This window comes from Periplaneta americana, chromosome 14, assembly GCF_040183065.1.
Source record: "Periplaneta americana isolate PAMFEO1 chromosome 14, P.americana_PAMFEO1_priV1, whole genome shotgun sequence".
Classification (NCBI taxonomy): Eukaryota; Metazoa; Arthropoda; class Insecta; order Blattodea; family Blattidae; genus Periplaneta; species Periplaneta americana.
The window spans coordinates 75,212,811-75,284,899 of record NC_091130.1 but is presented as its reverse complement, the minus strand read 5'-3'; the positions used below and the strand labels follow the sequence as shown (position 1 = coordinate 75,284,899).

The 72,089-nt window shown below is 36.7% G+C and overlaps 1 protein-coding gene across 1 annotated transcript; it reads left to right on the top strand.

Annotated features, from left to right (window-relative positions):
- Positions 1 to 14,310: 14,310 nt before the first annotated feature.
- Positions 14,311 to 59,362, top strand: LOC138713463 (uncharacterized). The gene is made up of 4 exons (XM_069845586.1): positions 14,311 to 14,362; positions 22,657 to 22,711; positions 33,943 to 34,335; positions 59,048 to 59,362. Exons 1-4 carry the CDS (start codon positions 14,360 to 14,362, stop codon positions 59,059 to 59,061), a joined length of 465 nt encoding a protein of 154 aa, XP_069701687.1. The 5' UTR covers positions 14,311 to 14,359; the 3' UTR covers positions 59,062 to 59,362.
- Positions 59,363 to 72,089: the final 12,727 nt, after the last annotated feature.

Here is a 72,089-nt window from a genome sequence, read left to right as displayed (position 1 = left end):
TGCATGTAAATGGCAGCAGCATCGACGGAATACACTCTTTCTGTCCTCTTTAATTTCACTTTCATATATGTAGCTAATTGTAAAATCATTATTATTAAGTTGTATCATATTATTTTGTAATAAAATAGATATTAAGATACTTTTAATTATGATATAAGTCTAAATCTGCACTGTAAATCTTTTGTAATAAAACAGATATTCACGTAATTTAAAGTACAATATAGGCCTAAATATAAATAGCCACCAGCGTAGCTCAGTCGGCTAAGGCGCATATTTGATCCCCGCTTCGGTTGATTACCTAGTTGGTTTTTTTTCCGAGTTTTTTCCTACCGTAAGGCAAATATCAGGTAATTTATGGCGAATTCTGGGCCTCATCTTGCCAAATATCATCTTGCTATCACCAATCTCATCGACGCTAAATAACAGTAGTTGATACAACGTCGTTAAATAACCAAGTAAAAATAAATAAATAAATCTAAATACATAATATCTTCTGTCCCCTTTTTCGAACAATGTCCTCTTTTTTTTTTTTTTTTTTCAAGTTTTGTGTCCTCTTTTTTATCGCTGTGAATCTGGTCACCATGTCTATACTTCATCCTAAATGGTACGATAGATATTATTCCAGAATTTCGTAGGCTAATGTGAAATGTCTTGGCTTTTTCGAGGGTTGCACTTGGGTGGAAAATTATGCCTCTGTCCTGACAGAACCAGGTTCCATTCTCAGAAAAGCACCTCACAACTTCCAAGAGCCCGGAGTCCTAAGCTGTGCCTATATCTGCATAGAATACCTTTACTACCCTCAAGTCTTCACCCAGCCTGTTGCAAATGACAGATGAAATAAGGGGAAGATGGAGAGGGTTGCTGAAATGAAAGAGAGAAACGGGAATACTCCGTGTAAAGCCCTTTGCAATGTCTCCTTTGACCACCACAAATTCCATGACGACCTGGCCGGGAATCAAACCCGGGCCGCCTGGATGAAGACCAGTGCGGTAGGCCTAGCTCTTAAGCCACAGGCTAGGCGGTGCAATTCATCACTTCACCCACTGTGAACGACCTCCGTATCTTACTCTAACGTAATGAGGTCGCATGCATGTCCATAGTTTTAACAATATCTTTCTCTGATTTTAATCCTTTTGTTAGCCGAGCAGATTAAGGCCTGCATCAAGGAAGTTATTTCGTAAATACAATGGACCTTCAATGGTCCGAGATTTCATTTTCAACAACAAACAATGACTTTTATCTCAAAACATAATAACTTCAGTGAGGGTCAGAGTAGCTGTGTTCATGGCCGAAACATCATCATCTCAATGCCAAGTGACCCCATCCCGCAGTGAGAGGCGTGGAATATGGAACATCACTAGCATGGTGCGTAATCTCCGATTTACACGCCGCCTTCACCTATCTTTATTCTTGTTTTGTATTTTTATATGCCACTTCATGCTCAAATGCGATACCACGATTTAATAGGTGGCTATTCCTACTAACTGACCTACATAATGAATTGCAAAGGAAGACATGTCCATGGCTTTTAAGACGCAACCTTGAGAGCACAATTAATAGTGTTGCCATAGATTAATTCAGCGAAATCGGGACAAAGATAAAACAGATTGATCTTTAATAATTTTTTATCAATGATGTAAAATGAGTCATATTTTTCATAATTTAGTAATTCAGTTATTAAATTGTACAAGGTGAGGCAGAAATATCTCCCCATTTTCAATTGCACATAAAATGGGAAATATTGAAGTCAAATATCAAACAGTCAAATGTTTTTAAATTAGGCGTGGCATTGCTCGAACAGCTGTATTGATCGTTTGCTGTTGTTACCGTTTGGGAACAATTGACAATCACCGCAAATATCTGAAAGTGTGTTGAAAATCTTTGTTTCTATGATCGTGTAGAGCATTCCGAGAAGAAAACTGGCACTGAAAGTAAGGTTTCCTGCATATTTCTGCTTCCATTTTCGCACGCTTCTTGATAAATGAACCTACACAGAACATTTTTGTAATTAACACTTTCTTAATAGAAATATTGAAATGAAACGTTTTACAGTAATTTACAAATTGTCATTTTATCACCAGAATCCATTACACTGCTCCGTCGATATACGAGAAAGCCAATGTGTACCTACTTGATATAACACGCGGAGCAAGTCTCCTGCAACAGGCAAGCATCATGTTTAGGTAGACCATGAACAACAAAAATCAATCATGAGAGAATGGGTATTCAAGAGTTGTTAATTCTTTATAAAAAGTGAATCCGAGACAACGTTAATACAAATTTAATTTTACTTTTTAGAATATATATATTTAAGATACAATAATAAATAAATAAATAAATATGTAAAATAAAAAAGTAAATAAATGCGTAAGTAAATAAGTAAGGAAGGAAATAAGTAAAGAAATTAATACTAATACCTTAAACTCTCCAGAAATATCCTTAATATCTACGCCATTTTCAAGGCACTGAATAATATTTACTTTATCAGAAATTCTCAAACGTGAACTTATTTGTGACATGATGTCTTACCGGCATCATTCGGGCGCTAGGATTCTCGTTACAACAACAGACCACGTTATACTGTTTTGCTGCTTTCTTTAGGCTCAAACGCATTCTACTAAATCGGCGGAGCAGTGTATAGTACCTCTGACGCAAATTATATAGACTGTGATTGCATAATTAAATTTCCTATTTAAAAACGACATTACAATATATGACTTGAGGCTTCCCCGGCGTTTGATGTAGAATAACTCTTCTCGGGTTCTCAGCCAGGTGAGTTGGAGATTTGCTTCCAAGCTTTCGACGGCTAGCTCTGCCATCTTCTTCAGGGAATGAAGTGATGTGGGACCATGTCTAGCCGGTATATATGCAATAGTAGCCGGTATATATGCAATAGTAGTACTAGTATTATATACCGGCTAGACATGGTTCCACATCACTTCATTCCCTGAAGAAGATGGCAGAGCTAGCCGTCGAAAGCTTGGAAGCAAATCTCCAACTCACCTGGCTGAGAACCCGAGAAGAGTTATTTGACAACATTACACTTTTGAATCCACGAGATCGCCGCTTTCTGGAAACATGTCTTGTGACACGTTATTGGACAGAATATGAAAACTTTCATTTTGATATGAATAAACTAGAGATGAATAAAACTAACTGCCGCTCTCGCTCGCTGTGTTCGCTGCATTTGTCTTTCAAGTCTCGTCTCGTCATTCTCGTGCGCTTCGAGTCTCGCTCATCATTCACGAAATAGCATTTGGTCTGCGTAGAAAGATTTCGTAACTTTGAATAACATATATCATTGAAGTAAATAACATAAATGTTTGAATGAGACAAAAAGAGAAAACAGAACACTATCTTAGTTATCAACATGTTCTGATTCTATTATATGATAGTACCTATAGTCATATATATATATATATATATATATATATATATAAGTTATATATATATATATAAACAATTCTCAAATAAATTTGCATTTCTAAGAAACATAAAACATGACATTAATATCTTTTTACTTGAGATTGCACACTTGATCTTAAGAATATGAAAAGAAAATTCCAAGCCTTTTAATAAGGGCCTAGTAATTAAATAAAGACTGGGGAACGGATTATTATACACTGAAAGGTAGAGATGTTTCGAACAGGCTACTTGATTGTTTATACATATATAACAGTTGTCAAAGTAGATAAAAGTTCAGTCAGGTATAAACACCTGCTGAATTCGGGATTTCGGGGGATGATCAATATCGAGTCTCGAAAGTCTCACAACCAGTCTTTACGTCAAGGACGCGACGTAATACAACATTGTCGTGTGGGTTTTCGGCTTTGCGGGCGCTGTTAGTCTCATCTCTAGTATAAACCTTTCCCTTATCTTTTAATTCTGTCATTTTCGTAGAAGAAATAGCGTGTAAGACACTTGCGAAAATCGCTAAGCTCCTGTTTTTCCCTTCAATTTTTATATCTTGCAAAAATTAAAATAAATTGTAATAACTTTGAAACCGACAAACTCACAGAGCTCAAAATTGGTGTATTATGTACTGATAAGAGAATAAACATATGGCAGAAATATCATAATGATAAGTTTAAAATAACTGTAGAAGTTAGAAATTTCAGTCATAACTTACCTTTACAAAACACAACTTGTACTAGTATATATTCAAAGTTCCATATTACTAGCAGGTTGTTTCTATAGACATAACTTAATAGAAGTTACTTGTCATTTTTACTTTACATCACCTCTAATTTCGTGCTGTAACGTATTTTACGCAACATCAGCACATCGTAGCAAGACAACTAGAAGTGAAATTACAACGAATTCTACAAAGAAATAAGAAATGTATTCGAAATAAGAAATATACCATAGGCCCATATTAAATATAGGCTATTCTTGAACAACTTCTTTCATTTCAGAGCGTCTTCGAGCACCCCGGTTTTGTAACGCATATACAATGAAACGTGTTACGTAAATATTAATTCTTGCTGCAACGTAGTCTATAACTTTGTATTAATGCTCATCATTAAAGCTGGATCCCATGTTGTCCGATACGCTACTCTGCGAACATGCTAATTGCTTGTAAGTGGTGACTGCCACAAGAATGAAAGTTACATCGATTACTTTTTCTCTTTTTTTTTCGTAACATTTCAGACTCTCATTAAGTCCATATTTAAACAAAATTGCTATCCCATATTTAATTTAGCTTGTTTAGAGTCACGCTCGTCATTAAAGATAATGTAGCCCCTCACCTTACGAATTTTGCTATCGCAGTAGCTTATTAAAGCGACACAAAGGCTCGGGCAGGGCGCGTTATTAACAGGTGTCACTGTGTCTATGAATATTCAAGGCTTCGGTCTACATGCTTCGCGGGGGAAATAGGGCTTTAAGAGACTCTGGTCGGAGTCGGAGGTTTATGACTTCATAAACCACACCATATACCAGCTTGTGAAACATACAAATTGGAGGCTGGCTTACATCACCGAAAATATGTAATTTCTTATGAGATTTTAGGGTTTTAAGGTGACTGTATTCAGAAACAGACTTTTGGGTATATCACAGTGTTTTGTAACTTAACAACTTCGATGTTTCAGAACTGCAAAGAGGTTCCATTTTTGTCGGTTATTTAACGGCAGTGTATCAACTACTTAATTATTTAGCGTCTATGACATTGGTAATAGCGAGATAGTGTTTGCTGATAGAGACTGAGGATTCGTCATATGATTACCTGACATTCGCTCTACGTTTTGTAAAATCTCAGGAAAATCCAAATCATCCCAAACAGGAATCTAATCAGCACAGCATGAAAACGTCCTTACCACCTGAATTACGAGATAGCGGTTTCATATTCAGTGTATACATTACGAAATGGAAGTTCGTCAATTCTGTTTGACTCAATATTCCTTCCTTACTTACTTACAAATGGCTTTTAGAGAACCCGGAGTTTCATTGCCGCCCTCACATAAGCCCGCCATCGGTCCCTATCCTGAGCAAAACTAATACAGTCCCTACCATCATATCCTACCTCCCTCAAATCCATTTCAATACAGGGACCGGCAAAATAACCTGGCGATTTTCGATGTGATGTACCTGTCTCACAATTCAATGGTGTAAGACAAGTGCTAATTAGTGTTTTATCTTTAGCAAACAATACAATTTCATTTAATTTCAGATAAGATGGAGCAGTGGATCTAGCGATAACGTGCATTTGTGATTAAAACCTATTTTAAAATCGCCGATTCTGTTATCCAAATACAACAATTATTTCGTAGAGAGTTCAATATTGATCGTCATGATGGTGTACCCGTGGAAACACAATAGTGTTTTGGGTCAGAAATTTTCGAGAGACAAGACCTATAGGCAAGGCTTCGAGAATGTGTACGAAATGGTGGTCGTCATTTATCGGACACAATTTGCAAAACAAAGAATCAGTAATGTAAGTATTGCTCGACCAAGGCCAGTGGAGTCCTGCAGCCCGGAGCCGTGGCGCTATTGCTCCTGCATTCGTAATACCGCATCGCGATAGTTCATATTACGCCCGCGGCTCCACTCGCCTTGGTCGAGTAATACTGAAAATGGCAATATTTTTGTAAATATTGTGACGGTTAAACCTTTCACTACAATAAATGTTGTTACTTATATATAAATTTATTGTTGAATAATAACTGCCCCCCCGAATTTACGGGCTGCCACTACAGGACAGAGCATAGCAAACAATAGGTTGTTTTAACTATTAACAATACAATTTTACAAACGAATATTAATACGAAAAGTTACAAGAAATAGGCTGCTACTACAGGCAGAGCATAGCTAACAATATTAGTTATTTTAACTTATTAATAATACAAGTTATAATACATTTATAAACAAATATATGAAAAATTAATAAGAAATAAGCTGTAGGTGAATCCTAAGCGATAGTATCTTCCTTATTGATGTTGACAATAAAGGTGATGATGGAGCAAGCTTAATGATCCACGCAGAGCAGCGGTAACGACATTTTTTTATTTTGGTCTTGTTCAAGTCAAACCTTCTCCCAAGTATTGTAGAAATGGAGAGAAGCCCCCCACTATTAATCCAATGACTTCAATGCCTTGTAAGTTGTACTTCTCTTGAAAATATGGTATGTATATGTTCTTGTTCTCTTCACGTACTTCCTCTGCTTAATCAGCATGATTTTCGAATCGGAAGGTAGGATCGATTATATAGCCCACATACGTGTTTGGTGGGATGGCAATCATATCAATTCTTCTAGCACTACCGTTTGTTGCCAAACAATGAACTTCTTCGAAGACCTCTAAACTGTCTGACCGAAGTTCGTCTGCGAAGATCGAGCGGATCGTGTGATGACGAGTGTTACGTAGCACGTCTCCGAAAGTACAGCAACCCAGGACGTGTGCATTTCAAAATAGTCAAATTTTTCTGCCGGTCCCTGTATTATTCTCCCATCTACGTCTCGGCCTCCCCAAAGATCTTTTTCCCTCAGTTCTCCCAATTAACACTCTATACGCATTTCTCGAATCATCCATACATTCCCTTTCCGTCTCAAACGTATGGATTCAATATTCCTAATTTTGCTTGATGACGAATACAATGCATGCAGTTCTGCGTTATCTTTCTCCATTCTCCTGTAACTTCATTCCTCTTAGCCCCAAATACTTGTTGGGGTTTCATAGGAGATGGGTTAATAACCCTTCGTCTAACTCCCAAGCTGGAGAACCATCCCATATCAAATGTCCGCGATTGCATATTCAATATATTCGCAGCTATCTTCCATATCTGGAAGCCATCTCCTCTATCCGCAACCTGAGGACGCATCGTGTCTTTGTGATAAGAACCCACAATACAGTATATGGAAAATGAATAATAATAATAATAATAATAATAATAATAATAATAATAATAATAATATCTCCTTAAGTGGTTAGGTACCGCTTACAGCAGCAAAATTTTTGGAAATATTCAACATTTTTTTTCCTCCATTACTGTATCTTGTACAATAATGAAAATTGGTGTGTGTAAAACACTGTCCTTCTGCTATATGAAAAAAATATGTTTACGATATAAAAAAATACTTAGAAGTTATTTTTTTTTTCAAAATTCAAAATTATGGCAGTTTACTGTGCAGTGATGAAGCGTTTCCCTCATAACTCATATACTTGTTAACTTTTTCATGTACTATCTCTTTCATTTCATTGCTGAAACTCATCTTTACAATATCGTGCTCCTTTAACTACATTCCTTAATAAATATTTTTTTTTATTTCGTGTTAGAAGAAAATAGTGATATTTGACCTTTTTTAAATGAATTTTTTTATCAGACGACCTATCCAAGGTAGAGAAGTGATTGTGCATAATTTTGTAGATATGACGTGCATAAATACACACAAAAAATTACATTACAATGTTCGATAGTTTTTGAGTTATGTGGGAAACGTCTCATCACTACACAGTTAACTGAATTTTGAAAAAAAAAAAATGTAAATAATTTTTTTAATCGTAAAAATATATATATTTTTTTTCATATAACAAAACGACAGTGTTTTACACATACTAATTTTCATTACTGTACAAGATGCAGTAATGGAAAAAAAAGTTGAATATTTCCAAAATTTTACTGCTGTAAGCTGTACCTAACCCTTAAACATGGGCTATAATGTACAAGTTAAGTAAAATATTATACCTTTCTTATTGAACTATGAAGAATTCTATTCAGGAAACTGAAGTTCGTCTTCCTATTTCAGTGCGTAGGAAATTATATATATCGACTAAAAAGTTCATGAAAATAATATAACCGGAAATATTGGCAACATGACAGAAGATCTGAATTATTGTGAAACGCATGGAACATATTATAATGAGAAAGTGTGTGTCATCCTCGAACATCCACTGTCTTTCTTTTGTAAATCCAAGCCTTGTGTTTCCTATAAATATAAACCTACTTCTTTTTACCACGCTATGGGGAGGATGTAAATTGAAACATTTGATATTTGGCCCCGCAAACCCGTAAATTATAACTCTATTGGAAGCTCGGCTATCCGACGCAATTACAATATTTGCAATCCGACAGTATATCTACGGCGTAACAGCTCTTGGGTTTTATACTGATACAGTCGTTTGTCGAAATAGGAACCATAAATTCGAATACTGATATTTCATCTGTAATTTAGAGAAGAGGAAACCAAAAGCCCAGTGAAAAACGAGGGGGTACTTTGGAGGACGGGTATAGCGATTTATTTTTGTGGTTTCGATTTGCATTTAATGTATCGAAGTATCTTTTTTTATCAAGTTTGGAAAAAGAGGAGCACCTGTTTTGTGAAATTACAGACAAATGTACGTAATCTAAAACTGTCCTCTATGCATTACCTTGTTACCCCCACCCCACACCTTATCTGTATCATATATATGTAAATTTCATCCATTTCAAAAGGGAATTCTTCTGTCAGTTTTGTATGAGAATGTATCCGGGAGCTTTGAGGAAAATGGGCGTATACTCCAGTACAATAAAATCCAATAATACGGCTGAATGCAAAACAAAAATTGCATAGAAGATAAAGTAGATGTTTCATGCGATGAAAAATAGCAGCATGGAATAACAACGCAAAGAAATGTTGCCAGCAAAACATACACAACTATTTTCATTTTCAAATATATACATTTCCCTCTTAGATCTATTTTTTTTCTCCCGTAGCTATATTTCCTACTGCATTGTTTTAACTATACTTTCTATTTTTAATTATTCTGCCGTGGAAAAAAAGGACCGTGAGTACATTTTCCTGTCTATATAAAGATGCTTTATTGTTATTTACAGAAAAGTTCGTAGGTGCGATGTGTTCATTCTCAGAGACAGTAGTTCAATTCAGTGCTTAAATTGACTTTAAACGAAGTGACAGTATGTAACTAATATGAGCAAATACAGGAATAGTTACTTACAAATGGCTTCTACGGATCCCGCAGGTTCATTGCCGCCCTCACATAAGCCGCCATCGGTCCCTATCCTGTGCAAGATTAATCCATTCTCTACATCATATCCCACCTCCCTCAAATTCATTTTAATATTATTCTCCCATCTACGTCTCTGCCTCCCTAAAGGTCTTTTTCCCTCCAGCCTCCCAACTAACACTCTATATGCATTTCTGGATTCGCCCATACGTGCTAAATGCCCTACCCATCTCAAACGTCTGAATTTAGTGTTTCTAATTATGTTAGGTGAAGAATACAATGCGTGCAGTTCTGCGTTGTTTAACTTCCTCAATTCTCCTGTAACTTCATCGCTCTTAGCCCAAAATATTTTCCTAAGAACTTTATTCTCAAACACCCTTAATCTCTATTCCTCTCTCAAAGTGAGAGTTCAAGTTTCACAACCATACAGAACAACCGGTTATATAACTGTTTTATAAATTCTAACTTTATAATTTTTTGACTAGATGACAAAAGCTTCTGAACCGAATAATAACAGGCATTTCCCATATTTATTCTGCGTTTAATTTCATCCCGAGCGTAATTTATATTTGTTACAGTTGATTCATAGCATGTTCTGTCATGTGACAATGTAAATACGATAACACAGAGCCATCTTGTAGACGATACTTAAACAAAAAATGCATCACGTATTGCCTAGTCTTCAGTCTCTCCCCCACATGTTTAATCCCATATCTCCTTAAGCTGGTTTCGTAGACCACAAGTTCCCTATCTGAAAATGTTCAGTAGAGCATCCCTATGTCCTTTTTAATTTTTGCACGCCTTTACTGAAACACCCTGTATTTACGCCAGATATTTTAATGTTACTTTTTATTAAAAACTGCCGCAAAATGTAAATAATAATAATAATAATAATAATAATAATAATAATAATAATAATAATAATAAATTTGGAAGAGGGAATACAATTGTTGGTTAAAATGAGCGTGAAACGACTAGCAAGCATGTGTGGTCCGCTCAGTAATTACATCCGTCTTAGCCATATTTTTAGAAAAATTTACAACCTTCGTCGTCAAGGTAATGTACGAGATACGAAATTCTAGCACTTTGGAATAGGAATTACAACGGAACTAACATACGCCTAGTATGTAAACGAAACAATAATTGGCGCTACTTACATATACAAATTATCATCTCAAACATCTTTTTGGAGGAGTTTACACATGTACTTATCGGGCTCTCAAAATTTTTGGATACTCGGAGCAGATGGGCCTATATCATTGGCCTAAAACATGTGTCAACTCGTATCACCCTCGTCCATTATCAATGTCACACCAACTTATTTTGATGAATATGAAATTACTTCATTTATATACACTATACTGTATATTTCACTTGAAGCTAGTAAGGAGATAGGTTTGGAAGTAAACCCCGAAAAGAGGAAGTATATGATTATGTTTCGTGACCTGAATATTCTACGCAATGGAAATATAAAAATTGGAGATTTGTTCTTCGAAGAGGTGCAAAAATTCAAATATCTTGGAGGAACAGTAGCAAATATAAATAACACTCGGGAGGAAATTACACGCAGAATAAATATGGGAAATGCCTGTTATTATTCGGATGAGATGCTTTTGTCGTCTAGTCCGCTGTCAAAAAAATCTTAAAGTTAGAATTTATAAAACAGTTATATTACCGGTTGTTCCTTATGGTTGTGAAACTTGGACTCTCACTTTGAGAGAGGAACAGAGATTAAGAGTGTTTGAGAATAAGGTTCTTAGGAAAATATTTGGAGCTAAGAGGGATGACGTTACAGGAGAAAAGAGAAAGTTACACAACGCAGAGCTGCACGCATTGTATTCTTCACCTGACATAATTAGGAACATTAACTCCAGACGTTTGAGATGGGCAGGACATCAGGACATGTAGCACATATGGGCGAATCCAGAACTGCATATAGAGTGTTAGTTGGGAGGCCAGAGGGAAAAAGACCTTTGGGGAGGCCGAGACGTAGATGAGAGAATAATATTAAAATGGATTTGAGGGAGGTGGGATATGATGATGGAGACTGGATTAATTTTGCTCAGGATAGGGACCGATGGCGGGCTTATGTGAGGGCGGCAATGAACCTGCGGGTTCCTTAAAAGCCGTTTGTAAGTTGTATTTTGAATAACACTACACGTAATATTATCGTTGTTACGAAATGTGTAAAATATTTAGAATAGACTGTTTCTTCTTTTGACATCTACTTTTTAAACCTCTGTGTGATGTCATCTCCGGAATTTTGTTGTATTTTCGATACACACTGTATAAAACACACAAATATAGTTTTTTTAGTACAAGAAAGTGAAACATTCCACATGTCCAAATACTGTCCAAATTTCACGAGAGTATCCCTGCAAGGGGAGTGTAGACCTTGCGGGGTAAGAAAAGAGAGTAAGGCAGTAACTCAGCGCCTCTGAAGAGCAGGTGGATGGGCTTGGTGTCATTGGCCGGTTGGGACAAACAAGGCTCAGTCAATGGCCAGCCGTTTCCGTGTCGGGGGTAGGTTATAAGAATGGGGAAGAAACTCGCATTCCTTGCTCGGATCTTGTGAAATGCCGACAGTACTTACGATATTCTATGCGAAAATAAGAATAAAGGATATGTCTTCTTTGTAAAGTATGTGCTACGCTTAAATCGAGTTTCGTATTTCTATACCTCTCAAGTTAAGTCAAATGCTTGACTCGCTTAGACATTTGCAAATGATTAGGAAGGCTGAATGCGTCTCTTGAGACACAGGGTGATCTCAAAGTGATGAGTACAGAATGAAGTTGACGTGACCTACATTTCCTGTCGACAAACTTTACAACTGCGGAAGTAGTAAAGAAGCGAGACAACTTCAGAATCGGGGTGATTTGTCTGGCATTACAAGCGCTCTTCCTCTGAATCCAAGCTCTTCTAGTTCCACCCGAGACATATGTGTACCTTCGATGAACTTAAAACCAATACAATAAACTTTTATGGAAAATATAATTACATATGTAAATACATGAAACACATTACTGCATGATGTCTTGTAAGGTCTACTTGTCTAGATATAGTTTCAAAAATTGTTCATCAGCTACTTGCTCTCAAATATAACCTCACTTCCAACTGTCGACCAAATAACAACCACAAAGCTGCGCTAGAATATAATGAAACTTTGTATTCGACAAGACAGACACAGACCTATAGCAAATAATTTTATGGAAAAAATTGTTCCGGGGCAGGATATCGATCCTGAGAACTATCGCTTAGCGCACGAATGCTCTACCGACCGAGCTACCCAGGAACTACACCAGACACCGTCCCAATTTTTCCTTTTATATCCACACAACTCAAGAGGGCTGACAAGGCGCCAGAAACCCAACTTTTGAGTGCACACAACTCTGTGTGACTTGAATTGACGCCTTGATTTTATAAATTATTTTAAACCTGAAAAGTATTAATTAAATGTAAGTTATAAACATAGGTATTTTAGGAACATTTTTCTCAGAAACCCTTAACACTACAGGTTCCAAAAAAATTCAAGCAAATTTTCAATGCAGTTGAGTATATATTCCGCCATTTTCATCATATTATGAGTATTTGTTAAATACACATAAAAATATTTTCCATCCTGAAAAAAAAAAAATATTTCAAAATTTTCATACTTTTCTGGATGTAAAATCCATAGTAATTTTGATGTAGCTCAGTTGATAGAGCAGCTGGCTACGGCCTGGAAGGTCCGGTGTTCGATCCCAGGTGGTGACAGGATTTTTTCTCGTTGCCAAACTTTCAGAACGGCCCCGAGGTTCACTCAGCCTCCTATAAAATTGAGTACTGGGTCTTTCCCGGGGGTAAAAGGCGGTCAGAGCGTGGTGCCGACCACACCACCTCATTCTAGTGCCGAGGTTATGGAAAGCATGGGGCTCTACCTCCATGCCCCCCAAGTGCCTTCATGGCATGTTACGGGAATACCTTTACCTTTACCTTTTACCTTTATGAAAGCGGCCATGCTTTTTCACTAGCATATGAAATGGGACTGTGTAAATTTTCAGCCTCCTATCCCAGTAGTTTCAGAGAAAAATGTTCCTAAAATAACCATGTTTAACATAAATTTAATTAATATTTTTCAGGTTCAATTTTTTTATATTAAATCAATTGTATTAGGTAGAAAAATAATCTAAAACCAAAATATACTTGCAAATATTGTGTGTATGCTGTAAAAATGGTAAATTGGTAGATATAAAAAAATAGACATTAGAGACAAAGAAACAAACAAATGAAGGGAGAAATAAATGAAATGGAAGAATCTACAGGTGTGAATGAGGGGTCAGCGAGGTTGCGATCGGGCGTGAGTTAGAATCGGTAAGACTCATTATACGCTTGGGAATGTTTCAGAAATTTGCCCCAACTATAAGGTCTTAGTTTAGGTAACTCCACAGCGAATTCTCAGCATCTGTCAACATCAACCATCCTCCATCATCAATTCCATCGACGCTAGATAACCGCACAGTTGATAAGACGTCATTAAATAACCGATTAAAAAACGAATGGAAAAAAAATGGGAAAAAGACAAAAACAAAAATAAAAGTGCTAAAAGAACGAAAATGAAGACTTAAATGAAAGGGAAACAATGAAGTAAGACAAAAGAGGTTGTGCAAGTCGAGTGTAAACAAACAGACTGTCCCAAGCAGCAGCAGCAGCAGCAGCCAGCCGCTGTCATTGACTGAATCAGACGCTGGGCTAGGTCAACGGACTGCAGTCACGCTGCCGCGCAGCGCCGTTCACTTTTCAATGACGGCCCCCACCCCACCCCACTCTTCCATCTCCACCCCTTCACCTTTCCGTTGGTCAAGCAATAGGCCACATTACGCAGTTTCATCTCGTATAAAAGCGGGCCGCATCTGCCAGACCGACAGACTCCGAGCAGCAGCAACATGGTACGTATTCAGTCTGTGGTCCGCGAGCCGACAGTGCACGTGTGATCCTTATACTTAATACTTATTATACTCGTAGCAACTCAAGAGACGTTTCCATGGATACGCTGACTTCCATTGTTTTCTCTTGTGATATGATTTAGTCATGTCTTGCAGTCTATAGAAATACTGTAGCTTCGTCTTAAAAAAGCAATAGAGTTGTATAAAAATCATACCTGTGGCTAAACATTACACAGACATATTAATCTTAGCTCCTGTGTTGTTTTAATTCTTTATATTCACTGTAATGGAAGAGGGTGGTATAATTTTAAACTTTTTTTTTTCTAATTGATGCGAAATTTTCATTTTGTGTATATAAAAATATCACTGCTACTTCAATTCGAGGTTAGATTTTTGAAAAAGAAAAATGGGGCCTAAATTTTGAAAAAAAAAATCAGAATACAATAATTAACTGAAATGGATACACTCAACCACTTAAAAAAAATTCTATCATCATCATAATAACACATTTATTGGATTTGGATCCAACGTTTCGGTCTCAATATTATCCAGCAATCGTTTCAATGGTCGTCCCTGACGTTTTGTTCCCCAAAGTTGGTAATTTTTCATTATTTTTGGGAGACGATCTCGTGGTATCCGTTGGATATGTTCAAACCAGTTATTTTTGTATTTTTGTAAATACAATAAATTAAACTCCTAACAGCTATTCTTTAAAATGCCTGTAGCATAATTTTTATATTGGCTTTTAGAATTTTTTTAAGATTAAGAATTACATTTTAAGAATGAATTTTAGACATTGTTACAGAAGTATGGAGGCATATTTTTCAAATGTAACAATATAACACGTTTATTTTACAGAAAAGAGTTTTCTAATAGCCTGAAGAATATGTGTACCAAATATCATGCATGTAACATTAATAGGTCCGAAGATATGTGACTTTTTATATGGAATAAAATAGAAAATTAAAGTTTCGGGAAATTGCAATAAAATTTAATATAATTTAAAATTAATATATATATATATATATATATATATATATATATATATATATATATATATATATATATATGGATCATATGCGGAGACTAAGAGGAACGCAGAAAATAGGAAAGATTAGAGAATGCTGGGTTTGCAGTGCAAGACCTGCCCTTGGGCAGAACACTTACAGCTCGATTCAGCGTTAATGGCCCCTGTCCTTGGTTGTTCAGCTAGTGAGCGAGCTGTGTGTTGCGTCGTAAATAAGAAATTTAATCACAAATGTGCTTAGGAGGGGAAGAAGGAAAATAGTATCTAAGCTCGTAGCTGAGGGACACTCATGTCAAGAAAATGTAAGTCATCATGATATTGTTTAGTCAACAGACGTAGTGGTTAGTAACGGGACGTGTGGAAGAATATTTTGTTTTAAGACGGAGTGTACCGCGACATGATAAGGGGGAAGTGTTAAGTGTTATGACTGCGCGGCCTGACCTATGTGACCCAGCCCGCCAGTAGTGATGAGTAACTCGCTCTTAGTCTATCTAAATTTTTGCCGGGGCCAAAATCCCTGAATCAAGCTGTACGTATGTGGCATGTAATTTAAAAAAAGCTGTTCACCAGAGCTTTAAAATTAGCATCACAACAGATGACAAAGCCATAAATGCGCATTAAATTTTATGTAATGGTAGGTCCTATTTTTCACATATTAAAGGGTAGCCTATGTTAAAGGGGAAAGTTTTTTCAAAATTCACTGCTTTTATACTACATTTAACCATCCTCTCTACTTAGAAAAGAGAATAAGAAAACTACCTAAATAACCATCCAATAGCTTCGCAGAAATGGCTGTAGACTGACAGATGTGTGCCCAAAGAATCGCGTGTATTTCTGTAAGAAACCCGATATATTTTATATTGTAATAGCCTATCACCATAATTGCTATAGCTTACTCCCCATTTCATGAGGCAGCAAAATGAGACGTCTATTGTTCGCCTAGGCTTATATGTTGATAATATTGATATATTTCTTCTTATTTTATTATTATTACTACATTTTGAAAACTAAATTTAAAGCAAAGATTTCTGAAATCGTGATGGATTCGGAACCTGGCTAGGACATAGTATTGACTCACATTTACGAGAATACCTACATGTATCTATCCAATATGGCTGAAATTGTCTGAAAGCTCAAAATAAGTCGAATGTGGTCTATGTAAAATGTAGAAAGAATATTGAGGAATAACCTTCAGAAAGGAGGATATGAGGGAGCATAAGATATGAGAGAACAGATATGAAACTAATTTCCCTTTTATTTCGAGTATTCTCTCAATGCGAGAAAACAAAGAAACTTTTATGGTAAAACAAAATTTATCAAACGGCAACCTGTCTAGACGAAGCAAATTTGCAAAGAGCAAACCAATAGCAAGAGAACGTGGCTCGAAAACTATAGTGGAAACGCCACATTTAAGAAGCACTCCTCCAAATTGAGTGTTGTACTGAATGCAGATCGCTACCTACACGTAAAATCGTCAATACTTCGAAGCTTTAGAATGAAGTCTGAGAGTTCTTTAAAATCGTAGCTGGTAAATTCATCCGAGCCTTCTAGTGAAATTGCAATTGTACTTTCTTTAAATTGAAAATTATTAATATTCTGAATTATTTTTTGAAAAGTATGAAGAATTTTTATTACATCTGAGCTTTGAAATAGGATAGTAAAACCTAAGCACAAAGAAATAAAACCTTGAATTCATTACTTCCTAATTAATTCTTCGAGGCCATCTCGTTTCAGAACAACATTCATCTCATTGACTAGCCTTTAAAATCATTCTTGTTCTATGTAGGCCTGCAGCATATACTACAAACATTTATTTCAAACACCAACATATTACAAAAGATATATTTTCTTTTTATAGCCTAACCAATTATGGAATACTTATTAATTTAAAATGCGACTGGCTACGGACTGCAAGATCCCGGGTTCAATTCCTGGTGGTGACGAGATTTTCCTCGTTGCCAGAAGTTATAGAATGGTCCGGAGACCACTCAACCTTCTAGTAAATTGAAGACGGGTCTTTCCCGAGGATAAAAGGCAGTTGGTGTGTAATGTCGACATACCAGCTCATAATACTATTAAGTACCGAGATCAAGAAAACATGGAACGTCACCTGCATGCCCGCAGGCGTCTCCACGACATCTAAAGTTGATATTTTTACCTTAAATAATAATATTTATTTATTCTGGTGAAGTTAAAGCCATCAGGCCTTCTCTTCCACTTAGCCAGAAACAAAAAAAAAAAAGCAGATATAATTTGCAGTAATACCTTTATGATGTATAATATTCTTTTATTTATGAACTCATTAGTATTAAGCTATGTAGGCCTACTTTAGTTACAGACACACTGAAAATCACTCGTGTAGTATTACTGTGTTACAGTAGGCCCATATTCTATAAAACAACCAGAAAGATAATTTTTGGGAGCCCTGTGTTTAGGTACTTTAAAACTGGATAAATATAAAAATTATATATTTTCTATTTCATATTATAAGATACCGATATATATATATATATATATATATATATATATATATATATATATATATAATGTAGGGTAAAAGTTGGTAATATTGTGATACTAATAAAATTATGATAGTTCCTTTTGAGAATTTCATACAATTTTACTGAGTGAGACGAAGATCGGTTTTTTTGCGTCAACGTATTAAGGGAATGTTCGTGGACAAGTTTCTGCACAAAATCGGTTCTTCTCTCGCTAAGTAAAATTGTAAAAAATTATCAAAACGAACTTTCATAATATTATTAGTGTCACAATATTACCAACGTTTTACCCTATATTTATTTTAAGCATATTGAATGTTTCGCGTATTTATAGGCCTAGTTTGTATTATAAAAGGACGTAGGTTTTCTGAAGGAAAAGAACCTTCATTGTAAGTTAAATTCACATAGGTACTCTGATATCTATCGACTTCACTTCTCGGTCTTAGTTTCTCCTGTACAAGAACATTTACTGATTGTTACACTAAAACATAAGTTGAAATAGCATGGATTAAAGTCTAAGTAAAAGCAAAGTTTAAATGTAACACCTTACAACGACTCCAAAGTTAGACCAAACCTCTCATAAAATTGAATTCCAGGACTTTTCCAATGAAAAAATCGACCGGAGCAAAGAACGGACCATATTGTCTTCTGCTAATAACGAAGTAAAAAAATCATGGGAGTTTTACGTTCTTGTTTCTTTAAAGAGCATATACGCGGAAACTCTGGCTTGTACTCAACTGTAGGCCTAAATAAGCGTGCTCAAACAACATAAATTGTGGTGTATATATATACACACCACAATTTATATATATATATATATATATATATATATATATATATATATATATAAACCACAGTTAAAATAGGGTTCTGTGTAAAAATAAAACTGGAGTATAAATAAATAAATAAATAAATAAATAAATAAATAAATAAATAAATAAATAAATAAAACATTATGGCTTATTTAACGATGCTCGCAACTGACAGGTTATATCAGCGTCGCTGAAGTGCCGGAATTTTGTCCCGCAGGAGTTCTTTTACATGCAATAAATCTACTCTAAATGAGCCTGTTGCATTTAAACACAATTGCCATCGACCTGGGCTGGGATCGAATTCGCAACCTCGAGTATAGAAAGCCAGCGCTACCAAGGCCGACAATATATATATATATATATATATATATATATATATATATATATATATATATATATAAAACATCACAAAATTTTACATAGATCATAAAAAAATCGTGCTTCTTCAGAGATGCATAACTCAAAGTTTTTTACAGTCAATTTTGAAGTTCCAGATTGCAGGAATACATCCAACAATATTTGGTTCTTAGAAAAATGTAATATTTCTTCAAACATGGGGAAAATAAAGACAGAACGCTCTGTGCTCTCCGTTGCTACGCAGCAATTTCAATGACAATCTTTATTTCGCTCAAGAAGCAGGAAGAGCATCTGCCTTGTAAGTAGTATTAGCGTCGAATAGTTTCCATAACAGACAGTAATTAGTTGGCAGTATTAGTTTCTAAGTTGTTCGATATACCTGCAGAGCCCCTCAAAGTGCTGCCAACCACGCAGCCATTCTACAACGACAAGTTTCAAGTGTCGGGCTATTACTTCTTGCAACTATGAGATCAGAGGCACTTCCGAAACTATTTTAAAACAGTTCACGAAGTTGCAACAGATGTATTCATCTATGTACATACATGGTGTCCCAAAATAAAGTAGCTACCTTAAGAGTTTATAAGAGAACATCACGATCCTGAGGTAGAATTCGGCTTGCGATAAACGTTTTTCGGTCGCCAAAGCGATGAGTTTAGTTGCTATTAGTAGCATACTATAGGAGTCTGTCTAAAGTATAGTCTACAGATTGTCTCAAAAGTTTCGCATCATCTCCCCCGGTTCGATCCCCGCTTGGGCTGATTACCTGGTTGGGTTTATTCCGAGGTTTTTTCCAACCGTAAGGTGAATGCCAGGTAATCTATGGCGAATCCTCGGCCTCATCTCGCCGAATACTATCTCGCTATCGCCAATCTCATCGACGCTAAATAACCTTGTAGTTGATACAGCGTCATTAAATAACTAACAAAATCATCTCCCCGATATTCGGATTTGTATACAATGGATTTTGCCAGCGTGGGGCTACCTCAAACAAAAGTGAACAGTGTGAAAATCGGGAACAAACAGCATCTGCATGAACGAATTGCTTCTGATTGCTGTGCTTTTTCGTCAGACTTGGTAACCCGCATCCTGCAAGACACGGATGAACGATTGGAGTTGGGTTTTGACCTTAGTGGGCGTCACATTGAATAAATATTGTGATCTAGCTTATTTATGAGGTACTTTTGGGCCACCCTTTTTATGTTAAATGAAATTAAACTTAGAAACCGTATTAACTTTTTTTTTAATTAACATTACCCAAATCTGTTTTTGTATTCGGTTCGTTGTTCAAATGTTTTAAGTTTTCGTTACCACAGGAACAAACTTGCTGAACACATTCAAAAGTTCTTTTCTTGTAGAGGAGAAGGTGGAAATATGGGCTACCATTTGGTTTTCCTCATAATAATGGAAATGGTGTGGAATATAGGTTGGAAATCTTTATTGACACACAAAGTAATTATTCATATACAATTTTTCCAGTCTTGAAGGTCAATAGTTGCAATAGATATTTGCGTACAATTACTTTTTGAAAGAAAGGCGAACTGGTCCTCTACAAGTAGTAGGGTCTAAATATGGGCTATCACAAAAAATTTGATAATAAAATAGGAAAAAAAAAAAAACAAATAAACATAAGTAGGAAACCTGTGTCACATCAATGGCAATATTCTGTAACAAATAACGCAAATCACGATAGTGAAAATACATGACGTGTTAACGTGTTAGTAATATGGGCTCCCTATCCCATATTTGACACATAGCGGTAGCCCATATTAGCAGCATCGACTCATTAAGATTTCTAAGATTATGTATGACAATTGTCCTAAATAAATATTACTCTTATGCCATGTGATAGAGCTATTCTTAATCAGTGCAACACATCCCGCGTGATTTCTAAACACGAAATCTATTTCTTTCAACAAAACTGAAACTACACAGGCCTACCTGCAAAAACTTTGAAATTAATGAAAAACACAAAGAACACACCACACCCACACCACAAAGGCAACTGGTTTGTCTCTGTGCACGCTGACTGATTGACACGAGATCTACTTTTAGAGCTTTTTCACTAGGTAACAACACCATACATAGTAAAAAACGAGGTAGCCCATATTACCACTACTAGCCCATATTTCCACCTTCTCTCTATAAATATCACATAGTTTTGACTTCCTAATTTCGTCAAGTTCTTATTCAGCATTACTATGAAAATAAAATGGTGTATGTATTGCTTTGTTAACTGCTATGTCGCCTTTTTTAAACCTATGCTGCCCAAAGGTTTAATTGTCACTAAATTTAGATTAAAATTTCCCCTTAACCTTAACTTTTTGTTTTATTCTCATACAAAAGAATAATATATCTATGGAACTATTAATGCTATGTGAATGATATTTGGAACACATATTCTTCAGACTATTAGGAAACTTTTCTCTGTAATATAAATTTGTTATTTTGTGCATTAAACTATAACTCTGTATTTCTATAAAAGTGCGTCTGAAATTGATGCTTCAAATATAATCATTCTTATTAAAATTTTGAAAACCAATATAAAAATTATGCTCCAGGCATTAATTTTAAAATATGCTTTTAGAAGTGAAACGTCAGAAAGACTTTGAATTTCTTAAAAAAATGACTGACATATCCATTTCAATGAATTGCTGTGTTGGCACTTTTCTCAAAATTTGGGCCCATTTTTTTTAAACTAATCTCGAATTTAAGTCGCTGCAGTAATGCAATTTCTACATAAGAAAAATAAAAACTGGGCATAAATTATGAAAAAAATTTCAAGCTACGCCATCTCTACCTTTAAAAAATTACTCCTTACATTACTTACAAATGCGAATTGCGTACAAATAAGAATTAATTTATACGTTATTAAATGTAATTGTACCAGGATCGTGCACAGTTACATACAAGTCAGAACTATGCATAACTGGGTTACGTATAATCCACGTTCTACTATATGATATTCTTTGGCTATTTTTGAAATCTGTCATGGTCTATCTCGCTACATTCTCTAGTGAGCCCCTAGTTTCCTTTACAATATTCATGGAAATATTTGGTATATGGGTTACATACATACATGAATATCAAATAAAACACACTACAGTATAATGTTAAAAAGTACTCTGTTTTATTACTTCAAATTCATGTATAGTCGTTTCACGCAACTATTGTGATCCCGTTAAATCCCCTGTCATTTTCTCTTTGTTTAACTCCTGTTTTGCAATGCACTCTCGCGCATATGTTTTCGACGAGGTTTGACCTGCTGATTTCAAAAGGTTCACTTATTAACCTTTACTCCAAATGAAAGGTTTAGAGCCATAGTGGGCCAAGCACCATATATTAAAAATGAAGAAAACAAGGGCTAAAATTAAGTGATTACCATAATTTAACGAAACATATAGCAAGTAATATAAAGTATGCACATTAAAATTAAATTATATGTCAATCTTCTTTGAACTATGGTATTCAGTTAACTTTAAACCTTGCTTTCCCCGTTTTTAATAAATGGCGCTTGGCCCACTATGGCTCTGAACCCTTCAAATGCAATCTGATTATAATAGTGCACGTACTTCCATCTGACGTTGCTTGTTTCTGTTGTTACAGGGTCTCTACGTAGCTTTACTGTTACTGACGGTGGCGCTGGGCCAAGTCCTCTGCGGTAAGTCACATAACCACTAGCTGATCTCACTCTTGGAAAGAAAATTAAAATCTATATGACCACACTGATCAAAAGGAGCTAAGTCAGTTCTTGATTAACAACGGTTCCGTAAATCGCCTCAGAAACCAAACAAGTCCTTTGTCCTTTGTCGATAATGTCGACATACCTGCTGGAAGCGAAATCTGACTTTAAACCTTTCATAGCGTCCGTGAACCTTAACTATGTTACATTTCGGAAAAGTCTTTGAGTCATCAGAGTCAGTGAGTGTTACTTCCTATAGGCGACTGCACTGAGACGTGAATTCGAACCCAGCTTGGGGCACACTAGCTTATGAGAATTTTACCGAGAATTTCCCCCGATTATGAAACAAATATCAGGTAATTCCATGGCCAATCCTCGTTACGAAATTACTATTTCACTATCACCAATTCAAACCAATTCAAACAACGCTACAATTTCGTAGTTCATACAATGAACTTGGGTAGTCTGTTAATTGAAGACATTTTTTTATTACCGACACAAAATAACGACCTTTACATTTCCTGGCAGTTGACTCTGTTAGCCAAACCTGTGTAAAACATTCCCATGTTTCACTGCTATTTCCATGTTTGGGTGCTATTCCCATGTTACTACATTGCAGGAAATACTGATAGTAAAATAACCATTTCTATCTTCTTTTTATTGTTCTTCTGCTGTGTCCTCTTCATCATCTTTCAGCTCCTGACTTCCATTTCGCTCACTTTCACTCCATTTTGTCTCTGTTTTTCATTTCACTTTTGTCGCATCGTGCATGTTGTCTACCGAAGACGTTAAATAAAAATTAGTTACCTTCCATTAGTTAGCACAAAACTTATATAGTCAACTTTAGATATAGTGAACTCTGTTATAGTGAACATTCGGCTATAGTGAACCTAAATATTTGGTCCCGACCCGCATACATTAAAAACCACATTAATATTTTCGTTTATAGTGAATCCTCGCTTCGGTTACAGTGGACCTTAAAAATTGGAGTTACAAGTGTTGTATCCTGACAATTTCTTATTTGAAGTCAGACTTTTTTGTATAAAATTGAAAGAATGTTGAGAACAAAGGTAGGATTAGTGATACCTACAGAATGAGCTGTACTGTAAATGCAGGCAACGCGTGATGATCTTGCCTCACCCACCGTCGAAGGGTTGCCTTTTGTTCTCAGAAACATTTCCATTATGACAGATAGCATCCAAAACAACGGAAAATGAAATTGCTTTCTTTTATTAAAAGGGGACGGACATTATGTCCATGTCCAGAGCATAAATGAAGCTAAGATTCCGATGGCTTTCAAACTCCATCAACCCCCTCCCAGTTTCCATTAAGTGACTTTCAAGATTGAGACCGGAGTCACACCATAACAGCGTTTGTCTTTTCTACCTATCAGTCTGTTTCTAGTGTTCGAACAGTAAATTTACTGTATAGAAATTTCGAAGCGTAAAGTGATATCTTTGGAAGATAAGGCGAATATTATAAGTGACATTGAACATGGTCTTTCACAAGCGGACGTGGGTCGACAGCATAGTTTAAGTAAATTAACTGTGAGTAATAGTATAGGCTACATTATTCAATGTAATCCATTCCACAAAAATGAAATATTTTAATTAATGGATAGTATTTTATTTTCTTCTTCAAAATTTCATTCATTCCTGCCATTGAAGTTTAGGAGAGAGACACTTCGGATTTAGTGAACCTCGGATATAGTAGTGAACGAAATATGCAAGTCCGCAGAGGTTCACTGTATCCGGGGTTGACTGTATTACGTTTCAAACCAATTATACATCTCATCCATTGAAAGAAGAGAAGTTAAAACAGTACTATAGTAATACATTCTAAAAGAAACATACAACATAATGCTTCACATTTCATTATCAAATTTATTTATGAGGTTCTTCGATTTTCAAATCAATTAACCAACTCATGGCTTCTTCATCTAGTAGGATTTGCTCCTTTAATTGAGGAGGGTTTTTAAAATTCGGTATACGCCAAAATAAAAGAAATTGAGTTTTTCGTGGTTACATGTCAACATTCATGTTACGCGTATCTCTGTGAAATCAGTTTGAGTAAAAGTTGATTTTGCCGCAGTTATAGGGCAATTAAAACTGTGATCTTTTGCAAAAATTGATATCCGCTCTTGATCATTTAAAGCAAAAGTCGATAAACGCCAGCTACATTACAAGCAGAATAAAATACTAAATAAGTATATAATAAATTTCAATCTTAAGACATATCACCTTAATTGACGACTAGATAGCACTTTACATTTATGTAAACAATGTAAAATATATATTAGTAAAAGAATATATATATTAGTAAAATAATAAGTTACTATTTCGTTACTTTCGTTACCGCCAGGCATACCGATCATGTCTTCAGGGCAACATGCTGGCTATTAATTCGAGGTTCACTATTCAAACCCGGCAGAGGGCGATGCATTTTAATGACAATTAAATCCTTAATATGTTTTCCTCTGGAAGGGAAATAAAGTTGTGTGTCCCGTCTCGTATATTTACGGAATGTAAAAGAACCTTGCCCCAGACAAAGGTTTCTAGGGAAAATATGTCTGCCATCTCCATTGCTACTTTTTTTGAGCTTGAGTTATTGTAACACATAATGGAATTATTTACTTTTATTAGTGCTGTAATTAAAATGTTTTGTTTCAAAATTTCAGATAAAATTTCCTTTTAACATGTATATACATAGCTTTAATTAAATACATGTTGAATTCTGAATATGACAGTAAAATGCAAACAGTATTCAAGTTATAGGGTAAAGGATTGTTAATACTGTGGTAGAGTAATATTGTGATAGTTCTTTTTGAGAATTCATTACCATTTTACTGAGCGAGAGAAAGACCGGTTTTGTGCAGCAACTTTTCCACGAACATTCCCTTAATATATTGATGCGAAAAATCGATCATTCTCTCGCTCAGTAAAATTGTAATAAATTCTCAAAAAGAACCATCACAATATTACTCGTATCACAATATTACCAACCTTTACCCTATAGTGCTTAATTGGGGTTTACTTCCTGTTAAGAGCGTATACTTAAATTCAGTGCCTTTGCATGCCCTTTACTACTTAGAACTTGTTGTAGTCCAGTTTAATTCATTCAGCTACAGTATGTCTTGAGCCAGATATAGAAATTCATCATCAGCGTGTTAAATAAGATGAAGGGTCTAGAACAGAACTGCATTATCCAGGGCAAAGTTACAGCCCGTATTAAAGTTCTAGACCTCGGATGCAGATACACAAACTTGACTTCAACCCTCAGTTGACAGCTGACGTCAAACAAGAGCGAAGAATTATAAATTCAAATCTAACACCTCTTCAAGTTCCATTAAAAATGTACTTTGCGAGATGAAATCTGTATATTCTGCGAGGCAGTGACTCTCAAACTTCTGACAAGTACCACAAAGACTTGGCTTCGAAATATACTATTTTTACTCACGAAAAGTATTTCTATCCAGAAGACAGCAGCAAAATTCTTTCTCTCTTTCTTCTCCTCCCTATGCTATTGTGTTATATTTTCAAATCCAGAAGAATACACCAATTCAAAATATATTTTGTGTGCAAACAAAGAAACGCAGGTTTATCTTCTTATTGGGTAAATAATACACGATTTATTTTACGTATATTGTTTACTATACTCCCGCACTAAGAAAATGGTTGGTTCACTGGTTGAGAAGAAACTGCCTACTAAAGGATGCACTGGAAGGAATGGTGAACGGCAGAAGAGTTCGGGGCAGAAGAGGATATCAGATGATAGACGACATTAAGATATGTGGATCATATGAGGAGACTAAGGAACTGGCTGGGTCACTGATTGAGAAGAAACTGACTGTCTGCTGAAGGATGCACTGGAAGGAACGGTGAACGGGAGAAGAGTTCGGGGCAGAAGAAGATATCAGATGGTAGACGACATTAAGATATATGGATCATATGAGGAGACTAAGAGGAAAGCAGAAAATAAGAAAGACTGGAGAATGCTGGGTTTGCAGTGAAAGACCTGTCCTTGGGCAGAACATTATGAATAAATGACTCCCGCACTGTGACCACGTGGTATAAGGTGTCATACATTTGACTAGCGATAGAAAATGAGAGCGGTTCGATTCTTCACAGGTAGTACATTTTCACATGAATTTCGTTTAGTATACAGAATATTTCAGGAGGAAAGAGTCATACGTTGCAGTGACAGTATGGACGATTCTAATGGAAAATCATTATATAAACATGTCTTATTCTTAACCCAGTCCAAATCATAGGAACGGAACAGTGCAGATGATAGTAAATCAAATGATCGCTACCTGTATGTTGTGTTTAATTGTCCATTTCTCTTTACATAATTTCTTAAAAAATGCCACCGTCAATCTTGATGCTCTTTGCAGCTTGTGTAGCCAGATGCCGTATCGTTGATTTAATTTGAGCTGGTTCGGATATTCCTTAATGTGATCACAAGCTTTTAAAACTTTGAACCGAGAAACGCTTTTAAAATATCATGAAATATTGACGAGATATTATATTATTTTATACGAATGTAAACATTTAATTTATTTCCTTCCTAAATAAAAAAAATGTGAAAATGAAAGTAACATAAAACTAAAAAAGAAAAAAATCTAATTAACTACAACTTCGACACCTTGGAAGGACCGTTGGAATGAATCCTGTCCTGCTTGGTCACCTCTGCGGTATGAATTTGGAGCGGGGGAGGGTAGTAGGTCCCCATTGGGTGAACGGGTAAGGGGTCACATGCGGCCGGTGTGCTGGTACACCCTCATCCTCATTCATCCCAACAATAAGCCTCAGTATGCCGACGTGCAAAGGGTCGTCCTAACCCGCCCGTAGCCACCGCGACCTAACCTAACCCTAACCTAACTACAATAAAATAAAAATTCATCAACAAACGAAATACTAAATCGATACAGATAAAAGTTCCTTAAAATAACAAGCATAAGGTTTATCGTGATAGGATAAATAATGTAATTTAAATTACCTTTATTACATTTAACAACAAGGGATGTACTTACAGGTGGGAATATATGAAAAATAAATATACTCGTACAGTATTTGTATAATAAATATAGCCTATCACTTTTTCATTTATCGGTGTTTCAAGTGTAGAGATTATGTAGAAATTCAATGAGAGGGAGAAATTTCCGACATATTTTGCCTAGAGCCCTCTACCAGAGACATACCACATGGAATTCACACTTTTACTTGCCTTTCGAAGAAAGACATGCAAAAAATTTAGCGCTCTTAAAATTAATTTCTCTCTGACAGTTTTGAACGTCCGGCAGAATGTTCGATGATTGATAACCTCACAGGAAATATAATGTCGTTAAAAACTAACTAATTTAAAATCATAACGTGAAATTAAAAATAAATAAGTCAGAATGACATTGAAACAATTGGAAGAGTATGTCTCTCATGCAGACATAAAATATGCAATTTTCCTGAAATTGTGGCATATTTTGTTGTATGATTCCACTCTGCCAATCTATAGCCTAATTAATTCCAACTCTCGATCATATGACATTAAAAAATCTCAGAAACCTGTAACCGACTGAAGCTGATGAAATGCAAAACAATTTCCGGGCGAATGGAACTATTTTAAAATGCAATTACAATTTAGTGCAATCCATGAGTTAATAAAGCGAGCATTTATAGCCGGGCCGGCCCGTCTTGATGAAGCAGCGGCACACGTGGGATTATCCTCAATATGGGAACGAATATTTGTTATTAATTAAACCACAACCTATTGACAATAGCATGCCACTGGCATCACTTTAAAAGCGTGCATTAAAGTCACAAGTGAGGCATAAATAATAATGAAGCGTTTTGGTATTTGAATCCAGATAAATAAAAATTTAATGCACTATCCTGGGCTAGACTATCAGTCTGTCATTCAGGCGGTCAGGTTCGTGTCCTGCTTACGTCTGAGATTTTCCATTGAAAAATGCATGCTAACAATTATGTGCCCTAAATCTGAATTTAAAAGGTAAATTGCCCCATCATGTACCATTTTCCGGGGAAAATGAGTTTAATTTTTTATGACAAAAACTTTTTTTTTTTTTCATTTTTCACTGTTACTGATAAAATACAATACACTATGATTCAAAATGCCTCACAATACTTGCAAAATGTGTACGGGATACAAAAATTATGTTACATAGTTTAAAACACAACAACAAAAATATTTCTTGGGTATAATGAGAAAAAACTCGTAATTTTAACTTACCATTTAAATAATTTTCTGCACGACTTCCGTTTATAACTAGACCGGGGACAGTCTTTTACAAGGAACCAACAATAGTCTGCAAGCATGCTGGATGATGATCTTCCTTTATATCGCCTTTCCATTTCAGATATTTCTTGATGAAATATTTTCCCAAGCTCGTCGCTTACCGCTCCAAAGTTAGAAGGAAAGAAATCCAAATGAGAATGTAAAAGTATATTTTGAGAGACATATTACACCCCATTTCCTCATATGCACTTAACATGGTTTCCACAACAAGTTCTATGTAGTTGTCTGCCCTACAATTTCCAAGGAAATTTGAGCAAATATCTTTGAAAGCGCGCCATGCCAATTTTTCTGTAACGGAAAGTTTTTCCTCAAACAAAGAATCAGCCATAACTTTGTGAATTTGTGGACTGATGAAAATTCTCTCTTTTAATTTGCCTTCACTCAAACTGGTAATTTTTAAAAATTGTTTGTTCATTGAGTAGATCTCACTTTGAACTGTTATAAAATTACTTAATAGAAGGGACCAATATCTGTTTATGTATTAGAAGTACAAAAGAAGATGCCAACAACCATAAGAAACCGGAAGTAAGTCATAAACTCATAAATGCATTAGCTTTTGTTTTGATTTACAACGCCCAACTCGCGCTAGATGTTTACTGGGTGAGTGCTTATCGAAAAGTGAAATTACAGTATATCTTAAAAACCTTACGTGATACGAAGAAAAGAGATGCATTTTCGGATTCAGCGCACTCCAAACCATAAGGGACACATTGTTTTAAGTCTGAGCAAAATTCTGTTGTTCAGTTATTACTTTATCAGGAGGCACTTGAGGCTACGTGCATAATTTCCTTGAAGAGATTGAAGATCTGTACCGAAGTGTGTAATAGGAAGGAAGATGTGGTAACTGTGCATTCAGTGACGGTAGAAAAAAGTCGGAAGCAGGTCTAAGGCAGGAGTAAATGCAAAGCCACCAATGTGCCTCTGTTACTCAATCTTACGTGGTTTTAAGTACTCGTACATAGTTATGATTTGTTGTCTTGCGATTCAAGCTTCTGTTAGTGAACATGCGCCGTACGTTGTCATCTGTTAGCTTTTATTTCTACCAATATCTCAAAAACCGTTCACAAAAGACCACAATGGTTCCTTCATAGTGTTCTGCCCAATGGCAGGTCTGTCACTACAAACTCAACCTTTTTCCTAATTCTGTCTTTCTCTTTGTATCCTCATATGATCCATGTAACAACTTAATGTCGTAAATCATCTGATATCTCCTTTTACCCCGAACTCTTCTCGCGTTCACCATTCCTTCCAGGAGGCAATTTCTTCTCAGCCAGTGACCCAGCTAATTCCTTTTTCTCTTCCTGATCAGTTTCAGCAGCATTCTTTCTTCACCCACTCTTTCCAACACAGCTTCATTTCTTATTCTGTCTGTCCACTTCACACGCTCCATTATCCACATTTCAAAAGCTTCTAGTCGTTTCTCTTCTCTTCGTCTTAATGTCCATGTTTCTGCCCCATGCAGTGCAACAGTCCACACAAAGCACTTCACTAGTCTCTTCCATAGTTGTTTTTCCAGAGGTCCGCAGAAGATCGTCCTTTTCCTATTAAAAGCTTCCTGGCTGCAGCTTATGTTACTCCAAGTATTTGAAGCTGCTCACTTGCTCTACTGTCTCATTTAGTATTCGCAAGTTTACCTTCTTTACTTTTGTTCCTATGACCAAGGTCTTCGTTTTATCTGCATCTATCTTCTTCCCATATTGCTCATAGCTGTCATTTACTCCAGTAGCTTAGCCCTTAGTATCACCTCCTCTTCTACTAACAATGCCATATCATCAACTAATCTTATGCATTTTATTCTCCTTCCTCCTACTACCGCTTCTCCCATCACAATGATATTATACTTTATGTTTAACTTACTGCCCTGAATCAGCTCTCAAAAGGACCCTATTTAGTCTTTTTTCACTCTGTATTTTACGATCTGTTTATGTACAATCCGCGTCACCGTTTTTGGTGTGTGAAATAAGTAATGGGAACGTTAAGTGCGAGTGTTTTACATTTGCCGCTGTCAGTCTGACAATTGTGTTTGGCAAATGGCTGATGTGGCGTGTATAGGAAGTGGTACCATTCTCAGCTGCACTAGCAACATGCTCACAAACTGGGCACTATATATCTAGGACACGCGCCAAAAACGCTGACGCCAGCTGTAACGCTAGATTCGGTAGGTTTTGAACTGAGACTCTTACGCCCAATGATAAACTCAGGAAGCCGTCCTCTATAGAAATCAAAACATTTCAGAATTAGAACCACTATCCTTTAGATTTAAAACATGATTCTCACTGTAGAAACTACATGCTTCTTTATCGATAATTATATGAATGCCTTCCAGAGGATGTAAGAACTTGCATTAGGAGGTAATTAAAACAGCTGAAAGTGAATAAAGAGCATAGAGGAAAACTGACTCATTCATTGAACAAATTTGAGTTAAAGGATAGAGTGAAGTGTAACGAAAGGAAGTAGTTTTAAATCCCCATTAACTGGGCTCGACTCTTGAACGTGCGAGCGTCCTCCATTTCGACCTGCTAGCCATTACCCCCACCCCTCGTCACTATGCAATTTAAAGAGCGATCAATCAGCTGGCCATCGGGTTAAAAACTTGCCAGCTCTAATACCTCTTCCGAATTAAAACATTTTCAAGTGAGATCCTAGTTTCCAAATCCACTCTGATGGAGGTCAGTGGAGTGGAAAGGAGCAGAAATTGAATAATTATTTATACATTCACGAATACGTTATAGTCTACCTTACAAGATGTGTTCATTTCAAAGAGAAATGCGAAATACATATTCTCAAAGTAACATTCTGAAGTAACACAAAAATATAGGCTGCATTAACTTCCTTATAAGTTGTTGTTTTCCAGCGCCATCTTATGGGTTTAACTTAATTTCCTTCTTCACATAATATACAGGGTGTAAGGGGTATAAGTGCCATTTTTTTAATTAACGATGGTTCATGTCATAAGGGAGAAAAATGTCCTTACAATTTTTTTCTAATTGCAATATTTAACTAATAAGTTTACAATATTAGACGTTTGGCAACGTTGCTGAATGGAAAGGAGAGAGTTTAAAAGTACATTGTACAGCTCAAGCGGATACAGACAAACCGGTACAAAACAGATGCTCTGTTCTATTGCAGGAGCGGATGGTTGTTTACATAAAACGAACAGCAAATACAAACTTTCAATCTCACTAATAGAACTTTATGGTACATTTCCAATTTATTTAAGTAACAATATTAGCAATATTGGTCCATTTTTAATTGTACCTATAAAAAATAAATAGTAATGATTTACTGCACAAAATCACACGAACTTTTTTTTAATGCAACATTTTAATCTCTCCCGCTTCCATAAAGCAATAGGCAACCATTTTAAAGAAAATTCTATTTGTGTGATTTTCGAAACGAGGTAAGAGACTCCTAGTTTCTAATAATCGTTGAGAAACCGCTACAAAATTTCGCCGATTAGGTAAACGTCATTGCGGAATACATTGACGGTACATCTTTTTGCCTCACTTTAATTACGACGACTTTCTCCATAAATTAATAACACATGATATTCCTAAACTGTGAATGACATTGTAAGTTGTTTATCGAATACCTGGTACCGAACTGTCATCCGCTCGACAGTAGACCTATGGACAGGGAGCTTGAACTCAGCTGACATGTACGTACGTCTGTGCAGAATACCGTCTGGTGAACACGTTGTCACGTCTCTCACGCCAGAATATTAACAAATTTAAGCATGCAATTTTATTTAATTTCACGAAAACGTAATAGAACACACAAATATTTATTTAAACTAATATTAACTCTTTGCTAGATATACCTACTGATGTAATTGTTTTTGTAATTTTTCTAACGATATAAGCAGTATAACGCGAATAAAATAAGAGAAGAAATATATATTTTTTTTTTTTGGGAAAACTCAAGTTTTGACCCTATGTTGTATGGACATTTTTTGATCCTGTAGACCTTCCCAGACGACTGTGAAAAGGACGTATATACCCTCTGTATACAGAGTGTAAGGGGATTGAGTGCCTGTATTTTACGGAGTGGTAATGTATCCCTTTACACACCATGAATGCGCATGGGAGCATGGAGGTAGAACCCCTTTTACCTTTAACAAAGACCCGATACTGAATTTGACAGGAGGCTGAGAGGACCCGGGCCGTTCTAGATGTTTTAGCAACAAAAAAATCCCCTCAATACCCGGGCATTGAAGTTTGGACCTTCCACGCCGTAGGCATTGTTCTAAAATTTTAGCTACCTGGCTTCAGGGTGTTAGTAAGCGATATTTGAAATAAACATACTGTACGTCAATATCATTTATATAGTGTCTATTTTCTCATTTTAATTCGAGGGAAACAAAAATGAATGTTTTCTTATTTTCTTTATCTGATTGATACGATCTTAATATTTGCTAAGTAGAAACCACCGGTATTTTATCAATTGTATACATGTCACTCAATTATAGCGGATAACTGTGCATTTAGAAGCGACAAATACATCTATCAAACAGCTTCAAATCATCTGATATTTAAGCTATTTATCACTAAGACTAACTTTCATCAAGGGCTCGATCGAGTCTGGCTTACGTATGACAGTGGCTAGAAGTACGACAGAGAGATTAAAAATTGATTGCTTTAATCAGATTATCCTAAAATTAAACATAGATAAATAGCCTATACTTCTTTGTTCTAAATAGCATCCTCTTGCCACCAATCAGATAGAGGACCATCCAATATCTCAACTCTCATTATGAAGGGACTATATCATGAGAATTAAAACAATGCCCCCCCCCCATCCAATCACTACAACAGTAAATTAAACGCACACCCCATTTCGAACGAGATTTTATGATCAGGTTTTTAAATGTCTCCACAAGTTTTTCCTCGTTTATTTTACAGGTTTTAGCGGAGGTGGATTTGGTGGCGGATATGGCGGCGGCGGCGGCGGAGGTGGTTGGAAAGGAGGATTCGGAGGTGGCGGTGGCGGTTATGGAGGCGGCGGCGGTGGATGGAAAGGAGGATTCGGAGGTGGCGGTGGCAGTTATGGAGGCGGCGGCGGTGGATGGAAAGGAGGATTCGGAGGCGGCGGCGGTGGATACGGAGGCGGTGGAGGCGGTAAAGTCATCGTCTACAAGATAGTCTCCTCCGGCGGTGGAGGTGGCGGTTATGGAGGCGGTGGTGGATGGAGAGGCGGCGGCGGCGGTGGTTACAGTGGATGGAGAGGAGGCGGTGGCGGTGGTGGATACGGAGGCGGTTTTGGAGGCGGCGGCGGATGGAAGGGAGGTGGCGGAGGTAAATATTCATACTGCAGTTTATTAAAAGTTTAAAACTAGAATAAAGTTCGGCCATATATAAACGAACAGACAGCAAATCACAATATGTTTTTCGATAATAGAGATGCAGGAAAAATATTTCTGTAGAAATGTTTGAATTTTCTTCTTTGGAATTACAATATTTATAGAAATATTAAGAATACTGAACGTGGAATAACTCTGTAGCAAGAGAAATAACGAAATCTGGTGTCGAATTCGGGATCCCTCCACTACCAATCTGACGTTCAAGTTCGGCGCTACCGAGTTAGTGAAAAGAATATGGGTAAAAAATTTAAATCGGAAACCTTTAAGTTTAAATTTTGCATAATTTGGCCTCGCTACACATGGTGTTACATACTAAAATTAATCCAAAACTGAATTACCAAAAATAGCGATCTCATAAGCGTTCGTCTCATTGCTAATGAGGCTTTCATGTAATATTTCCCTACTTGGCGTAAGCAGGTCATATTAGCCTTCGATCTGTGATTTTGCCACTACACAATAGCGTTGTGTTTACAATTTATTTTCAAATCGCAAAAATCCATATCGGTTTAGTCTAAAAGACTATATCGTGATAAAAATAAACACAGGACAAGATTAATCTAATAAATTAGATCAGAAGAGAACATTTAAGTCCGCACGGAATCGTAATAGATAAAAACAATATACCTGCATTTATAAAGTTTACATCGCTCGTAGATGCTTGTGTGAAGAACTTTTTGTAACGATGTCTTTTCCAGATTAATTAAATATTTAGTGTTGTGTTACAAAAACTGCAAGGAAGGAAGAAGGTGGTAGTTTAAACATGCGATAGCATTTCGCACGTGATTAATTGAAAGAAGAAACCTCAAGCTTCTAAACACCTGCAATTTGAAGAGGAAACGTTTCGCTTTAATCTATCTAAAGCGCTAGTAACCGGAGAAGAAAAACGTTTCAGCTATGTAACATTTACAGCATGGCGTCTCTTTCTCTCGTGTTAATTCTACCTACGTATAAAAAATACCGAGAAAGAGTACCATAATTATAGCCTATGAAATTGAGCTTTGAAAACCCTACTCTCTCTGTGTCTTCATGTAATTAAGTCGCTGCTTCGTTTCTTGGAAAGTGCACAATGACCTGGTAACATGCATGTGATACGCATCCTGTCATCGTCGAATTTACAGATATAGACAGCTGAGTTTTAGCCTGTGAAGGCTTAGAAGTAGGATCTTTGAATGGGATATTTGGATTCTACTAAAAGCAAAAACTGCGTTAGTTATAAAATTAAGTAATAAATTTACATACACCGAAAATTGAAAGAAATCTAACGTTTAACAACAATAAGAATAAGCAAATACTTCCGTTATTCCATAGAACCTTTTTGATTTGCGACGCACTAGTTCAGTTAGCTCAGCAACAGCTGAACTATTGAGTCTAATGAATGTAGGCCTATCTTGTTAACGTTGCCCGTGCTTGCTTATCACAGAAATAACTATATTTCAGAGAACAACTGATAATACCGGCACACCATACATACAGCGAGCAGCTGGCCTGCATTCTTAACCCATTAAAGCCCAGTTTATTTCCATTAAGCGATTTACATATGACAAGTTGCAGGAAATGAGACCTAAAGTCGAATTTTACATTTTTTTGTTTTTTTTTTTTTTTTTTTTTTTGTGGTTTCAAAAAGAAGATGGCATTCTGAGCATTAAAAAAATCATGGTTCTAGGCGCTATAGTTTTTAATATATTACTTATTGAATGTTGATATTACATTATGTACTTTTGGAGAAAAATGCAATTAAAGTTTTCATTTATTTTCTCAGCAACTATAAGAAATATTTAGGTATTTAAGAAGCACTGTGTAAAACTACGTCCTAGTTTACTATTTAAAAGAAAGCCTACAGGTTGGCTAAGATATTTTTATACCGCAAATTCGTTATTTTGTTCTCCTGTAAAATCTTCTTTTACGACTTTAGGTCCCTTTTCGCGCAATGGGTCTCAATTTATACAGCTTAAATATTAATTGGCCGTAACTTTCTAATGGGTGGACCGATTTTCATGAATTAAGGTTATACCAGTTCATCTTTGTGCATTTTATCAGAATACGAGCAGAGCAAGCCAAAAATGAGTATAGTAGGCCTAATATGTTTTAAATTAGCAAAACAGATACCACACTCCACACTGCGGCGCATCTAATCTACCTGCCCGTCAACATCCAGGCAAGGTGTAACTCCGTTTATTTAACCTGGGCCCACCCCATCCAAACTCAAAGACGAGATAGTACACCGCAGACATGTCCGCGGCCGTGGAATAGTTATGACTTTATAGTACACAGAACTGCTCAGCTCAGCTCGGAACTGAACGTATCGTATATTTTGTGCCTAGGCCAAAAATATTTGCAGGAGTTAATTATACACAACAGGTTAACAAATTATCGTTAACGTATATTGAGAAACAATAGTGTATGTGTAGGTTTCAATAATAAGAGTAGTTCAGTGACTTACGGTTGGCCATATTAAACAATAATGATTACAACGAAGAACTAAACACAATCAAATACATAGCACAAGAAAACGGATACAACCCCAACATAATAGACAACATAATATGTAAGACAAAACAAAACCACAAAAAACAGGAGAATACAACACAAACACAAGAACACAAAAAATACATCACACTAACATACGAAAACAAAAACACACATGAAATTGCAACCTCATTCAAGAAATTAAACTACAACATCGCATACAGAACAAATAACACTCTACAAAAACATCTCAACACACAAGCAACACAAACAAACAAACAAATACAACCACACTGGCGTATACAAACTCAAATGTAACACCTGCAACAACTTCTACATAGGACAGACAGGCAGATCATTTCAAACACGTTACAAAGAACACATCACAGCCATAAAAAAATTACAAAACACCTCCACATATGCAGAACACATCACAAATGCCAACCACACCTACAGAGACATCAATACAGACATGGAAATACTGCACATCCAACCAAAAAGCCAGAAACTCAACACACTAGAACAATATGAAATATACAGACACACGAAAACACACCCCAACGATATTCTCAACACACAACTCAATTTCAAAACACATACACTCTTTGACTCTACACTACGAACGCACCCACACAGGACAGAAGAGGCCAGTTCCGTAGATGACCGAAAATATGTCGAAACATGTTAACAAGGTACGTTATAATTTAACACAAGGAAGTTCTTATCATACATATTCCGAAGTGATACAGTGTTAAAAGTTGTGTAATCGAGATGTACAATAAGGAAAATGAAGACAACGTTTGATGCTATGCCCCGTCATGACGGTGTTGTCTTGCTTATTATTGCGTCGTAACAGCAGAATGCTACACTTTATAACATGTCAGGTATACACAGAGATTTAAGGGGGAAGCTTCGAGAGACGCAATACTATGCCACAATCTCTCTAGCTCCGTGCCTGTCCACCGATATGGCTGGCAGTTTCCTAACAACTGCCTTTGAACGAATAAAAATTCTAATTATGACTTCCCAGTGGAATCTAGACAGGCAGCCACTGAAACTGCCTTTTGCGAGGGATCCCAATACACCGCATACACATTCCACGCAAAATTATGTATAGAATCAAAATACATTTTCCTTTTGTGACGCGTAAATAACATTTCAGATTTATACGTATCTGAAAAGTTTGGATTCTGAAAACAAGCGTTGTATGGGAAATTGGAAGCGGTTGGAATAACAGACGAGAATAAACTCCGTTTAAAAACCAATAGCGGAAATCGATATCATCCAGCTATTGTTTGATGAATCTGTAAGTAATCACGCATATTGTATGAAGTCCGACCCACACAGGGCAAAATGATAATGCAATGTTCCACGCACCAACTTGTTCCAGAGATCTTTTGTCATAAAATAGTGTGGCTGACTGTTACATCGCGTCATGGAAATCAAATTGAACCTGGTAAATAAGAATAAATATTGAATTGGAAACTCCGAAACAAAGGACGGATCAATTTTCATAGCACACCTTTTATTGAACACATAGCTTGTGGAACTTATGTGTGAAAGATCCCCGTTAACTCTGGAGTTCGCAAGAAAAATTAATGGTAAATATATTTTGCTGGTGCATTTTCTCTTTTTTACTCGCTTCTTTGTACACAAATTTTGACTTGAGTAGGCCTATGTGTATAAGTTCGGTCCGCTGGTATAGAGTGTCATCCCAGAAAGTTGGCCGACACATTTTCAGAAAAATTTTGTCGCGCCTGTAATTTCTAAACAACATACTCCAATGAAGTAAACTGCAATCTACAAACAAACGATCAATATATTCAACGTAACATTGATTTGGAGCGGATGACATCTAGTGATAGTCGGGAGAGGGGAATTTGAGGAAAGAATTGGTGAGTCACACGGTAGACGATGCAGGGTAACTCGAGAATTCGAAGTGATAGAACGTTAGCTGTGATATAAAACGATTCGCAACGAACCAGGCTACAATCGAGTAACAATTAGCAGTCGATAAGTTAAATTGTAAAAACTCGCGGGTGAATTTGAATGAAGAGAGAAATTCACAATGTGGAGGCATATGCAGCGAAAATGGGAACGGGCGTATAAAAACGTGTAGACCACGATGGTTACTACTGTATAGCAAGCGACATGTTTACTTTCAGTGCACAGAAGATGGTTAATCCTAGGAGTCCAGTATAGCTAAGATGTACCAAGATTTCAGGGTATCCGGAAAGATGAGATGTTAATTGTCATTGTCGATGTTTATCTTAACAGTAATTCTACCAGCGACGTGTAATTCTTGGGGCAGTGTCAGATGAGTTTAAGAATGCTAAACCGGACGGGATATATTCAAACTCCTTCATATGGGTTCCTAAGGAAGAACATTTATGCTAGGTGTCACTCAGTAGATTTAAAGGACGTGTAAGAACTCTTAGGCAAAATTCTCAGCTAGCTGTTTCTCGTCTCAGAAAGTTCCCTACTTGGCAAGAATCTGTTTCCGCAATCAAATGTCTGGCTTACGATGATTGTAGACTCAGATTCGAATCCCGACGATGGTGGAGTCGTATTTCTGGTGGACAAAGTCAACTTTCCCCAGGGCTTCCCTCAGGGGTTTTCTCTGTCATTTAACTGTCGCTCTCTGTTTCATATTCAATACTATTCAATATTTAATTTCATTAGTATTTACCCAAAACGTTGCTGCATGATATAGTATTGCGACTGGCGTAGTGATGACACCAGTATGGAGTTGCGTAGTAAGCTTTCGGAGGCGAAGGAAGTACACTCTAGTGGGACTTATCGAAAACTTAAGCCTACATGTCTGAATCGACAGATGGCAACATATAGCTTAGTGACGATATCTGTAAAAATAGCGGTTTTTAAGACTTCAAAATTAATTCCTATATATTAGTGGTAAAATACAATAAAGCTAATTAAAGGCTACAGTACTAGCCTTCGAGCCCCTTCTCCCTACAAAGACAAATAAAGGAAAAACCCAATGTCTCGTTAGATTCTGACAAAGCGACTGTAGCCACAGCATCAAAAAACATAATAGTGTCAGATAAATGAATCATCAATTCCTTTTAACTCACTACGTTTACTGTTTCAGCATATTTTTAAAACCAACATATCAATTAAATAATTTGATATCTACCAAAATCAGAATACAATCTTTCACTTTCTCATTTACACACAAAATGCATTTTAATAATTCCGAAGAAATGAAATACAAAACTTCATTTTTAAACTGTAAGGTATCGTGATGTCACTTATTTTTAACATTTACATAAGATCCTTTCCATAAAAGGTCTTTTTTGCTGTTCAATTCTTAAATTTTATTAATTGACGACTTTGCTTAGTTTCTAAATAACTCGTTATAATACACATTTGATAAATCTGTGCCAGCGAATGTTTCCGGAGCTAAATCATCATCTTCTTGGCGGTATTTTGTTGCCATAGGAACACACTGCTGGCGTCCTTGTCAAAAAAGAACATTTTTATAACAAATGGCTAATAAGTCACAATCTTTTCTCCTTAAACTAACCTGGGCATTTGTAAATAAAAGGGAATTTAAAATTATTTTAAGAATTTCAAAGCTATTTGTTAAAAGCAAACAATCACCAATCCTTAATTGCTACTTAAATATAGAGGCCTAGGTCTACACTGTTAAAAGCGGTATAAATATAAACTTGTAATAATTTTCTAAGCGAATTCCTTTCGTTTAAAATTCAGCAATATTTTAATGCAAGTCGTTATAAAACAAATTGCTTCTGGGAAAATTAAAACATTCATAACAAGGGGATTCAAAACTAGTAGGCAGTAATTCTTTAAGGATGAGGAAGCCTAGAGTAACTTATCTGTGCACTCATCTGAATGGAAATAATGAATGCCAGGGAATGGTAGAGAAAATTTTGCCTGTCATTAAATTCTGTGGAGACACGCGGCAGCGTCGCGGTTAAGGCGTAAGCCGGAATTTCGCGGGTTCGATTCCCGATAAGGTCATTAGATTTTCTCGAATGATCTATTCCTTCCTGCCGCTGTATGGCCCTGGTGCTTATGTCATTCATATGGAGCAGTACCGCTTCGTTTGTCAATTTACTCTCAACGTTAAACAAACAAATTACACGAAGAAAAAGTCTGATTTCATTAACACTGCATTTGACTTGCGTTATTGATTACAAAAAATGTCCCATAATATTATTAAGTATTAATACATTTCAAGTTTTTATTTCCAAATAAATTTTTGACCACCTATGTGGTGTAGGGGTCAGCATGCTGGTCTCTTACGCAAAAGGCCCGGATTCGATTCCCGATCGGGTTGAATTTCCTGGTTGAGGTTTTTCAGGATTTTCCCTCAACCGTAAGGCAAATGTCAGGAAATTCGGGCCACAACATTCCTGAATATCACCGGCCTCATTCATCACCGAAAACAATATATCATATGCATAACAAATCAGTAATACATATACAGTCGCCATCTAGTTCACAACAATAGAGCCAGTCTCAACAATAGTACACAGGCCTTCGGATTTCACCCAAAAGATTAACTCGCGATATGACCAAAGACGTTAAAGCGAGTATAAATAACAGGGAGAGGGAAAGAAGAAATTTAATATGCAGGAAAAGCTACGAAATTGTGCAAGATTTCCGTATCTGTGAATCTATTCCTAAATTGTAAATGAGTTAGGAAGAAATTTTCGCTGTTAACACACAGTTCCAGTAGCATATGACTTATATTTATGAAAATTGTTATCACACTTTCACAAGTATTAAAAGGAGTGAGAAAGTTTCATTTTTTAACAATAGCATTAAAAGGAAAAAAAAAAAAAGAGTTGTGAATAGTTACGCTTTTGTTGCGATTTGACAAATGACTGCGACGACATTAAAAATTCGACATGCTATTTGTAAGGTTATCGCTTCAATTTCTTAGGAAACAAATGCCTAACAGTACACGAACAAAGAAACATGCAAAGAGTCGAAATATCCGACTTCGATACCTCATTCTCTAATCTGTGTTCAGGTACCTTGCAAATGCCTACAGCTGATCATTTAGGTAATAAATGGGGTAAAAATTATATAAGCCTATCCCTTTTTGATAGGCATTAAAAGCACTGAGAATGCGATTGTGACAATGGAAAGAGGAAAAAGAGAGCGGTGAAATCATTATTCTTTTGTTATTCGTTTGACAAATGACTGCACGGACGCTACAAATGCTGCGCTGGGGAGAACGGAGCCCCTCCATTATGGCAACTGTGTAGCAGTAATGGTCAGCAATCTGCAGAGTAGGCTATGCGGTTGCACAAATGAACGTTAAACTGGTAATCAATCAACTATGAACCACTGACATGGCACAGAATTGCCAGATAATATCACAGTTGATGAAGAGATTGATGACGTGTTCAGTCTAAGTTGGTAATGCTAGTTTCGTATTAACTAGCAGGGTGCAGCAGTGGACACAAATCTAATTTCTTTAAATGGTGTCAGCTTTAGATACTGCGAGTACTGAAAATGACAGACAGTCTCTCAAATGTATGTTTATGATAGCTGGTGTGATACACTTATATATTTATTCCACGTTGATAAAACTGGACAACAAATGTAAACTTTGTTTCTGTCCCTTAGATGAAACTAAGTAATTTTAACTAAATGAGAGGTGCTGAGTTCAAATCTGAAAACCAAAATTTTCTAACACATACCATTTTTTACAGTACACTTCACTTATATACACAAATTTGTTACGCTAGCACAAATTAAAATTTATTTTTTGATCTTTTACGTTTGTAGACAGCTTATGCAATCTCTCTGATGAGTGACCAGCAATATTCAGCCAGCATATTTTCATTCCACCTTCCACCGAAGCGCTTTTCGAAGGGAGATATTTCTTGATGAAACCTCTCTCCGTGTTCATCACTTACGGCACCAAGTTTTTTTTTTTTTGGAAAGAAGTCCAGGTGGCTGTCAAGAAAGTGTACTTTCAGTGACTTGTTGCATCTCATAAGGTGAAAGTAATGCAACATTTCACTAAAATTAAATAACTTTTTATTTTGGAGAAACAGTACGTGTTGGACAAAAACTAACTGCAGATTCGTTTTTGCGGTCACAAAATACATCGAATACACATATGTTTATAAATAGGACAAATTTAATGTTGTGCAGTGTAATGGCTATTGCATTTTTTACGTGAAACGTCTGTGATCGAAGTATTTTAATTTGTTTAGTTTACGACACTTTATCGATTATGATAGCTGTCTAGTGTTTGAGTGAAATGAAGACACTAATGCTAGCGAAATGAGTCCAGGTTCCAGCGCCGAAATTTACCCAGCAATAATTGCTCTTAATGTCTTGAAGGAAAACTCCGGAAAATCCCAACCAGGATTTGAACCTGAGCCCACATGTTTCACAGTCAGACATGCTAACCGTTATTCCATAGTGATGTACTGATGTTCGAAGCATAAGAGAGAAAAATTGTAACGTTTTATCATGCAAGATTTACTCTGACGTCACTCGTGGCACCATGGAAACAAGTTTTTGTGCCTTGTGGTTTTTCACGCGGCCAGTGTTTTTATATTCTAAGAGGTTATGTGCATCGTAGCATTTCCTGAAAGAAACCATTCAGTCATCCGAAATGAGGCAGTTCCAACAATAACGATGACGCATTCATTAATAAATGAATAATGCATTTTGATGCTTATTTATTTCAGTGAGTTATATATTTACACAAGGGGTAGGCTGCAGATCTGAGATTTCGGTATCAGATGGACTTGAAGAAGATTTACATTAAAATCTTTTATTGTGTAATAACTTAACGGAATATTAAATTTAACTTTAACTTAATCAAAAATTATTTTTCGTACATAAATGGGGTGATTAACAAATGCGGGAGTGCAAAGACATAAATAGTTTATTTAATATAGTCTAATTCTGAAGTACTTAACTAAGGCATTAATTTTTAAATTAATCCTATTCTTAGTAAGGACGTAACTCTTACCAGTATTCATTACAATTTCAAACAAACCATTGGCGTTATATTTATGTATGGACCGTTTCGACTATCAATTCTATTGTAGTCTCGAGACTGCCTGGTGGAATTATGAAGCCATTATGAAGTAGTTGTTTTATAGTCGCTTTAACTGCAGCGATCATATCGCGACTTTCTCTATGGATGTGATATTATTTTGTCTAAAGTTCGGCGTTCTCTCTAACCCGGAGACGTCTGACACCCCGAGCTGGGTGCTCTCTCACGATCAAAACATCCACAGCGCTGGCTGTACACTTAAACCCCAAACGGACAACCGAGGTGTTCTCTCACCAAAACGCTATCCCAGATCACATAATATATGTAGCCTATATTATACATTGCTCATTCCTATGTTAAAATCGATTGCACTTTGAAGACAATAACCGCCAGGATCGCCACCCGTCCGCCGTAAACGAACACGAGATGGCAGTACAGTCGCTAATGCAATTCAAATGGAAGTTATGACGTGACTCCTTATGTAAGAACTAGATGGCAGCATAGTAAACCTGACAAAAATTGTTACCGTCAAAGCCTATAACGCCGAGCAATCTGGGTATATATGATCTAGGACAGTATCTATCGTGATAGCTGGACAGTTAAACTCCAACCGAAGCACCATCTGTTTCCGGACCAAAAATTTAAACTCTCACTTGACAGTCGCCATCTCATGTATAATGATGCAACTATTACGGTGACGGATTACTGAAATATATTATTACTATTTTTCTGCTTGGTTATTTAACGACGCTATTTCAACTACGGGGTCATTTAGCGTCGATGACATTGGTAATAGTGAGATGATATTTGGCGAGATAAGACCAATGATTCGTCATAGATTACCTGACATTTGTTTTACGGTTGGGGAAAGCCTCGGAAAAACCAAAAACAGGTAATCAGCCCAAGCGGGAATTGAACCCGCACTCGAGCGCAACTCCGGATCGGTAGGCAAGCGCCTTAGCCGACAGAGCTACGCCGGTGGCTGAAATATATTATTGTCGCAGGATTATGGGCCTGTTTTTCATGGAAATTGAGGTACCAATCCGGTATTTGAAGGAACTACGAAAAAAACCTTAATCACGTTGGAGGTTTGAACCCGGGACTTTCCGAATATTTGTCTCAAACGCAAGCGTCCGAGCTAACATGCTTAGTATTGTTAAATTTATATGCGGGAAGTATGAACATATGAACAGAAAAAAAGATATAGGATTATCAAACTTTTATTTAAAATCCCAAATATCCTTACGAAACCAGCCATGCTCAAAACAAAAATCACGAACATCATAAACGTTTCTCACAATAATTATATAGTTTCGATTAATCCCCTATTACTTTCCTCGAATAAAAAATTTTCTGCGAATTGTAATTTATAACATAGTTTCTCAATTGTAGGCTTATATTTTAATTAAAAAATTATGAGCAGACATAGTTTGATACTGCATACTTTCCAATGGTATTTCTACCCCTCATTTTGCGTCAGTATTCCACGAATCGTATTAAAGTATATTTTTAGAGATCGTCTACTCCCGGTAAATTGAGAAATAGTTTCATATCAGAGTAGTAGGCATGACTGGCTGGATTCCAAAGTTGAAACATTTTCATTCTGAACAACAAAGTTCATGAAAGCGGAAGGAAATCAATTTCATAAGTGGTCGTCCATAGTTCGTACTGTTTGAAGGTAAATCTTTACTCAGTCACGGCGAATATTACAGGTTAAATCAACATGGTAGAATGAACTTGAAATTCTCGGAAACGGCTAAATTAATTTACGTAGCGTTCGTTAACGGATTTTGAAATGAAAAACATACACAGACACTAAGACTGGAAGATAACTATATTTAACAGCTATAATTAATCATAACTGCATTGTACACAAATGAAAGTTTTTTGTTAGAAGCCTTTTCAATTATTCAACTGGATAAGAGCTTGAAAACAATTTTTCTCGCTAACAGATGTGAAACGAGAATAATTCCTGAATAGAACTTACAGACTACCTTCATTCCAAACAATACACCGTTAGTTGTTAAAACGGTGATTTTTCATTTTGAAGATCCCGGTTCTAATCCCGACTAATCCAAGTTGAATTTCTGGTAGGCGAAAATTGTGTTTTAGTACTCCAGTTTCCCTTATCAGAATTCTACCATTAACCACAATTCTGGTGCAAGGTAAATTCAGTTCCTATGGTGTAACAGGTGCAAGTCTGTGATGAAAAAGTGATCTACAATTTAGCTGAGCTCCTTGTAGAGACGGACGGTTGGACTAAAACCACCGTTGGAGGAAAAGTAACCCATATCGTGAAAATGACAAACACTTTCATAATATTTTTACGAGTGTCGTAAAAATTCTGTTGTTTTTTATTTTAGCAGATTATTTTACGACGCTTCATCAACAGTTTAGGTTATTTAGCGTCTGAATGAGATGAAGGTCATAATCCCGGTGAAATGAGTTCGGGGTCCAGCACCGAAAGATACCTAGCATTAGCTCATATTAGGTTGAAGGAAAACCCCGGAAAAAACTTCAACCAGGTAACTTTCCCCGACCGGGAATCGAACTCAGGCCATCTGGTTTCACAACCTGACGCGCTAACCGTTACTCCACAGGTGTGGACTTCTGTTGTTTATACGAGGTATACGGAAAAGAGACGAAACTATGTGTCCGTTTTTCGCAGATCATTTAAATAAAACCATCAATTTCCAGAGACCATTGTTGTTATTCAGTCAAATAGTACGAAGGCAGATCTGAACCTCACAAATGATACCAAGAAGGTATCAATTATGAGACAATTAGGCAAGGAGATAATGGGACAGTGTGGCCAGTTCTTTTCTCCCTTCATTGCATACAATGCCGACTAGCTATATAATAATACAGAAGGGCCTAATCCCACAAGGAATCAGAAGTCTACATATTTCATCAATGTTATACCCTTATCTTAATGCGTCCAAAGTGAATGATGATAGATCTCATTACAGATTCCTAACAGAACAAGACAGAAAATATATTGAATGAAGGTTAAATTCCCTTATATCAGTAGTATGAAAGTGACCAATCATGCAAGATATTTCATAAAGATTAAATTCACTTTTATCAGTATTATTGAGCTTAATAAATTATAAACATTCTTAAAAAACTGAATTTTAAATTATAATATCTATGTTCTTTGGAAAAAGAGCATATACAATATTTAAGTTTATTTTAATTTTAATATAATGTTCTGATATTAACAATATAAACATATTCAATAATTTGGATGAGGGTAATTTAATTTAATATTTAATCTTCCTCAATTAGGTGAGATTGCCAAAGACAAAGAATGTTAAACAGTAAGATGACATTAAAAATGTCTTACAAGAAATTTGTTTCCAATAAACTAAAATTTACAGTAGGTAATAAATAGTAAATAATAAACAGTATTTGTTTATAACAGAGACGGTGATATATATATATATATATATATATATATATATATATATATATATATAGATTATAACAATAAATATAACGTATTGAAAACTTTAAAAGCATTTTTCTCAGAATGCCATGTTGGACTGTGTGTCCTTTTTCCGTATATCACCTCATACAACGTATTATATTACGAACTATATTTATCGAAAATACTTCCGAAGCTTCGAAAATATTAGATATTACCACTTGGTCGACAATCTAAAATCCTCAATTTGGAACCCATTATTGACCTGGAAGCCTAAAATCACATAATTGTGGAACAGCGTCTTTCAGTTTCATAAGAGAATCAAAATGGAGTTCGACAACACCCAGGAGAGATAGATGTAAGAAATTAAACACATTCAGTGACTTGAGCTGCACGAGGTGGGAATTTGAAGCTCGATGAATACCAAGCCCGTCTTCATTTCATCGCACTTACCTCGTCACACAGCTGTTACAGGGGCGTGACCTTCAAAACGAGTTGGGCACAATGGACTGTTTGCTCTAGGCCTTAGCACGTGATTAAACCTCTCTATACTTCGTCGGGGGATTTCGATCGCGATAAATACGGCTAGCACACACTTGGAAATCAACCCAGCTCTTCAACTTTATCCGTAAGTAACCATCATCACACTTCTGAAAAGAACACGGGGCGGGGATGGCGATATAGAATAAATTTGCGATTGTCAGCTTGTGGTCCGTGGACCAACGACATTGTATTATCTTAATTCGCCCCTATTCCATGGCGATATGGAGCAAAAACTCACTGTTATAAGCAAACAGTAGGTTTGTACGAGACTTGTACACATCTCGCGGTATAACTTGAGTGCTGAGTGAAGTCAGTAGACGTTAGAATTAAAGTAACAACGGACACTCGTATGTGACAAACTATAACCACTGATCACATAATTATTTCAATGATACAACTGATGTGTCGCATCTACAGTGTAGAAATCAGTATTGCGCATGTGCAGTACGTACCAAACACTTCCAATCTAACGGTCACTATCGCCCATGATAACAGCGCGATCTGATTCACGAGTTTTTTTACAAAACTTAGGGAAATGATTGTTGACAGCATTTTAGTGAAATAAGTTTACATCAATATGTAAACTCATTTTGAGAAATATAGAAATTATATCCACAATAATACACCATTATTTTGTACATTTATGAAAGTGATACACTTCCATTAAATTTCTTATTTCACTAATCTGTGTTTAAAAAGTGTTTTCGAAGATGCTCTCTTCAGCTGAAATGCAATGCAATGTATCGCACTTGTATGAACTGAGCTCGTAGCCTGCCGTAACTGGTCCTTTCTTTATTTTTAGGTTTTTACGACGCTTTATCAACATATTAGGTTATTTAGCGTCTGAATGAGATGAAGGTTATAATGCCGGTGAAATGAGTCCGAGGTCCATCACCGAAAGTTACCCAGCATTTGCTCATATTCGGTTGAGGGAAAACCTCAGAAAAAACCTCAACCAGGTAACTTGCCCCGACCTGGAATCGAACCCGGGCCACCTGCTTTCGCGACCAGACGCGCTAACCGTTACTCCACTGGTGTGGACGGTCCGTTCTTGATTTCGTGTGCAGCGTTCAATATTCTGCAATTGAAAATCTAAACGGCATCTTGAACGCACTGTGAACTGTCAAACTACGGCGAATGACATACGAATTCAAGTCAAGTGAGCCTTGAAAGCGGGTGAATGAAACTACGTGTACTACAAACAACCCTGGGAAGTCAAAATCCGCGATGTCAGATTACTGTGACGTCATGGCAGGACAGCTGTGCAAGTAAACAGAAACACGCGAAGTTCACAATAGATCGCATAATTAAATTTAAAAAAAGAAAAACAGACGTAGCTAACCATTGCGAATAGGGCTCATGTTAATATAATTTTTTTTCATGCCTATGATGTCCGCAATCATGTCCCGAAGTTACACGGAACTCTTCAATCACTCTGTATATTTGTTGTTGATTAGTCCGAAGACAGATCTGAACCTCACAAATGATACCAGGAAGGCACAACAATGAGGCAACTAGGCCAGGAAATAATGGGGTAGGATGGCGATTTCCTTTCCCTCTCCATTGCATACATCGCTGACTAGCTACATATTACACTAGTCAGGTATCAGACACCTTGCATATTACTAGTAAACATTTTATTGAACGCTATTTGCTAGTGACGCCAGGGTAAACAACGAAACACATTTTGTGGAACGCCGTAGTAGGCCTATGAGACATAATATGATATATTTTAGTAGGTTATTTTACGACGCTTAGGTTATTTAGCTTCTGAATAAGATGAAGGTGATAATGCCGGTGAAATGAGTCCGGGGTCCAACACCGAAAGTTACCCAGCATTTGCTCATATTGGGTTGAGGGAAAACCCCGGAAAAAATATGATATTAAAGAAGGTAAAATAATTGTAAAATTTCGGTATACCAAAAGATGTTGAAACAAAGAAGTAAATTATGATTTATTCTTATGATGGTTATTTAAAATGCAGGACAAATAAAGCAATTTAATGCAATTATTTTACACTGGTCAGTTTTGTGAAGAATTCGAACATTAATCTGAAACTTAAAATTGTGAATAGGTTCAGCATTAGAATAATAATTTAAGTACTAGCCTATAGAAGCACTGGTAGCTCAGTTATTGTAACTCTGGCTAACAATGACTAAAGACCCGGGTCTCAATCCCGGTGATTGCGGACTCGTATTTGTAGTGTAGCCTAGATTTCTGAAGGTTTTTCTCCGAATTCTCCCGTTTTCTTTCATCATTCCATCGTCACTCTCCATTTCAATATCATCATTACAGTACATTGCCCATAACAGTGATGTATAAACCGCGGGAGTGCGGGCCCTTTACCGTCAAGTTAAGTATGACTGGAGCGTCCTTTAGCGAGTGTAATGAACTCTCAGATAAGCAGCTCACTGTGCAGGCTTCAGAAGTACAGTCTTGCGTATATGAATTGCATACATACAATAATCATACATTTCGTACTTATCTAATTGATGCGATGTAGACGGAATTTTGCAGTCCGTGCGCCAGACAAGTTAAATGCACCGTGTTGGAATACCGCTCTTTAAGTTGTTTTGCTGCCTTAATAATATATGGAGCTGCATCAGTGACAAAAAGAAGTACATTATTATATTTAATCCTTTCCGGCCATAAAAGGCGCACAGCCTTATAACAAAACTTGGACAATAGTTGCATGGTTTACCTTTTCCATTTTCTCTGAAGTTAGCACAAATTTATTCCCTACACAGTTCTCGGAAAGTATACCGACCACTACATTTGCCACATATCTACCACTGACGTCTGTAGTAGACTCATCAACTGAAACCCATATATTTTCTGATCGTTGACGCTTTCTCGAATTTTGGCAATCGTATTCTGGTACGAAATTGGTAAATAATCTTTACGTATTGTTGCTTCTAGAATATATTGATTTTTGTATTTTACCAGAAATGATCTAAAGTGGGGATTGTCCAAAGTTCTGAATGGAATGTTTGTGTGTACCATGTTACATAAAACTATACTGAATTGTGACCCACTATTTGAACTCGATTGGTTTTTGTTTGAATTGCGTTCAACATTTTCCTTGTGTGTTTTACTATTAGTGTCTTTCAAAATAGTACTTTTTAGTTCGTAATAATCTGAAATTACACACAACACATACAACACTTTCTCCTTCTACAATAGCCTAAATATATAGCGTCCGAATTGTTCTACTAAATTATTTAGTATTGCACTTCGTGAATGAGATGTTTTATGCATTGTAAAATGCGTCATTTCACACACGCAACTCTTCAGTATGACAGCTAAACACACTCTGAATGTTTCGGGTTCGATGCACGGAACAGTACGGCGAAAGGCGAGAGAGACTTACTCATACTCTATACCCGTCTGCATAGTCAACTGCAATCGCTGTATTAGGGCCCACACTCCCGCGGTCTAGTGATGTAGAATTGTGACTGAAGCACAGATGGCACTAGCCTGAGGAGGCGAATTATGCTTACGAGGGGTGGAGTGTACTCATTGGGTCTTCATCGAAATCATAAAAAAACATTAGCTGATTGAGAAATATCATCTCACAGTTGAATTACAATATTTGCAAAAGCACAACCGTTCGGACTTCAAAATAATATAAACCCTACAAAAGGAGCGGCGAGACACATACGTCCAGTAGAGACTACACTGCTAACCTTGGAGCCCCTCCTACATAACAAAAAATAGAATGGAAAGAAGGGGCGGATGACGAAAAAGACGAAGAATCAGAAGAAAATGAAGCCAAGTAAGAAGATGAAGATGAGAGGAAAGCAATGAAGAGGGAAGAAAGGGGAAGTGAAATCTGGTAAAAGAAGGAAACTGAAAGGAACTGCGATAAAAGGGAAAGTTGAGAAACAAGTTGAGGACAATAGTTAGGAAGACAAGAAAGGAGGAACATGAGGACGGCAATAAAGACTGGCGGAAGAAGAATATGACGATAAAATGGAAAGGAAGAAGAAAGAGGGATAAGATTAGGAAGAAAAGGATGACGTTTGGCGTGGTTAATCTCTTGTCGCGCTAACAATCCTCCGCAGTGTTTGCCCTGAGCAACCTCCGACAGCTGTCGGATTCTCTTCGGGGCAGCACGCGAACTTCGAATACGTACGTCAGCCCCGCAAGGCACGGAAGCTCGAGATTTAGAGTGCAGCAACTCATTTCACAAACTGCGGCTTTAATACAGCTCTGAAATGTATACCCTGCCAGAAGCAGAGGCGCACAACTGCCTTACAACGTGGCGGTATTCACATTATTCGAGCTGGGCCATGGGCAACTGAAAACTGTTTTCAAGCAAGAGCCACATAACCAAATTTTTTAAAATGATTTATTTTAAGGCGCTTTATCAACTGCTAATGTTATCTAGCGTCTGAATGAGATGAAAGTGATTATGCCAGCGAAATGAGTCCAGGGTCCGGCGCCGAAAAATTGTCAGGGATTTTCTCTTAATGGTTTGAAAGAAAACCCCGGTAAAAAATTCGACCAGGTAACTTATCCCAACCAGAATTTGAACCCGAGCCCACTCGTTTCAGAGTCAGGCATGCTAACCATTACTCCACAGCGGTGGACACAACCACATATTAATAAATAATTTTATGCTCGATCATGCCGAAATGTAGTAATTATACACCTGGTAGCAGCTCTTTAATGGACCTCATTAAAGTACACCTATTCATTAAAGTTCAGGTGTTCCACCAATCAGAAAATACCATTGTAGCAATATGAAAGCGCAAGTATCGATTATTATCGGATATGCAATCGAAAGACAACTGTTTTCGCAGGAGTTCTGCGACAATTTTAGTAGACGCTGGCGGCGACATCACAACATTGAAACGTCACGGAGGCTGGAAATCCAATACTGTCGCAGAAGGTTATGTTGAAGAATCAATCCAAAATAAAATTGAAATCTCAAATACAATATTAAACTCAGTCGAAAAAAACAACACACAAATTAACATCAATTCACCATCATCTTCCAGCCTTTCATAAAGCACATTCCCGCAAATTCATTTCACCATTTGCACAATAAATCACCTATATTTGAAATAAAGTCAGTTCTGTTACTATAATAATTAGCGTTAATTGTAAATAATATTCAAATAAATTCAATTTGTCATCTCGTTTTTCAATGGAATTATCTTAAGGAACTTCACATTCCTTTTGTTTATGTAATGTCTGTCCTTATAAATATTATCAAGGATTCTCTTCAAATATTACATCATCATCTGTATTTCAATTAATCCACTTATATTTGCCTTAAATAATTAACTTTCTTTTTTCTTTAATGTATCACATCACATTATATTGCACATGTTTATTGTATTCAGGACCCTTGTGGTCACTCAAATTCTTTGAGGTGATGTCTATAATTTAGAATTTATATAGATCTAATCAATTTCAATGTTATATCAAGATTAATGTTTATTTTACTCTCTAGATTATATCAAGGTCAATGTCGAAATTTGTTTCTCGGAAGAAATCCATTTTTCGCGTCTGCGCAATTCTCACAATTTACGAGGTATTGCACATGGTCAGATCCGCTCCTCAGTCAGATTAGTATAACATGAATACTTATGAATCATTTCAAGTTAGAAATATGGTCGAGTATAAAAATTCGTATGAAACTTGACTATAATGGTAATTACTACCATTATATGCTCGTTGCATAATGTACTATTATTACAAAGCTATCTGATCTTTTTTTTTAAGTTGAAATTTCCAGTTGTCTCAAAATTATTTAGAAATGCAGCACACAAATATCTCAAGAACAAGTAAAATATTAAAAACATTGACAGAGGACTTAATGAAACGTTTATACTCGAATTAAAGTAATAAAATATATCAGGGTGTCCACCGAAAATGTAAAAATAAAAATGTTCAACTTTTTAGTTATCTCAATTTAATAATTACTCATAAGTAGACAGCGGAAAAAGTCAAATAAAAGTCATGTTTACGGTTTACAAGTACTTTATGACAAAACGAAGCTCTCCCTTGGAGCTATGTTGGCGAAGTGGAGATTTAATAAATAAAAATAAATAAATAAAAATATCATTACAAGTGGTCACAATGTAGGTGAAGGTCAGGCATGTGGATTTAGATCAAATAACTAGATACCCTTCTCGTCGTCTTTTTGCTCATTTGAACATCCAGCGTAGAGTCAAGTTTCAAGAGGTTGTGAGATTCCCTAATCACTAGCAATAAAAAGATCAAGATAATGCAACTATTAAACTGTATTCTTCCAATTAAATTCAGATGTCTCTTCTGGAATTGAAAAAAATTCTATTTGCTTTAACGGAGGAAACGACATTTTGTCTTCTTATAGAAATGAAAATAATTTATATAATGTATTTCTTTCGAATGAGAGTCCAGTACGATAAAATATATAAAGCAATATCAATTCCCAACATTGTAAAAGAACTGAATTGTTACGGAAATCGTAAAACCGTGTTACGAGAAAGGATGAAAATGAATCTGAACTTTCTACAGTTAGTAATCAAATTATTCTTAAGCCCTTTTTCCTCTTAGCGTCATATTTATTGGTGATAGTGCCTCTCAAGATTGTGACATTAGAGAAAAGAAAAGAAATGGAAAGTTGTATGAAATTATTCTTTTGTTAGCGTTCTAAATTGTGTAACGGAAATTTAGTCCTGTAATATAAATGTCATAGCTGACGTGAAAAAGCAGAAGAGCGTTGTCATGGTGTTTAACAACCCGATCGTCATGGATAATCACTTGAGCTTCTCGAGTGACTTCGGAGTTTGTTCTTTAACACACGCTTATTTTCTGAAGATTCATCTTCGCTGGAGAGAGGCGAAAGATGAAAGTGTATTTTATATTGTTAATACCGTTACCACACAAGTCTGAATACCGCATTGTAATCGCATTTCAAATATATACTCACTTTTTTAACCCCTGGACTAAGATCTGCTAATGATCACATAAGAAAATGAGAACAAAAGAACGCATTCTCATTGTCCATTTTGCTGTAAGAAAGGTTATATTCACATTTACTTCGTCATTTCAGTTACATGATCTGTGATACCTATGTAAGTTAATATGAAATAAAATAAAAAATCACACGGTATTACGAAGTCCACAAAAAATTCTTGGAAATAGTATACAACGGTTTCAGGAGTAATTCACTTTTAATAAGGGATCTATTAATAGACCCATATCAGAACCTCCCCTAAAACTCTGCACATAGATCTCTACAAAAAATATGTATATAGGTTAAGGCTTATCTTTTCTGCCCAGATACACTGAAAAGTTGAGAAATTAAAGCTCGAAAAAATATTTAATAACCCCCGGTCTTGGTTAAATAGTGGTCACTCAGATGGAGAAACGCTTGAAGTACGGCCTTGTTTCATACGTCCCATGACAAAGTAGGCATTAACGGAAGAGAGCAACTCAACTATTTTTGCCAAGTGCACGCCATTATTCCTTACATTCTTACAGTTAGTGTGGAAGGCTAATTTTAACGTGGAATATTTACGTGAACACAAATTCGCGAAAAATATCCACTATCATTGCTGCAATACTCCACGCGTAACTTGCTCCTTAGCGGGAGCGCAACGATGCAACCCGCAACATATTATTGGTCATTAGCGGCAGCGAGCCGATGCAACCCGCAATATAGCATAAAGGATAGAAATAAAACAACTCTTATTTCAATGCTGTGGAGTAACGGTTAGCACGTTTGACAGTGAAATGTGCGGGCCAGAGTTCAAATCCTGGTTGGACAAGTCAGCTGGTTCTGTTTTTCTCTCAATCAACCGAAGCAGAATTACTGTTTAATTTCCGGTGTGAGCAATCGAGCTGGCCTTCTGTGCCCGAGGTTGCGGGTTCGATCCCGGTCAAGGTCTATGGCATTTAAATGTGCTTAAATACGACGGCTCATGTCAGTAGATTTACTAGCATGTAAAACGACTCATGCGGGACAAAATTCCGGCACACCGGAGACGTTGATAAAACCTCGATATTTGCGAGAGTCGATAAATTAAATAAAAATTAAATTTTTTTAACTTCCGGCGTTATACATATTTCGCCATCATTAATTCACATAATATCATCATCCATTCCACAGCTCAGGTTAAGTTCACGGCGTGCCGTGTTTGTACAAGAGCGCCACCGTTCGGCTATAAAAATAAAAAATATAAATATAAAGTGGTAAACAATAAGTCTTAGGATACAGTGTACGCCGTAAAGAGAGAGAGAGAGAGAGAGAGAGAGAGAGAGAGAGAGAGAGAGAAATCTCTTTAAACTTAATAGTGAAACATGCATAATCACCATAACCTACAGACATTCCAAACCTATACAATCAGACAACCACCAACTGCATAAACGTTCCACATACTATTTACGGTATGTATTTTCTGCCGCTATTTATGTGGGAAGTTTGAGGGGAATTTTCGGCATGAGTTCATTAATACTACATAACTTCTACATTAAATACCTAATATACTTTTGTATTTTACGGCTTGTACTAATAGTTACGATTTTTAATTAGTTGTTTAACGACGCTTTATCTACTATTAAGTTATTTACTATACAGCGTGAGTTTAAAGTCCACCGACAAACTTCAGGGGGTGATTCGTGACTGAAAATGGAGCACAAAAGTTCACGTCACCTTGTGCATAGTTTCCACGGTAGATGGCATTGACGACATTCTCTCATAACTTGCAGTGTGCGTTTTATGTGTTGCAGATAGTGTGATTTAAGCAACGTAGAAGCACAGTCGTCCGGTATTCATTCCAGGAACAAGCAGAGATGGTGTTCGTATATGGCCAAGCAGGTTGAAACGGTCGAGAGGCAGCACGGTTGTACCGAGCCACGTACCTCAACAGACAACACCTCCCACATCACACAACATCTCCTGCTTGGCAGTACATGAACACCATCTCGGCTTGTTCCTGGAATGAAAACCGGACAACTTTGCTTCTATGTTGCTTAAATCACACTATCTGCAACACACAAAACGCACATTGCAAGTTATGTGAGAATGTCGTCAGTGCCATCTACCTTGGAAAGTATGCATTTCCGGACACAAGGTGTTATGAAATTTTGTGCTCAATTTTCAGTCAGGAATCAATCCCTGAAGTTTGTCAGTGGACTTAAAACTCGCCCTGTATATTAAATTGGTGATAGCAAGTTGCTATTGGCGAGATGAGACCTATGATTCGCCATGTGATTACTTGACATTTGTCTTACAGTTGAAAAAAAATCGGAAGAAAACGAACCATGTAATCATCCAAAGCAGAAATCAAACCCGCCACGCCTGAGTTCAGCTCCAGGTCCTCAGGAAAACGCGCTATCGCCCGTGATATACTGGAGGCAAATTACATTTTTTTTGATTATATAGGAAAATTTATAAACTTGTAGTTGCTATTTGGGAAAAGGAAATTGTACCAGAACAATGGAAGGAGTCCATAATTGCACCTATTTTTAAAAAGGGGGACAAAACCAACTGTGGTAACTTTCGAGGAATATCACTTTTGTTGACGTCGTACAAAATTTTGTCCAATATTCTTTTGAGAAGATTAACTCCGTACGTAGATGAAATTATTGGGGATCATCAGTGCGGTTTTCGGCGTAATAGATCGACTACTGAACAGATTTTTTGTATTCGACAGATAATGGAGAAAAAATGGGAGTATAAGGGTACAGTACAACAGTTATTCATAGATTTCAAAAAGGCATATGACTCGGTTAAGAGGGAAGTATTATATGATATCCTTATTGAATTTGGTATTCCCAAGAAACTAGTTCGTTTAATTAAAATGTGTCTCAGTGAAACATACAGCAGAGTCCGTATAGGTCAGTTTCTATCTGATGCTTTTCCAATTCACTGCGGGCTAAAGCAGGGAGATGCACTATCACCTTTACTTTTTAACTTCGCTTTAGAATATGCCATTAGGAAAGTTCAGGATAACAGGCAGGGTTTGGAATTGAACGGGTTACATCAGCTTCTTGTCTATGCGGATGACGTGAATATGTTAGGAGAAAATACACAAACGATTAGGGAAAACACGGAAATTTTACTTGAAGCAAGTAAAGCGATCGGTTTGGAAGTAAATCCCGAAAAGACAAAGTATATGATTATGTCTCGTGACCAGAATATTGTACGAAATGGAAATATAAAAATTGGAGATATATCCTTCGAAGAGGTGGAAAAATTCAAATATATTGGAGCAACAGTAACAAATATAAATGACACTCAGGAGGAAATTAAACGCAGAATAAATATGAGAAATGCGTGTTATTATTCGGTTGAGAAGCTCTTATCATCCAGTCTGCTGTCCAAAAATTTGAAAGTTAGAATTTATAAAACAGTTATATTACCGGTTGTTCTTTATGGTTGTGAAACTTGGACTCTCACTCTGAGAGAGGAACATAGGTTAAGGGTGTTTGAGACTAAGGTGCTTAGGAAAATATTTGGGGCTAAGCGGGATGAAGTTACAGGAGAATGGAGAAAGTTACACAACACAGAACTGCACGCATTGTATTCTTCACCTGACATAATTAGGAACATTAAATCCAGACGTTTGAGATGGGCAGGGCATGTAGCACGTATGGGCGAATCGAGAAATGCATATAGAGTGTTAGTTGGGAGACCGGAGGGAAAAAGACCTTTAGGGTGGCCGAGACGTAGATGGAAGGATAATATTAAAATGGATTTGAGGGAGGTGGGGTATGATGATAGAGACTGGATTAATCTTGCACAGGATAGGGACCAATGGCGGGCTTATGTGAGGGCGGCAATGAACCTTCGGGTTCCTTAAAAGCCATTTGTAAGTAAGTAAGTATTGATTACTTTTCATTTATATGAATTATTTATTTACAGACGGGTTATTCCCATGTTAGTCTCTCAAAGTATACTGATATTGTATCCTGCTAGAAAGGAGAGTCGTGTGCCAAACTAAACCCGCAGTAACACACTCAATCTTACGACTTGGCTGCAGGCTATGAGAAACTGTTCTCTATTTCATGGAATTTTCTATAGGTAACCGGAGAGGTTAGGTCTCGCTGGCACCTTCACTCACTCCCATCCTAGATTCTGTTAAACCTGATATTTTTACCACACCAACCTTCAATAATGTTCGAGTTTCCGGGCCCCTGGAGTGCTGAGAGTTTTCTTTCCACCATGATAAAGAGTGTGCTTGTGTTGTATTTCAGGAGGCTGGTGGTAATAACCCTGCGTCTCCATGACAGCTTTAATTCGGCACCAGCATCCAAGAGCTTTATATAGCACATCAGGAAACAATGCAACGACGATCCACCGCAGCAGGAGGTCTTGGCGACGCCGACGTCAGGAGACAGATAGTCGATACATACACGTCGTAACTTATTTCGATGTATCGAAGTGTTTCTCTCTACGTCAAATCTCCGCGGCACAAAATCACAAGTTAATTTTGTATTAAATTTAACAACTGGCACATAATTACTACATTTTTGTACATTTAAGCTATAATAAAGTATTTTTGTAAAAAAAGATGTGATTTGTTCTTTACTGTGATTCAAGGTTATACCTTCTATAGAGTAAGAAAAAACCATTGAGTATACAAGGTGTTAAAAAAAGTATTCAATGTTTTAGGAGGTTATAGTATACATGAAAACAAGAAAAAATGTCTAATAAACATGGGTTCTACAATACATACTTTCTGAGATCTGAACACTTGTTCATAAGAGGTGCAGGTGCTCAATGTGACTTCCATTTATAGCAATGCATTTCTCTGTCCTACAATACAGCAGACTACCAGATAATCATACCGTAGTTGACACCCCTGGCATGGAATACTGATACATTCCAAGGAATACTGAAAACAAAAGTGTGGTTGCGGATATGAGCGGGGTTCAGCAGAGATGGTGTTGTGAATTTTGGTAATCAGCATGTGTGGGCTCATGAAAATCCCCATGCAGTTGAAGAAATAAGGCATCAGCACCGATTCTCAATCAACTTATGGGCAGGCGTTCTTGGAAATAGATTAAGAACCATACGTGCTACCACAGAGATTAACTGGGGATCGTTAGCAGAACTTTCTTATTAACGTATTGTCTACATTGCTGGAGTATGTGCCATGTCAGCAAAGGCTACAGATGTGGTTTATGCATGATGGCACACTAACACATTTTTTCCGCAATAAGTGCGAACACCGGCCGCTGACATTTCAGGACTGCTATATTCATTGGGGAGGCCCCACACCTTGGTCTGCTCGTTCCCCAAACTTAAATGCCCTAAACTTTTGGTAATCAAGAACAACTAGGTCAATTTCAAAGAGTGCGTGATTTCTTACGTCGAAGGGCAGAGGAATGCACTGCCATGAATGGACGTCACATCGAGCACCTGTTATGAACAAATGTTCACATCTCAGAAAGACATTATTATTTTTATTTATTTATTTATTTTTTTAATACTAGCACTTCGTGAAATACTGAATACTTTTTAATCCCCTATATAGGCATATTATTTTTCTTTTACTTGCTTATTTAACGATGCTGTATATACTGGGTTTCTAGCGTCGATGGATTTGATAATATCGAGGTGATATTTGACGAGATAAGGCGAAGATTGGCCTGACATTCGTCTTGTGGTTGGGGAAAATCTCGGAGAAACCCAGTCAGGTAATCAGCTAAAGCGGGAGTCGAACCCACGCCCAAGCGTAACTCCGTATCAGCAGACAAACGCGCTACCGCCTGAGCTACACCGGTGGCCGTAGGTGTCTTCCTAGCGTACATCCTCTCTTCATTGTAATATAGGTAACTAAAATATGTTATTTAGGATTTTCTAACATGTATAAAATGACAGGAGGGTCACTCCATATATTAGAGTATGTTTTTGAATCATGATGTCTCAGAAGTTAAAAATATTGTAATAGGTTATTTTGTATCTTCTAAATATGAATTTCAAGTAATACCATATTTATATCTTTCATAGTTTGGCACCAATCAGAATTTAAAATATTCGTTTAACAAAGAACACGGTTTCATTCATTGAAGTTTTCTTACTATGTAAAGGAAGATGGAAAAGCGATTTCTATGCAATTTGAAAAAGGAGAGCCTTGTTTATAAATGCCCTGAAAATGAAAAAAAAAAATGATAATTTTTTAAATAGTTATCCACCGTGAAATAATTTTAAAAAATATAGGACACAAAATGCAATTCATTTTTACAGACGAAAAAACATATGTTAAATTGTTTAGGGCATATTGATTCCACTGTGAAAATTTCAGAAAGTTGACTTAAATATCATGTCAGTTTTTAATAAAAATAACTCACCGGAACAAAGGAGCTCAGCAGGTAGGCTCTCCCGTCGTACAGAATGTTGCGCGATCAAGGTCAGAGAGACGGACGTATTAGCTTACTCATCGTTATGAAGTCTCGCGAACGCTGAGACATAGCATGCGATTTTCAACCGTCGGAACAAAAATTAATAATTTTATTAATTTAATTACTCCCAGATTTTTTGAGATAAAGTCATAAAATTTGGGAGATATATTATGAATAAGATTTTCTTCAATACGAATGAATTTAATTTGTTGCATTCGAATATAAAATTATTTCTTTTTTCCAATGAGGTGTTTTCATGAGCATGCCTTAATATTATTCGGATTAGTCTTTAAGGTATTAAAATATGGTTATTCAGGTATACAATGGCGTTTCTTTAGTTTCGATGACACTTCATATAGGGTGTCTAGAATATTTTAAATGATGGGTAACATGTAACTGCCACCCATTTGTCAGTCATTCGTATGACTAAAATATTAATGATATGGCGGTCATAGTTGGCAGTTTAATTTATTTTCATAATAACAGTATTATATTAAAATCCCAAAACAAAAAAAAAATCATGACATCGCTGGCATATTCTTAAAATTTTGTATGAAATGACCCAGGAGTAAATCAGAATACTAACTATGCATTACTTCAAATATAAACTCTTTATATTGCTTATCTATAAATAGACATTCATTATTTTATTTGTATTTCCAATACCAAATAATAGGAATCCAGTTGCTTATACCTATAATTAGACAATACATAAATAATTTGTTTAAGTTATATTAAAAAGAGTAGGATGTACGATAAGAAGATACATAGCCTATATACCCGTTGGTACTTTCTATTCTCCGTACGCTCCATAGAAGAGAGTTTTGAAGCGCTATTATTAGGGCCTACTATAGAATTAACTTTAAAATGTTTTCTTTTGATACTGATGTGAAAGCATTTTGATGCAATAGCCATAGAGTAAACCTTCAACCTCTGCAACGAATGAATGAATGAGGAACATAGGAGGAGAAACATTTAAATTTTACTCGAAAACGCGTCCTTGCAGGGGAAATTGGGGCAATGTAAGCTTCAAGTCCGTTGGCCACTTGTCCCACTCTGATTTTCTTCGTCAACATTTGATAATGTAATATAAATAAATATGAAGTAAGTACTTACTTATTTACTGGCTTTTAAAGAACCCGGAGGTTCATTGCCGCCCTCACATAAGCCCGCCATTGGTCCCTATCCCGAGCAAGATTAATCAATTCTCTATTATCATATCCCACCTCCCTCAAATCCATTTTAATATTATCTTCCCATCTACGTCTCGGCCTCCCTAAAGGTCTTTTTCCCTCCGGCCTCTCAACTAACACTCTATATGCATTTCTGGATTCGCCCATACGTTCTACATGCCCTGCCCATCTCAAACGTCTGGATTTAATGTTCCTAATTATGTCAGGTGAAGAATACAATGCGTGCAGTTCTGTGTTGTGTAACTTTCTCCATTCTACTGTAACTTCATCCCTCTTAGCCCCAAATATTTTTCTAACCACCTTATTCTCAAACACCCTTAATCTCTGTTCCTCTCTCAAAGTGAGAGACCAAGTTTCACAACCATAAAGAACAACCGGTAATATAACTGTTTTATAAATTCTAACTTTCAGATTTTTCAACAGCAGACTGGATGATAAAAGGTTCTCAACCGAATAATTACAGGCATTTCCCATATTTATTCTGTGCTTAATTTCCTCCCGAGTGTCATTTATATTTGTTACTGTTGCTCCCAGATATTTGAACTTCTCCACCTCTTCAAAAGATAAATTTCCAATTTTTATATTTCCATTTCGTACAATATTCTCGTCGCGAGACATAATTCTATACTTTGTCTTTTCGGGATTTACTTCCAAAACCTATCTCTTTACTTGCTTCCAGTAAAATTCCCGTCTTTTCCCTAATCGTTTGTGGATTTTCTCCTAACATATTCACGTCATCCGCATAGACAAGCAGCTCATGTAACCCGTTCAATTCCAAACCCTCTCTGTTATCCTGGACATTCCTAATGGCATACTCTAGAACAAAGTTAAAAAGTAAAGGTGATAGTGCATCTCCTTGCTTTAGCCCACAGTGAATTGGAAACGCATCTGACAGAAACTGACCTATACGAACTCTGCTGTACGTTTCACTGATACACGTTTTAATTAATCGAACTAGTTTCTTGGGAATACCAAATTCAATAAGAATATCATATAAAACTTCTCTCTTAACCGAGTCATAGGCCTTTTTGAAATCTATGAATAACTGATGCACTGTACCCTTATACTCCCATTTTTTGCTCCATTATCTGTCGAATACAAAATATCTGGTCAATAGTTGATCTATTACGCCTAAAACCACATTGATGATCCCCAACAATTTCATCTACATATGGAGTTAATCTTCTCAAAAGAATATTGGACAAAATTTTGTACGACGTCAACAAAAGTGATATTCCTCGAAAGTTACTACAGTTAGTCTTGTCCCTCTTCTTAAGGATAGGTACAATTATGGACTCCTTCCATTGTTTTGGTACAATTTTCTTTTTCCAAATAGCAAGTACACGCTTATAAATTTCTTTGGATAATGCGCTTCCAACCTCTTGTATTAATTCTGCTGGAATTTGATCGATACCTGGAGACTTGTAATTTTTCAGATTTTATATCGCAATTTCGACTTCAGAAAGTGTGGGTTGGGGTGTAAATGGCTCAGCAGTTTGTATTTCAATTTCGTCCCAATCATTTCTATTCGGCCTATGTATATTTAGTAGTTGTCCAAAATAGTTTTTCCATCTGTTCAGGATTGAATGAGCGTCTGCAAGCAAGTCACCATTCTCATCCTTGATCACGTTTATCCTTTAAATTAAGTACACAAAACATTAAACAATCAGGAACATCCTTACGATCAAAGCTCGTTTTAGGAAACAGTTCCATCTAATACAAGAAATACAAGAGTTCATACACAGGTGTGTTATACAAAAATCAAAGGATAAAATAGAAACAAATACTTTATACACAGAATCAATTTAAATATCAATTATATGCAGGTGTTTAATTTCTTTTATTGAAATTAATAACAGAAAATTTTATATGAAGGGACACTAGAGAATTGAACCTCGAGTAAGCTCGCCCTAAAGTACCGAATTAGGGATAGGAAGGGCTCGCCCTAAAGTACCGAATTAGGGATAGGAAGGCTCCGAATTCAGAAGACTGTAAATTGGAAAATGCCGAAATTTATGTTGGTGAGATATGGGTCCGTGGTCCATTTCTTTTAGTCGGTTATTTAACGACGCTGTATCAACTACGAGGTTATTTAGCGTCGATGAGATTGGTGATAGCGAGATGGTATTTGGCGAGATGAGGCCGAGGATTCGCTATAGATTACCTGGAATTCACCTTACGGTTGGGGAAAATCTCGGAAAAAACCCAACCAGGTAATCAGCCAAGCGGGGATCGAACCAGCGCCCGAGCGCAACTTCAGACCGGCAGGCAAGCGCCTTAACCGACTGAGCCACGCCGGTGGCTGTCCATTTCTTTTAGGATTAATTCCGACATTTCTCATACTTAGCACCTTAGAAAAACGAGTACACCCTATTCAGAAAACTAGATATTGGAGCGAGACTGATACTGTGGAAGACCTCCAGGCACGTTAAATAGATAATGATGCAAGGCAGCGTGGAAAACAAGGAGGCACGATCAATCATACTTCTATTTCCATGGTATCACAAATTATCAGAGTTTACGGAAAAAACTTTTCATGTTGAAACAACATCATTGTTCTCTCTTTTGGCATGAATAAGTCTCTAAGTTTCGTCCAGTACTAGGTTGCAGCCCAGAAAGTCGATTGACATATTTTCAGGACAGTTTTATCGCGCCTTTAACACAGGGCCGGATTAAATATAGTAAGCAGTGCTAAAACAGTTTATGAGCAGCTATTATACAGGTCATGTTTAGTTTAAATTAGTTTTAAATGAAATGTGTGTGTATCCACTTCCTACCCACTTCACTTGCGTGATTCGGGTTCCGCAAATTGTGGATAGATGGCAGGACTGTAACTTTAGGGTTAAACTTGGTAAGAATGCACCACATAGAAACTGCACTGCGCGCTGAGATTAAGTGGCTGTTTATGTCCTAAGAAATGATCGGTTCGTCCACAGACTTCGGAAGATACAGTAGCCTAAACAGGATACCAACTGTGTACGAACATAATACTCGTATTAGCAAGTCAAAAAGGCGGGTTAGTAAGGAACTATTGATGCCATAATGCAGGTGTGCGTAATAATACCCTTCCAGAACGTTGGATCGGCCATGCAGGATACGGGTCGTCAATGTCATTCTGGTCTCCGCGATCGCCAGACTTGAGTCGCGGCATCTTTGTATAGGATTATACCAAAGACTTCGTATCTGTCACCCCCATGCCACAGAACCTCAACGACGAGAGAAGACGCATCACAAAAGCAGTGGAGTAAATATCCGAGGACATGCTGGCATGAGTCTGTACAGACCTGGAGTACAGTCTCGACATCTGTCGTGGCACCAACGGGGCTCAAATCGAGCACTTGTAGTGCACAGGTTAAACTTGGCAGTTAATGCATCTTTTCATGTTTATACAGTTGTGTTAAGTTTGCTCAGTCATAAATAAATCAGCATTACTTTCGCACCCTCCTTTTTGAATCACCTTGTATATTGCTTTATTTTTATTTATTTATTTATTTATTTATTTATTTATTTATTTATTTATTTACACATTTACCTATTTATTAATATATATATAATTATATTCACGAAACAATCTGTTTAAATGTCATGCGAGAACTTCCTTTGTTTTGGATAAATTGACGAGGACTAGGCGACAAAATAAAAAAAACTACTTGTGGTAGTCCCTATGATGCGATACTCCCTGTGATAATATAGGCCTATGATGTTTTGAACTGAATGTGAGAGATACAGTATGTGGCTATTTCTATTATTATTATTATTATTATTATTATTATTATTATTATTATTATTATTATTATTGGTCGGATGTTGATGAAAAGTCATCTCTTATTTTTCACATTAGGACGATCTCTATTAATATAGAAATCCTTTTTATGTTAATATCAACGTAAAAAATTACTTATATTGCACTTTTTGCATTTTTTTTAAGTTTTGAACTAACAGGTGATTTTTATATCTTTTTCGGCATTTTTGGCCATTTGTAAGAACTTTTAGACCATTTGGAATGCATTTTACTTTCTTCTTTAACGATTGGTCTGTTAAATAATTTTCTAAGCAAATAGGTCAGTAGTAATTACCTAATGAGTAGGTGAATAACAGTGAAGTTTGAGTTTTATAGTTTGAAACAAACTCATCCACTCATTCCACTGAAGGCTTCACCTCACAGAAAACGGAAGTAATATAAAATGCTTGGCAACAGCTTAGTTTAAGTGAGGGCTTTGACCCCTACTGTTCTTTTGTCGGTACGGGGGTGTCTTGAGAATTTGTTTGGAAGGAAGGGAACTTTCACCATGTCCTGGACAGGGTGTTGTGTCCCATACATGGTTCGGAAGGGATATCTACTATAGTAGACAATATTTTTTAACACAAAGATTCCCAGAATGCACGCTGCGCCCACAATTTGTTTTGTCATTCACATTCCCCCATCTGGAAGATCTGGTAACAAAAGTGAAGTGCGGAAGGAGGAAGAGACAGAGAATGAAGGCACTGACATGAACCACCCTTGATTGAAACATATTGTAAACCCTCATTAAAATCTATAGTTTTCCCTTAAGACCTTCATTTTTCCCATGCCCTTTTATTTTATCTTCACCAAATTCCAGGAAGTTGCCACCTCTCTCCGAGATTTGCAGGGCAGTCATTGAAACAAGGTGACTAATTTTTAAGAAGTTGTGGTGCGAGTATTTTGATTAATATTTAAATGTCATTTTTTCTTTTAATTTTGTCATTTTTCCATTAGTTTGAGGGCATTTAATGATAATTTTAAGTAGATTTTTAGGTCATCAACATCCGTTCTCAAATTATTATGATGATTATGATTATTATTATTATCATCATCATCATCATTAAATTGAGAAAGAGAAATGCGAATATAACTTAAGAGGTGAAACAATCGTGTAGCGCCTGTACATGATGCAATTAAGTTAAATTAAATTATGGTTTATTTAACGACGCTCGTAACTCCCGAGGTTCTATCAGCGTCGCCGTTGTGCCCGAATTTTATCCCACAGAAATTCTTTTACATGACAGTAAATCTACTGACATGAGACTGTAAGCACACTTAAATGCCATCGACCTGGGCCGAGATCGAACTCGCAACCTCGAGCGCAGAAGTCCAGCGCTATACCGACTACGCTACCCAGGCCGACTACATGATGCATGATGATGAAGAGGTTTCGTCTTTATAACACTTTCTTTAGCGGAGAGTGAGATGTAATAAAATTGTGTGGCTTAGCAACAGCAGAAGACGCACTACACTCATGCAAGCAGCAGTTCGTGCTCTCGTCCAAGCAACAAGCGCTAATTTGTCGTGTGGGGCACTCGCAGCTGAGGCATTCTTCAAGCTTTCAATATCTTTCACGCTACAGCGCCTTCAATTTAACGCCTTCGTACGCGTCACACTTTTTTCCCCCCTCTTCCTTTATTTTTATCAATAATCCAGCACTCTGAAAAACTCAATTATGAGGAAAAAAAACCATGCAACGTACTGGAATGTCCCACAGTCATAGCAAGCCCTCTTTTTATTATGCAAGTAAAAATGCAATTTAATTGTACGCATTTAGTATAGTTACTCATATTTTTGTAATATATTTTAATGCTGAACTTTTTTTCTGCATACCGTTTGAGAAAAATTGTAACAAAAATTACAACTTTGTTCGTTATGGGAGCTGCGTCGATTCGACCCGCAATGAATTCATTAATATTCATTTGTCCATTCATGGCCCTGGGTATGCTTCTACTACTACATAAATGGAATGCGAGACAGACAGACAGAAGTGAGAACAAAAAGAGAGATGTGAGAACAAGAGGACAAGATAAAGACAGATCAAATACGATAAGACAGATGATGATACAAGAGAGAGAAAGATGAACCAAGATAGGGAGATTAGGTAATACAAGACACAAATGAGAACAAGAGAGAGTCATAAGAACGAAAGAGAGACATGAGGACAAAAAGACAGGGATGAGAACAAGAGAGACACGGATGAGAATAAGAGAGACACGAATGAGAACAAGATACAGATAAGGTCAAGAGACAGATAAAAACAAGAGAGAGGGAGACAGATGAGGACAAGACAGAGATATGAGAATGAAACGGACACATAACAACAAGAGAGGCACAGATGAAAACAAGATAGAGGCAGATGAAATGACGATAAGACAGACGAAAACATGAGAGAGACATGAGGTAATAGAGAGACTTATGAGAACAAAAGAGAAATAAGAACAAGAGAGATACAGATGAGAACACGAGAGACATCGATGAGAACAAGAGACAGACAGGTCAGAACAAGAGATAAATGAGAACAAGGATACAGACAAATGAAGTCGAGCCACACATGAGGACAAGAGAAACAGACAGATGAGCACGAGAGAGGCACAGATGAGAATGAGGGACAGATAGATTAGGACAAGAGAGACAGACAGATGAGAATGAGAGACACAAATTTGAACAAGAGAGACAGACAGATGAGGATGAGAGAGACAAATGAGAACAAGAGAGAGACAGGTGAGAACAAGAGAGAGAGACAGGTGAGAACAAGAGAAAGAGAGATGAGGATGAGAGAGACAGATGAGAACAAGAGAGACAGACAGATGAGGATGAGAGAGGCAGGTGAGAACAAGAGAGAGACAGATGAGAATGAGGGAGACAGATGAGAACAAGAGAGACAGAGAAATGAGGTTGAGAGAGACAGATGAGAACAAGAGAGACAGACAGACGAGGATGAGAGAGACAAATGAGAACAAGAGAGACAGATTAGGATGAGAGAAAGAGATGAGAACATGAGAGAGAGATGGATGAGAATGAGAGAGACAGACATGAGAGACAGATGAGAATGAGAGCGACAGATGATAACAAGAGAGACAGAGAGATGGGGATGAGAGAGTGATGAGAACAAGAGAGATAGACAGATGATGAGAGAGACAGATGAGAACAAGAGAGAGACAGATAAGAACAAGAGAAAACAGATGAGGATGACAGAGACAGATGAGAACAAGAGAGACAGAGAGATGAAGATGAGAGAGACAGAGATGAAGATGAGGGAGACAGACAGATGAGAATGAGAGAGGTGAGAACAAGAGAGACAAATGAGAACAAGAGAGACAGACATACGAGGATGAGAGAGACAGATGAGAACAAGAGAGACAGATGAGAATGAGAGAGACAGACAGATGAGAATGAGAGAGACAGATGAGAACAAGAGAGACAGAGAGATGAGAATGAGAGAGACAGACAGATGAGAATGAGAGAGACAGACAGATGAGAATGAGAGAGACAGACAGATGAGAACAAGAGAGACAGACAGATAAGAACAAGAGAGACAGAGAGATGAGAATGAGAGACAGATAAGAACAAGAGAGACATAGGAGATTAAGAAAGAGACAAATGAAATTAACAGAGACGAGTACAAGAGAAAGGCAAGTGGAAGCAGAAGTGAGAAGAAAACGAAAACAAGAGATAGACAAATAAAAACTAGAGTTAGGTAAATAAAATAGGAACGAGAAGTAAAGCAAAGTAGGAAATAACGAATATATGGCAGTGCAAAAAAATGCTTCTTTGGCTTTGGGGAGAGGGACGAGCGAGTAGGCCTTTTTTCCCTTGTGGTCGAGATTAGGAGAGCAAGCGAATAGTTTTTGGAAGTGTTTGAAGTTTGAAACGCATGGAACGAATATACCGCACAGGTTTACTGAAATCAACTACAGCATAAATACACCTAATGAGACTCAAAGTAGCGGTTGTAGAGAGCTAACAACAAAGGTTGAAGAAGAAACATGGTAAATTATTCAGCAAAGTTGTTGCAGCGGGGAGCATTAATCGCACTTTTTCATAGCGTGGGTAGACGCTGAATCTGAACTGAGTTACAAATCCAAGTTAATAGATCAGTTAACTCCTTTGTAATTTCACACAAAGCAAAGTAAAACACTAAAATACTTAGTAAAATTTCAAACTCGACGGGACCTCCTCAAAGAATATAATAATAAACATCTACAGCAAATTACTCTTTTTTTTCCTGTAACTTTTCTGTGGAAATAAAGATTTTCTTGCTCATAAAGAGTAACCTGAAATCATTTCAGCTATTCTCAAAGAGGTTCAAGCAATTAAATCATAAATGAGGTCGAGTATTATGCGCAGGCACTGAACACGAATATAAACTTAAATTATCTCTTTTAATGACATTTCCTTCGTGCAAGAGAGAAATTTACAAAGAATATAATAATAACAATAAAAAAGCAAATTCCTAATTACCACCACCAAGTCTTGGGGTGCGAAGAGAGAAATGAAAGAAAAACAAACCCCCGCTTTCCATCTCGCTCGTCCTCGCAAAGATTTTCCGTGCCAATTTTAAATGCAAGCTTCTCAAAGCAAGGTTTTATGCTAATCATGTTGTGAATTTGAAATAGCGAAGATCATTTCCACTGCTGTACAAGACAGAATGGAACGAACGAGAGTTCGTGGCGAAGGTATTTATTCATTCCTTGTAATCATTCTGTCGACTAATTAAACAGATTACAGAATGCTGCCCTCTTTCCCCTCACCCCCGCAAACCCCTTTCCCTCGATTGAATACCAAAGCGCCCCTTGTAATTACCTCTTAATGTGCCTCCGAGCTTCCCCGTTCCCACCGCTTGGATTAAACTATATAGACGTGAGCAGGGGTTGGAGGGAGCGAGTTCACTTATAAAAAGAATTCTACCCTCTGTCTGTTGTCTCGTAAAACTGCTGCGACTTCGATCCGTACGAACACAACAGATCTAGTTTTATCTTCCCGTAAGAATAGCCCAGCCTGCATAAATTTATATTCCAATTTTCCTCATGTCGTAAAATTTTGAAAGTGATTTCCGTCTTATAGCCGTGACTCCCTGACAATCAACGACAATCAACTCATTGAATCAATTTCCTAGTTAACTGATTGAATTCAAGTTAAACTCAAAGCGTATACCTTCGTGAAGACATAGGCCCTACTTAAGTAGAATTCAGGCGTTCCCTGGAATAACATCTTAATGTACATACTTTATTATTATTGTATCTCCAATGGGGAGTAGCCCTATTTTACATATGTATGCTAGGGCTACAATTTTACACAAAAAAAGATAAGCATAAAGACAAATGGAAAAGAAACACGAATTAGCTTACACAATGAAAACAAAACAAACAATCCGTAATTTAGACATTGCGATTGCAAAGCAAACATCAAGCATCAATTTTAGATATAAAAAAGGCAGTAACAACACACATACGTAACACTTCTTAAAAGCCGACCTCTATAACACAAATATGCAACTTTGCGTATCATACATCATGAATTAATACACAATCGTCACAGAAACACAATCAAACCATAATTAAGACATTGCGATAAAATCAAGCATCCCATAACTACGACTCACATACATAACAAATCAAGCATCCGCTACAACACATACACATACACTTCAACATAGTAGCCACACATTTAAAAGTTACAAATTTCGCTCCCAGAAGAATAAATAGGACACTGTTACTTACATTTAAGAATGTTATTTCCTACAAGGCCTTAAACACATCTGTGATAAATATGTGGAATTCCTTTAAGCAACATTGCGTCAGAAGAACTTTTGTTATAGGTGGTAAAAAAGTTATATCGTACATGCTAAGATGGGTTCCTAGCCGGTATCTCTTGCGTTCTTGTAGCGGACACTCAAATAACAGGTGGTCGA

Coding starts and splice junctions, on each gene's coding strand:
- LOC138713463 (XM_069845586.1), top strand. Junction 22,712..33,942: donor GCTGGGCCAAGTCCTCTGCG/GTAAGTCACATA, acceptor TTTATTTTACAG/GTTTTAGCGGAGGTGGATTT.